The sequence below is a fragment of the Schistocerca americana genome, chromosome 2 (assembly GCF_021461395.2).
Source record: "Schistocerca americana isolate TAMUIC-IGC-003095 chromosome 2, iqSchAmer2.1, whole genome shotgun sequence".
Taxonomy (NCBI): Eukaryota; Metazoa; Arthropoda; class Insecta; order Orthoptera; family Acrididae; genus Schistocerca; species Schistocerca americana.
In genome coordinates, this window is record NC_060120.1 from 968,908,913 (window position 1) to 968,981,001 (window position 72,089).

A 72,089-nucleotide genomic window follows, 5' to 3' on the forward strand; every position below is an offset into this window, starting at 1 on the left:
TTTCGACGTGGTTATGTCCGCATCAAGAGAATTGGTTCAAATGGCTCTGAGCACTATGCGACTTAACTTCTGAGGTCATCAGTCGCCTAGAACTTAGAACTAATTAAACCTAACTAACCTAAGGATATCACACACATCCATGCCCGAGGCAGGATTCGAACCTGCGACCGTAGCGGTCGCTCAGCTCCAGACCGCAGCGCCTAGAACCGCACGGCCACTTCGGCCGGCCTCAAGAGAATTAACAGACTTTGAATCAGGAATGGTAGTTGGAGTTAGACGCATTGGGAATTCCATTTCGGAAAGCGGTAGGTAATTCAAGATTTTGCTGTCCTGAATGTCAAGAGTGTGCCGAGAACACCATATTTCAGGCTTTACCTTTCAGCACGGAAAACACAGTGGCCGACGGCTTTCATTTAACGACCATGAGCAGTGCGTTTGCTTGGAGTTGTCAGTGCTGACACATAAGCGACGCTGCGAGAAATAACCGCAGAAATCTATGTACGACGTAAGACGAACGTATCAGTTCGGACAGTGCGGCGAAACTTGGCGTTATAGGGCGGACGATCGTCCGGAATGACTCTTCTACATCGACTGCAGCGCCTCTCTTGGGCTCGTGACCATATCTGTTATACCCAGACGACTGGAAAACCGTGGCCTGGTCAGATGAGTCCAGATTTCAGTTGGTAAGAGACGACGGTAGAGTTCAAGTGTGGAGCAGACCAAACGAAGCCATAACCTGAGCTGTAAACAAGGCACTGTGCAGGCTGGTATTAACTCCATAATGATGTGCCCTACGTCCTCTGGATATTCGGCGGATTGAAGACCATTTGCAGCTATTCATGGACGTCATGTTCCCAAACAACGATGGAATCTTAATGGATGACAATGCACCACGTCACACGGGCCATTCTGGACAATTCGAACGGATTGAATCCCGTCTAATATTTACGGGAGATAAGCGAGAGGTCAGTTCGTGCAGACTCCTGCACGGGAAAAACTTTCGCAATAAGGGACGGCTATACAGGCAGTGTGGCTCGGTATTTCTGCAGGGAACTTCTAACGACTTGTTGAGTGCGTGACACGTCGAGATGCTGTACTACGAGAGGCAAAAGGAGATCAGACACGATGCTAGGAGGTATCACGTGACTTGTGTCACCTCAGTGTGTCTGCGTTTAAAGCCGTCAGTCTATAGTAACATACAAGACACGATCTTATCATGGAAATTCAGTTTAATGTAATGAATAGAGATATTGAATCGAAAAGTGATACGTCATGTGTATGTCATTACATCCAATTTCTTTGCCCACATTCATGTTTGCTAATACGTTGTGAGACTATATGATTAATTCAATAAAAGTATTTTGTATAATATTCGATGTTTCGTGAATATAAGTGCGTTTTCTCTCAGAAGTGCTTGTGTGTTTTTTTGGCTTCATCTACAAGAGAGCTTGCATTACTTGCAGCAAGATATTTTGCATTTTCTTGTTTAAAGTCTCGTATTTCAAATGTTGTAAACATTCTGCTACTGAATAGAGATAACAATCAAATAACGTTGACCTTAGGGTTTTACTGAAAAGTGAGATAAATTAATTTTTGTCTTATGTAGAAGACTATTGTAAATTTGTTTTGCACTATTTGCGAATGGGTTTTATTGTAAGCTGGTTTTCTTTCGGACTGTATATGGAACTTACCTTTTTGCATTATAAGATGTTCATGGGTATTTTATTTATTTATATCTATTGCAAACAATAGCATATGAGCAAGGGGAGAAAATGCGTGTTTCAATAGAGATGTCGCAGGACTCCTATGGCCATCCATTTCGTAAACAAACTGTGTGGTTTACGAGCCAATACAGTCAAACGCTGCGATCACGTATACCACACTGAGGCGCGCTCTGCGTGCACAGAAGCTGGGTCGTTTCTGAAGGCCCGTTCCCACAAGAGAACGGCAGCGTGGAGCGCGGTAATTGAAATGAAAACCGTTTCCCGCTGAGTTGCGGCAGTTCACGGAATTGGTCTTCCCACTTGGAATCGGTAGACGTTAGTGTTGAAAATGTGTGTGAATTCCTAAGACACCAAACTGCTGAGGTCATCGGTCCCTAGACTTACACACTACTTAAACTAACTTATGCTGAGAACGATCACACACTCAAGCCCGAGGGAGGACTCGAACCTCCGGTGGGAGGGGCCGCGCAATTCGTGACATGGCGCCTCAAACCGTTCGGCCACTCCGCGCGGCAGACGTTGGTGGTACCCAATGACAGATCGCCAGCTGAGGTAGCCTCTTACTTAGTTTCCATCTATCGTGAATCACTCGACCAGCGCAAGCGACTGCAAAAAGCGCGGCTGACTCCTGTATACAGGGTGGTCCACTGATCGTGACCGGTCCAAATATCTCACAAAATAAGCGTCAAACGAAAAAACTGCAAAGAACGAAACTTGTCTAGCTTGAAGGGGGAAACCAGATGGCGCTATGGTTGGCCCTCTACATGGCGCTGCCATAGGTCAAACGGATATCAACTGCGTTTTTTTAAAATAGGAAGCCCCATTTTTATTATATATTCGTGTAGTACGTAAAGAAATGTGAATGTTTTAGTTGGACCACTCTTTTCGCTTTGTGATAGATGGCGCTGTAATAATCACAAACATATGGCTCACAATTTTAGATGAACCGTTCGTAACAGGTAGGCTTTTTATATTAAAAAACAGAACGTAGGTACGTTTGAACATTTTATTTCTGTTGTTCCTATGTGATACTTGTACCTTTGTGAACATATCATTTCTGAGAACGCACGCTGTTACAGGGTGATTACCCGTAAATACCACATTAATGCAATAAATGCTCAAAATGATGTCCGTCAGCCTCAATGCATTTGACAGAACATGTAACGACATTACTCTCAACAGCGAGTAGTTCGCCTTCCGTAATGTTCGCACATACATTGACAATGCGCTAACGCATGTTGTCAAGCGTTGTCGGTGGATCACGATAGCAAATATCCTTCAACTTTCCCCACGGAAAGAAATCCGGGGACGTCAGATCCGGTGAACGTGAGGGTCATGGTATGGTGCTTCGACGACCAGTCCACCTGTCATGAAATATGCTGTTCAGTATTGCTTCAACCGAACGTGAGCTATGTGCCGGACATCCATCATATTGGAGGTACATTGCGATTCTGTCATCCAGTGAAACATCTTGTAGTAACATCGGTAGAACATTACATAGGAAATCAGCATCCATTGCACCATTTAGATTGCCATCGATAAAATGTGGGCCAATTATCCTTTCTCCCATAATGCCGCACCATACATTAACCCCCAAAGGTCGCTGATGTTCCACTTGTCGCAGCCATCGTGGATTTTCCGTTGCCCAATACTGCATATTATGCCGGTTTACATTACCGCTGTTGATGAATGACGCTTCGTTGCTAAATAGAACAAGTGCAAAAAATCTGTCATCGTCCCGTAATTTCCCTTGTGCCCAGTGGCAGAACTGTACACGACGTTCAACGTCGTCGCCATGCAATTCCTGGTTCATAGAAATTTGGTACGGGTACAATCGATGTTGATGTAGCATTCTCAACACCGACGTTTTTGAGGTTGCCGATTCTCGCGCAGGTTGTCTGCCACTGATGTGCGGATTAGCCGCGACAGCAGCTAAAACACCTACTTGGGCATCATCATTTGTTGCAGGTCGTGGTTGACGTTTCACATGTGGCTGAACACTTCCAATTTCCTTAAATAACGTAACTATGCGGCGAATGGTCCGGACACTTGGATGATGTCGTCCAGGATACCGAGCAGCATACATAGCATACGCCCGCTGGGCATTTTGGTCACAATAGTCAAACATCAACACGATATCGACCTTTTCCGCAATTGCTAAACGGTCCATTTTAACACGGGTAATGTATCACGAAGCAAATACCGTCCGCACTGGCGGAATGTTACTAATACGTTTGTGACTATTACAGCGCCATCTATCACAAAGCGATAAAAGTGGTACAAGTAAAACATTCATATTTCTTTACGTACTACACGGATACGTAATAAAAAATGGGAGTTCCTATTTTTAAAAAAACGCAGTTGATATCCGTTTGACCTATGGCATCACCATCTAGCGGGCAAACCATAGCGCCATCTGGTTTCCCCCTTCAAGCTACACGAGTTCCTTCTTTGTAGTTTTTTCGTTTGATGCTTATTTCGTGAGATATTTGGCCCGGTCACTATCAATGGACCACCCGGTATAAGAAAGCTAAAAGAACGGACTCGCAAAATTACAGACCAATATCGTTAACAGCGGTTTGCTGCAGATTTATAGAGCACATTCTGAGCTCGAATGTAACAAATTTCCTAGAGACCAAAAGCTCGGTTCCATGAATTAGCACGTCTTTAGAAAGCATAGCTCGTGTGGGACTCAACTTGCTTGTTTCTCACGTGATATACTGCGAACTATGTATGAAGGGCAACAGGCTGATTCCATATTTCTAGATTTCCGAAAATCATTCGACACAGTACGCCCTGCAGACTGTTAACGAAGTTACATGCATACGGGGTAGGTTCCTAGATATGCGACTGGCTCGAAGACTTCTTAATAGAACCCAGTATTTTGTCCTCGACGGCGAGTGTTCGTCGGTGACAAGGGTAACATTAGGAGTGCCCCAGGGAAATGTGATAGGACCACTGTTGTTTTCCATATGCATAATTGATTTGGCGGACAGGGTGGTCAGCCATCTGCGGTTGTTTGCTGATGGTGCTGTGGTGTACGGTAAGGTGTCGGAGATGAATGACTGTGGGTTGATATAAGATGACCTAGACAAAATTTCTAGTTGGTGTGATGAATGGCAGCTAATTCTAAGTGCAGAAAAATGTAAGTTAATGCGAATGAGTAGGAAAACCAAACCTGTAACGTTCGGGTATAGCATTAGTAGTGTCCTACTTGACACTATCGCGTCGTTTAAATACCTGGGCGTGACGTTGCGAAGCGATATGAGTTGGAACGATCATGTGAGGATTGCGGTGGGGAAGACGAAAGGTCGACTTCGTTTTACTGGGAGAATTTTAGGAAAGTGTGGATTATCTGTAAAAAGCACCGCATATAGGGAGCTAGTGCGCCCTACCCTTGAGTACTGTTCGGATGCTTGGGATGCAGACCAGGTCGTATTGAAACAAGACATCGAAGCACTTTAGAGGCGGGCTGCTAGATTTGTTACCGGTAGGTTCGACATGCATGCAAGAGTTACGAATATGCTTCGGAAGCTCTAGTGGGAAGCCCTGGAGGAAAGAAGACGTCCAGTTTGAAGACACCACTGAGAAAGTTTAGAGAACCGGCATTTGAAACTGACTGCAGAATAATCCTACTGCTGCCAACATACATTTCTCATAGGGTCCACGAAGTTAAGATAAGAGAAATTAGGGCTCGTACAGAGGCGTATAGACAGTCGTTTTTCCCTCGCTCTGTCAGCGAGTGGAACAGGAAAGAAAACGACTAGTTATGGTACAGGGTACCCTCCGCCAAGCACCGTAGGATGCCCTGCGAAGTTTGTATGTAGATGTAGATGTGTATGTGAGGACCCACTGAAACATGTGGTGCAATAGATTAAATGCACTAGGAATCTGTACAAAAGCAGGTCGAAGTTGGATGATCAGATACTAGTATTTTTATCCGCTTTATGATACGTTCTTTCAATATTTCATCATTCATATTTTCTAAATTCACCGTAAATAAATTTGACGAATTACCATACGTGATGGTTCCCTATCTCATTGCATAGCTGACAACATTTAGGAAAGCCATTGTTCCTGAACAAAAACTTACTATGACTTTGATAACAACTTTTAGTGCTGCAGTTTACAGTACCCAAATGGAGTTTACTATAGTCATAGTACCTAAACTTTTATGTTTTAGGCATTTATAACTGAAAATATCTGACATTAGAGTCTCAGTATTTGCTATATAACGAGGGACGTTCAGTAAGTAATGCGACACGTTTTTCTGAAAGTGTGTTAGTTTTATTCAGGATTTCAGTACACCATGTCATTCCCCACTCTTTTGGATACAGAGTCCTATTTTTCAACGTAGTCTCCATTCAATACGATGGCCTTACGGCATGTTACCGGAAGGGTATGTATGCCCGCGTGGTACCATACTACTAGTCGATGTCAGAGCTAATGTCTTGCAGCATCAATAACCTCCGCATCATCCATGTACTGTTTCCTGTGGAACGCATCCTTCATTGGACGAAACAGATGGAAGTCGGAAGGGGCACACACATTTTCGCCCGCATCTCGTGGTCGTGCGGTAGCGTTCTCGCTTCCCACGTCCGGGTTCCCGGGTTCGATTCCCGGCGGGGTCAGGGATTTTCTCTACCTCGTGATGGCTGGGTGTTGTGTGCTGTCCTTAGGTTAGTTAGGTTTAAGTAGTTCTAAGTTCTAGGGGACTTATGACCACAGCATTTGAGTCCCATAATGCTCAGAGCCATTTTTGAAGTCGGAAGGCGTGAGATATGGGCTGTAGGATGGATGAGAGAAAAGTTAAATGAAGTTTTGTGAACTCCTCTTGAGTGCACCTACTTGTGTAAGATCTTGCGTTGTCATCGAGAAGGAGATGTTAGTTTGCATTTTGGTGTCGATGAACACGCTGAAGCGATTTCTTCAATTTCCTGAGGGTAGCAGCATGCAATTCAGAGCTTATGGTTGCGCCATGATGGAGGACAAGAATAATCCCCTCAGCTTCAGAGTCCCCGAAGACCGTCACCATGACTTTATTGGGTGAGTGTGCGACTTTGAACTTTTTCTTCAGAGGAGAGGTGGCGTGGTGCCATTCCATGGATTGCCGTTCTGCCTCATATTCGAAGTGATAAACCAGTATTTCATCGCCTGTAACTATAATGGACAAAAAATTGTCAGGATCAATCTCGTAACACGCAAGCAGTTCCGCACCCAACTGGTCCACAAGGGCGTCAGTACTACCAACAGAGATGTCCTGTGGATTAAGGAGGTGTTTGATTGTGATCCGTCGATCACCTCGAATGAGAGTGTCCTCACGTTCCAACATTGCAAGAGCTGGCCAGCACGTGGGAGATCGAACTGGTTTGTGCGACCTCATTGCAATGACGACAGACACCTCTCCCAATGACACACCAAACTTTTGTTCACTGTCAGGTCTCCGTAGACATTCCGCAAACGCCAACGAATATCTGCGAACTCAATGGCAGCTCTCTGCTTGGAACACATCTCCGAAATTTTGAAGACAATGTATAGCGCTGCCACCTATTGGAATTTCATGAAGCTATAGAGGCTGAAGCGGGAATATTCCACGAAAACAGATTCCGCATTTTGTCGATCGCAGTTGGCCAGGGAAAAAATGTGTTGCATTATTTATCAAACGCCCCTCGTAAGATCACATATTTTAACCACTGGGCAAGTGTTAATTACTGAAACAATTAATGAAGTAGTATCAGAATATTCAACTCCATCTTTAATGTGCCATTGAGATTATCAGAGCCAAGGCAGGCGTAAAGCCAACGCCCACCACAGTGATACATGTTTACATGCCTAAAAGTACCGTAGATCATAATCAGGTTGAAAGGATGTATGGTGAGATAAAATAAATTATTGACATAGTTAAGCGGGACAATAATTTGGCCGGCCGAAGTGGCCGTGTGGTTAAAGGCACTGCAGTCTGGAACCACAAGACCGCTACGGTCGCAGGTTCGAATCCTGCCTCGGGTATGGATGTTTGTGATGTCCTTAGGTTAGTTAGGTTTAACTAGTTCTAAGTTCTAGGGGACTAATAACCTCAGCAGTTGAGTCCCATAGTGCTCAGAACCATTTGAACCACCACAATAATTTGAAATGTGATGAGTGACTGAACTTCTAGGTGCAGATGTAGACTGGAGATAATTTATTGGTTATGAATTGTAGATTACAACTGAAGAGATGACAAATAGGTAGCAAATTAAGGAGGTGGAACCTGGAAAGTTAAGATCCAGCGGGACGATAATTATAAAAGCGTTGCAAATGAAGTAGCCAAAGGCAGCAGTGGCGTCTAAAGAGCGAGACTGACAGAAAGTGCTAAATGCAAAACAGAAAGCTTGAGGATAAATCTAAGGGTGTAGAAGCATGCATGTATAAGATGGATGTCACATATAGGAAATTAAAATTAAAAGATCCTTTGGAGCAAAGAGAAGCAGCTGTATGACTAACAAGAACTCCGGCGCGAGAACTAAATGAAGGAGGGGTGGTTGGAAATGGGAAGGAATATGGAGAGTGGAGGGGGGCTGTTAAAACGAAGGTGAACAAAATGTTAGGTTCCTGTGAAGTGTCTGAACACGCAAGGCAGTACAGCTCCTCTGACTTATCTCAGAAGATAGACTGAAGAAATGCTAACCTACGGTTACAGCATTTGTAGATTTAGAGGAACTGTTTGACAAACTTTAAAAAAAAAAATCTCGCGGGATAGATAAGGATAGTTCTCTTTATTAAGAATGGTAATACAAAGTAATATCTCCTTGTACAACAATGTATTTAGTTAACACACCAGACATTTTGCACCAAACATTTAATTTATCATCTGCATTAATCCTCCTGCGATTCCTTGTGTAGAGTGAAAATGGCTTGTCTGTTGTAACAACACATGTTCCATAATCCCTGTTGGGTACCACTCCAACTGCAAATGTGCGATAAGAAATAATGTCTCTTTCATTGTAGGCCTCCAATCCTTGAAGAGGTTTATCAGTACCTCTTAAAATAGCAATTGTTAACCATGAATTGCCACTAACTACTTCTGTTGTAGTACAAGAAAATTGAATCTTGCAACCAACAAAAGTAATAGGTCCTTGTAGTAACTCCTGTTGACCAGTTTCATTCGGTGTAATTGAAAATGTGTCCACTGCCTTGTACACTGGCAATCTGCTCCTTCTTCTATACATTCTCCTCCTGTACGGCATGGCGATGTGTATCGTGCAGCTGCCTCGAGTCGAATGAGCCTGCAGCTGCCTCAGTACCGGATGCTGCTACTGATAAGAAATCGGCGCGGCAGTTATCAGCTCCGTTGCGCATCCGGAATTTAATTTTTCTGCAACACGCGTCTAGTAATACTAGGACGCGTGTTGCGCGGCCCATGCGGTGACGTCATGGGCTCGTTTCGTCCGACACTGCCGAAGCCCAGTGCTAAGCAATGCGGCGCCCGCCCGTGAAACGGGCCGCTTTGCAGGACTCTGCGCCGTGGTGCGTATGCCCTTCGTACCTAATGACGTGGCTTCAAATTCCCGTCCCTGATCAGTGGGGATATTCAGTGGAACTCCGAGCCGCGCAACCCAGCCACGAACAGATGTTTGCGCTAGAGTTTCTGCCTTAATGTCCTTCATTGGAAATGCCTCAGGCCACCAGATTAACCTGTCTGGCACCGTGAGGCAATGACGATAGTCTCCCGAAGGTGCGAGCGGGCCTACGATGTGGGCATGCACATGTTCAAAACGCTGTTTTGGCGGAAGAAATGAGCCTGACAGTGCTCTGACGTGCCGCGTGATTTTATATCTCTGGAACGCCACGCATTAGTTTACAAATATTCTGCAGTGTGTGTGTGTGGACCTGACCATACGTAGTTCTGTTTGATTAATCTGGCAGTGTCCCTTGTTACCGGGTGTGCCAGATTGTCCACTGATGTTGTTGCCTGTGCTGTGGCATAAATGGGAGTCTCTTTCCTCCTGACAAGTCGCAATATAACTCTACATTTGATTCAGGTGATGTCACGAGGTGTAACCTAAGGACACCACGCAACTCACGATCACTTTTTTATGTGTGCGCGAGGGCGCCGTAATCAATGGTGTGCTCCCTGCCGCCGTCGGATAAGCAGCTGCAGCAGCAAGTCGTATACTCCTAGCTCACTCATTTGTTACATAGTTTAATTCTTAATTTCTTTGCGTGTTTTTGGTACTTGCATTGTTTAATTCATAAATTTCGGGCGTATTATAGTATTTGAGAGTGTAGCATCGCGTTTTGGTACCTGAATAGTGTAAATTCGCGTAGTCTCCTTCCGCCGCCGAGCAGTGTCAGCAGTGCCCAAGTAGCAGCATTACTGCATTTACTAGGCAATCTTGTATTTTAATAACCGTTTAATATTGGTTGATTTGTTTGCGCTCTCTGTAGATTAGTTCAGACGTTCTTTGCAAAACAGTTTTTAGCATGGATAGGGACTGCAACTGCTGTGTTCGGATGCAGGCTGAGTTGGCATCCCTTCGCTCCCAGCTTCAGGCAGTGTTGGCTTCGGTCACACAGCTTGAGGCTGTTACCAATGGGCATCACTGTGGGGGTCCGGATGGGGGTTTGTCGGGGACGGCCAGCTCGTCCCACGCATCCCCTGATCGGACTACGACTGTGGTTGCCCGGGATACTGCCCGCATTGAGGCTGATCCCTCACCTGTGGTAGAGTGGGAGGTCGTCTCCAAGGTGTGGCAGGGGGCGAAAGACATTCCGGAGGGCTGAACGGAAAGCCTCTCCAGTTTGTCTGACGAACCGGTTTCAGGCTCTGTCTCAGGCTGAGACTGATCTTCGGTCTGACATGGCTGCTTGTCCTGTTCCAGAGGTTGCCCCTCAGTCTGCAAGATCCGGGCAGTCGCAGAGGGTGGGATTACTGGTAGTTGGGAGCTCCAACGTCAGGAGCGTAATGGGGCCCCTTAGGGAAATGGCAGCACACCGGGGGGAGTCATTCCAGATGTGGAAAGGGTCCTTCCGGATGCCATGAAGGGTACAGGGTGCACCCATCTGCAGGTGGTCGCTCATGTCGGCACCAATGATGTGTGTCGCTATGGATCGGAGGAAATCCTCTCTGGCTTCCGGCGGCTACCTGATTTGGTGAAGACTGCCAGTCTCGCTTGCGGGATGAAAGCAGAGCTCACCATCTGCAGCATCGTTGACAGGACTGACTGCGGACCTTTGGTACAGAGCCGAGTGGAGGGTCCGAATCAGAGGCTGAGACGGTTCTGCGACCGTGTGGGCTGCAGATTCCTCGACTTGCGCCATAGGGTGGTGGGGTTTCGGGTTCCGCTGGATCGGTCAGGAGTCCACTACACGCAACAAGCGGCTACACGGGTAGCAGGGGTTGTGTGGCGTGGGCTGGGCGGTTTTTTAGGTTAGATGGCCTTGGGCAAGTACAGAAAGGGCAACAGCCTCAACGGGTGCGGGGCAAAGTCAGGACATGCGGGGACCAAGCAGCAATCGGTATTGTAATTGTCAACTGTCGAAGCTGCGTTGGTAAAGTACCAGAACTTCAAGCACTGATAGAAAGCACCGAAGCTGAAATCGTTATAGGTACAGAAAGCTGGCTTAAGCCAGAGATAAATTCTGCCGAAATTTTTACAAAGGTACAGACGGTGTTTAGAAAGGATAGATTGCATGCAAACCGGTGGTGGAGTGTTCGTCGCTGTTAGTAGTAGTTTATCCTGTAGTGAAGTAGAAGTGGATAGTTCCTGTGAATTATTATGGGTGGAGGTTACACTCAACAACCGAACTAGGTTAATAATTGGCTCCTTTTACCGACCTCCCGACTCAGCAGAATTAGTGGCAGAACAACAGAGAGAAAATTTGGAATACATTTCACATAAATTTTCTCAGCATGTTATAGTCTTAGGTGGAGATTTCAATTTACCAGATATAGACTGGGACACTCAGATGTTTAGGACGGGTGGTAGGGACAGAGCATCGAGTGACATTATACTGAGTGCACTATCCGAAAATTACCTCGAGCAATTAAACAGAGGACCGACTCGTGGAGATAACATCTTGGACCTACTGATAGCAAACAGACTCGAACTTTTCGACTCTGTATGTACAGAACAGGGAATCAGTGATCATAAGGCCGTTGCAGCATCCCTGAATATGGAAGTTAATAGGAATATAAAAAAAGGGAGGAAGGTTTATCTGTTTAGAAAGAGTAATAGAAGGCAGATTTCAGACTACCTAACAGATCAAAACGAAAATTTCTGTTCCGACACTGACAATGTTGAGTGTTTATGGAAAAAGTTCAAGGCAATCGTAAAATGCGTTTTAGACAGGTACGTGCCGAGTAAAACTGTGAGGGACGGGAAAAACCCACCGTGGTACAACAACAAAGTTAGGAAACTACAGCGAAAGCAAAGAGAGCTCCACTCCAAGTTTAAACGCAGCCAAAACCTCTCAGACAAACAGAAGCTAAACGATGTCAAAGTTAGCGTAAGGAGGGCTATGCGTGAAGCGTTCAGTGAATTCGAAAGTAAAATTCTATGTACCGACTTGACAGAAAATCCTAGGAAGTTCTGGTCTTACGTTAAATCAGTAAGTGGCTCGAAACAGCATATCCAGACACTACGGGATGATGATGGCATTGAAACAGAGGATGACACACGTAAAGCTGAAATACTAAACACCTTTTTCCAAAGCTGTTTCACAGAGGAAGACCGCACTGCAGTTCCTTCTCTAAATCCTCGCACAAACGAAAAAATGGCTGACATCGAAATAAGTGTCCAAGGAATAGAAAAGCAACTGGAATCACTCAATAGAGGAAAGTCCACTGGACCTGACGGGATACCAATTCGATTCTACACAGAGTACGCGAAAGAACTTGCCCCCCTTCTAACAGCCGTGTACCGCAAGTCTCTAGAGAAACGGAGGGTTCCAAATGATTGGAAAAGAGCACAGATAGTCCCAGTCTTCAAGAAGGGTCGTCGAGCAGATGCGCAAAACTATAGACCTATATCTCTGACGTCGATCTGTTGTAGAATTTAGAACATGTTTTTTGCTCGAGTATCATGTCGTTTCTGGAAACCCAGAATCTACTATGTAGGATTCAACATGGAAACAGCGATCGTGTGAGACCCAACTCGCTTTATTTGTTCATGAGACCCAGAAAATATTAGATACAGGCTCCCAGGTAGATGCTATTTTCCTTGACTTCCGGAAGGCGTTCGATACAGTTCCGCACTGTCGCCTGATAAACAAAGTAAGAGCCTACGGAATATCAGACCAGCTGTGTGGCTGAATTGAAGAGTTTTTAGCAAACAGAACACAGCATGTTGTTATCAATGGAGAGACGTCTACAGACGTTAAAGTAACCTCTGGCGTGCCACAGGGGAGTGTTATGGGACCATTGCTTTTCACAATATATATAAATGACCTAGTAGATAGTGTCGGAAGTTCCATGCGGCTTTTCGCGGATGATGCTGTAGTGTACAGAGAAGTTGCAGCATTAGAAAATTGTAGCGAAATGCAGAAAGATCTGCAGCGGATAGGCACTTGGTGCAGGGAGTGGCAACTGACCCTTAACATAGACAAATGTAATGTATTGCGAATACATAGAAAGAAGGATCCTTTATTGTATGATTATATGATAGCGGAGCAAACACTGGTAGCAGTTACTTCTGAAAATATCTGGGAGTATTCGTGCGGAACGATTTGAAGTGGAATGATCATATAAAATTAATTGTTGGTAAGGCGGGTACCAGGTTGAGATTCATTGGGAGAGTGCTTAGAAAATGTAGTCCCTCAACAAAGGAGGTGGCTTACAAAACACTCGTTGGACCTATACTTGAGTATTGCTCATCAGTGTGGGATCCGTACCAGATCGGTCTGTCGGAGGAGATAGAGAAGATCCAAAGAAGAGCGGCGCGTTTCGTCACAGGGTTATTTGGTAACCATGATAGCGTTACGGAGATGTTTAATAAACTCAAGTGGCAGACTCTGCAAGAGAGGCGCTCTGCATCGCGGTGTAGCTTGCTCGCCAGGTTTCGAGAGGGTGCGTTTCTGGATGAGGTATCGAATATATTGCTTCCCCCTACTTATATCTCCCGAGGAGATAACGAATGTAAAATTAGAGAGATTAGAGCACGCACGGAGGCTTTCAGACAGTCGTTCTTCCCGCGAACCATACGCGACTGGAACAGGAAAGGGAGGTAATGACAGTGGCACGTAAAGTGCCCTCCGCCACACACCGTTGGGTGGCTTGCGGAGTATAAATGTAGATGTAGACGTAGATGTCACTGCTGCCACGCATGCGATGTCAGCTGCTACCGCGTTCACTATTTCTACACGCGAAAGTGCGTCAGCTGGAACACTTAGCTTCCCTTCCACATACACAATGCTGGTCGTGAACTGGCTGATATAATCTAAGTGTCACAACTGTCCAGGCGGTGCTTTCTCCGGGTTTATCTTAAAGGTGTAGGTAAGCGGCTTATGATCCGCATAGATGGTGCACTGACGCCCTCCTATTGCGTGTCTGAATTTTTTGACTGCAGCGCAAGCGCGGTACAAAAAAAAAAAAAAAAAAAAAAAAAAAAAAAAAAAAAAAAAAAAAAAAGGAAAAAAAAAAAAAAGGTTCAAATGGCTCTGAGTACTATGGGACTTAACAGCTCGGGTCATCAGTCTCCTAGAACTTAGAACAACTTAAACCTAAGAACATCACACACTTCCATGCCCGAGACAGGATTCGAACCTGCGACCGTAGCAGTCGCGCGGTTCCGGACTGAAGCGCCTAGAACCTCTGAGTCACCGCAAAGCGGGGTACAGCTCACGGTCATATGTTGCAGAGATGGTGACAGCTTATGACTATAGAATGCAATGGGCTGCCAAAACTGATCAATCTGTTCTGAAATGCGGCACTAATGGCAGTGGATGAAGCATCAATCATGAGCGCAAGTATGGCGAGCGCGACCGGCTGTTTTAATGATGCATCCTCTGCTGTAGCTGTATTCGCAGACTGAAATGCCTTTTCTGCCTCGCTTGTCCAAAGCCCTTAAGGAGTCCGTTCGGCGGTATGGTTGTCAGTGCGGGATTGAGAATGAACCTTCGGCAGAAATTTACCACTACTAGGAATCGTCGTAGTTCTCTGACTGTGACAGACTGGACGTATTTGCTTACGGCCTCTTCTTGTTGTGTGGCAATCGAGTACCCAGCGCGTTCACCAAATATCCTAGAAAGTACACCTCTTTCTCGCCAGAAACACTTGGCACGATTATTTAATAGTCCCTGTGTGCGTAGACAGCGGAACACCTGTGTCAAATGCCGTAAGTGCTCCTCTTCTGATGCGGATATCACCAACATGTCATCTATGTACATATACGAAAAATCTAAATCTTTTGTTACCTCGTCCATAAAGCGCTGGAGGGTCTGAGCTGCATTACACAGTCCGAATGCCATCTTGGTAAACTCAATTAGACCGAATGGCGTCTCCACTATTATTTTGGGAATATCCCGTAGCTACAGGGATCTAATAGTATGTTCGAACTAGGTCAATGGTAAAAAATATCGTATTACCGTGAACGTCTGCGGAAAAGTCCTCTATATTTTATTTTACATGTCCGTCTTCATCACATAAATTTTTACATTTTACTATGACCGGTTTCGGTACTGCCATCTTCAGATCATAAAATATTCTGATGTAGTAACAACGTCAAACTAAACATGTAGGTACACAGTAAGTGCTGTAATGTAAAAATTTTGGTCATCAGGACAGACCTGTAAATAAAGTGCCAAAAATATGGTCACGGGCTCATTTTCAGACTTTATGTCTTCAATTGGAAAGTCCTCTATGTCTGGGACCGGGTACGGTCTTTGCATTGAGTTGGCGTTAGTCGCCACAGGAGCGCCAACCACTCTTCTTCTAAGGCCAGACGTGAAACCTCGGCAGCCCAGCTGTTACTAGAAACTCTGGAGCTATCCTGTGACAGCATGCTGCGAAATTCTTGTTTTACCACTTTTAAATTTTCAGGCGTTAAACAAGAAGGCCGAGCGTGAGTTGGCGGCCCTGGCGTGGTCAAAATGTGATGAACGGTTGTGTGCTTGACCGGCGGGATAGTGGGTGACTGCTAAGTGATCTCAGGGTTCCCTTTCAATAATCGTATGTACGGTTTTTTGCCTGTGACTGTGCGTACATCTACATCTACTTCTACATCTACATTTATACTCCGAAAGCCACCCAACGGTGCGTGGCGGAGGGTACTTTACCTGCCACTGTCATTACCTCCCCTTCCTGTTCCACTCACGTATAGTTCGCGGGAAGAACGACTGCCGGAAATCCTCCGTGCCCGCTCGAACCTCTCTGATTTTACATTCGTGATCTCCTCGGGAGGTATAAGTAGGGGGAAGCAATATATTCGATACCTCATCCAGAAACGCACACTCTCGGTACCTGCACAGCAAGCTACACCGCGATGCAGAGTGCCTCTCTTGAAGAGTCTGCCACTTGAGTTTGCTTAACATCTCCGTAACGCTATCACACTTACCACATAACCCTGTGACGAAACGCGCCGCTCTTCTTTGGATTTTCTCTATCTCCTCTGTCAACCCAACCTAGTACGGATCCCACACTGATGAGCAATACTCAAGCATAGGCCGAACGAGTGTTTTGTAAGCCACCTCCTTTGTTGATGGACTACATTTTCTAAGGACTCTGCCAATAAATCTCAACCTGGCACCCGCCTTACCAACAATTAATTTTATATGATCATTCCACTTCAAATCGTTCCGTACGCATACTCCCAGATATTTTACAGACGTAACTGCTACCAGTGTTTGTTCCGCAATCATATAATCATACAATAAAGGATTCTTCTTTCTATGTATTTGCAATACGGTACATTTCTCTATGTTAAGGGTCAGTTGCCACTCCCTGCACCAAGTGCCTATCCACTGCTGATCTTTCTGCATTTCGCTGCAATTTTCTAATGCTGCAGCTTCTATGTATACTACAGCATCATCCGCGAAAAGCCGCATGGAACTTCCGACACTATCTACTATGTCATTTATATATATTGTGAAAAGCAATGGTCCCATAACACTCCCCTGTGGTACGCTAGAGGTCACTTTAACTTCTGTAGACGTCTCTCCATTGAGAACAAAATGCTGTGTTCTGTTTGCTAAAATCTCTTCAATCCAGCCACACAGCTGGTCTGACACTCCGTAGGTTCTTACTTTGTTTATCAGGCGACAGTGCGGAACTGTATCGAACGCCTTCCGGAAGTCAAGGAAAATAGCATCTACCTGGGAGCCTGTATCTAATGTTTTCAGGATCTCATGAACAAATAAAGCGAGATGGGTCTCACACGATCGCTGTTTCTGGAATCCATGTTGATTCCTACAGGGTAGATTCTGGGTTTCCAGAAATGACATGATAGGCGAGCAAAAAACATGTTCTAAAATTCTACAACAGATCGATGTCAGAGATATAGGCCTATAGTTTTGCGCATCTGCTCGACGACCCTTCTTGAAAACTGGAACTACCTGTGCTCTTTTCCAATCATTTGGAACCTTCCGTTCCTCTAGAGACTTGCGGTACACGGCTGCTAGAAGGGGGGCAAGTTCTTTCGCGTACTCTGTGTAGAATCGAATTGGCATCCCGTCAGGTCCAGTGGGCTTTCCTCTGTTGAGCGATTTCAGTTGCTTTTCTATTCCTTGGACACTTATTTCGATGTCAGCCACTTTTTCGTTTGTGCGAGGATTTAGAGAAGGAACTGCAGTGCGGTCTTCCTCTGTGAAACAGCTTTGGGAAAAGGTGTTTAGTATTTCAGCTTTACGCGTGTCATCCTCTGTTTCAATGCCATCATCATCCCAGAGTGTCTGGATATGCTGTTTCGATCCACTTACTGTTTTAACGTAAGACCAGAACTTCCTAGGATTTTCTATCAAGTCGGTACATAGAATTTTACTAGTGGGGTGACACAACAGACTTTCTATGGTGTATGCAGATTAGTAGTGAAATATATTGGTTGCTGACGTCGCAGATCTGGCACGAAAACGTAGAAGGACAAAAAATCTGCTGTGATAATAGGCTGTGATATATCTGCCACAGTAAATTGCCATTCAAACACACGGCGTGGCCCCAAGTTAATGAATATTGTTACTCGACTTACGTTCTAATCGTGGAGTTAATTATCGACGAATACACAGCAACCGTCACAGCTCCGACGTGGTAGGCGGTTTGTTGGATATACCTACATTCCTGCCTCTGTATCGACCAGGTGATGTAGTTTCGCACTGCAGTCAGTCACAAAAAGGCGGCGCGTGTTTGCAGTAGAAGTTGTTGTGTTGCTACAGTGCTTCAAATGTCAAGGTGACGTGCACTTTCGGGCATCATTACCAAACTTCCTGTAGTACCAACATAAGTTACGTGCTGACGGCGGTCGATTACGACCACGTGACTGTCGGCGGTGCGGCCGTTGGCGATTGCGCGTTGTTTCCAGTGCAACTACCTGTGTGGCCAACTCATTGTGATTGCAGGGAGGCAACTGTCACTGAAGGCACGTTTTCTTGTCGCGGCGTGAATATTGAGAAGCTTCATGAAGTCATTTGTGTCATTTGTGTCAGTGTGTTTAAATCACCAGCGCACATCGTGAAAAGTTTTTGGGTGTCTGCTGGCAATCGGGACAACCATAAATTCGGTAGCACATCGTCACTTACAGTGTTAGTTGGCAGAGTGCGTAAGGTCATAGGAGTTGTGAGGGAGTGCGATCTCCGAGGTCCTCAGGGAGCAAGAGCTTTTCTGTCCGTTTCGCTTCTGACTGCAACAAGCGCGTGATGCGATCAATGCGTTTTTACTTGATGCATACTGTTGGGTATCCGGCGGCGTTGCTAGAATATCCTTGACTTCTGCTGCTAGGTCCTCTGTCAGCGCTGCAAATATGACTGTATTTCCACCCGTTCGCTGATATTTGTGCGAGGACGAAATGGCTTTCTAGCTGGGTAAACCGTAATAGACCGAGCATTCGAGAGAACGACGGTTCAAACGCGTGTCCGGCCATCCTGATTTAGGTTTTTTCCGTGATTTCCGTGAATTAAAAAATGGCTCTGAGCACTATGGGACTTAACTTCTGACGTCATCAGTCCCCTAGAACTTAGAACTACTTAAACCTAACTAACCTGAGGACATCACACACATCCATGCCCGAGGCAGGATTCGAACCTGCGACCGTAGCGGTCTCGAGGTTCCATACTATAGCGCCCTGAACCGCTCGGCCACCCTGGCCGGCGTTATTTCCGTGAATCGCTTTAGGCAAATGCCAGCATGGTTCCTTTGAAAGGGCACGGCCGGTTTCCTTCCCCATCCTTCCCTAATCCTATGGGACCGATGACATCGCTGTTCGGTACCCTCCCCCAGACCAATCATCCAATGTAAATGTCGTGTGACTAGGCCCTCCCGTCGGGGAGACCGTCCGCCGGGCGCAAGTCTTTCGAATTGACACCACTTCGGCGACATGCGCGTCGATGGGGATGAAATGATGATGATTAGGACAACACAACACCCAGTCCCTAAGTGGAGAAAAATCTCTGACCCAGCCGGGAATCGAACCCGGGCCCCTAGGATCGAAATTTTATTACGCTGATCACTCAGCTACCGGGAGCGGACAACCATCCAGTCGAACCATAATTGACGGATTATGTTGCCAGAATGGTGGGGGTTTTTATCGTCACCCTGCTAACTGCACTGTTGGCTGCCTGTTCAGTTGTGACTGGTCAGTCATTCATTCTGGTGTGGGAGCGAGCGCGCATCGGCTGGTGCGGAAAATACAAGCGTCAATGTTGCGAAACTGGGCGAAACGCTGAAGCCGGCGAGGACCTGTCGTAGTAGCTCGCGGCCACAAAATGGGTAACGGAGAAAACAAGTTTTAATTTGCCAGGAAGTTTCATATCAGCACACACTCCGTTGCAGAGTGAAAATCTCATTCTGGAAACTAGATATTTATTTCCTCCTATACTCGATAACAACTTACACAATCACGTATGCATGCACAGTGTAAAGCATGGAATAAACAACAGAAAAGTAGACCAAAGACCAACTACATCAAAACAGCTTGAAACCGCCGCTGCACGGAACGCTGTGCGTCACTGTACATTTGCGGCGACAAAACGTCAGAACATCCACCTACAGACTAATGAGGTAGATTTATCTTAAGGTTTTTACGTGAATTGTGAAGTGAGAAGAACTGTTGTAGGTTTGGCAATGTATTATTAGTGGCTCTTAGTTGTTGCCGTGATTTCATTTACTGTAATCTTTCGTTGAGTAGACGTCATTTTTGAGAATTTAAAACTATTCTTATAAGAGGCATGCCTTTAATTAAATAGTGCCAATTCCACTGGATATTAACAAGCGTAGCGAATTCTGAATTTGCAGTTCTAACAAAAAGAATTACGAGAAACAATAGATTAAGGATCCTCTGCTAAATCCATATCAGAAACTACAAATTGTTCTGCTATATACTGGAATCTGTGAAATAGATCAAGTGCTCTTGAGTACATTATTTATTTAAGTGTCCATTGTTTTCTGGTGTACGCGCTGCGCTTTATTACAATTGAGTGGAGTGTAGTTATTCTTCGATAATAATGTCATTAACAGCAAAGTACGGTACAACTTCAAATGGTATTAAACTTGTAAATGTTACTCAATAGACAGGGCAGGTCGAAACAGTACAGGCTTTCGGATCGTACCCGTCCAGTCATCTCAGTAGAGTATTGTATGATGATATGAATGTAAGGACAACAGACAGTCCCCGAGGGAAGAAAATCTCCGACTCGGCCGGCAATCGAAACTGGGCCCCTTCGCTTAGCTGTCCGCCGCACTTGGGGAAAGCACTTGGCTTTGTAGCTCATCAGAGTGTTTGGTCGTTGCGACGTCGACGGCAGTTCGTTAGTGCTGGCGGTTCGTTAGTGCTGGCGGTGTAATTAACGTCGTTCCATTGCAATAGATACGTCTTCTTGCTCAGAGTATGATTCTCCATTCGATAACATTACCCCCGTTGCATTCTTTTTCTCAGAAGTCGGTCGGTCGTAGTCCTTGTTGTGTGGATCCAGTTTATTAAGTGCGTGATAATAAACGAATGTTACATACACACACACACACACACACACACACACACACACACACACAAACTATTACGTTATCCATGTGCCATACACAACTTAAAATTGTATAAAATTCATGTTGGCTCGCTGATCGCGAAACTGCAGTCTATCCGTTTTCAGCAATCACAATCGCGAATTCACTGTTCTAGTGAGACACAGTGCCACATGTTATAAACAGTTTGAAAGTCTTGACGAAACAACGAATCTTCCAACGCGAGCGACGGTTCTTTCAACTGTAAACAAGATGTTAACTTCGAAGTACATCAGTTTATCGAACTCAGATATCGCAACGAATTCGGTTCTAGCAACATCTGTCGATTCGCGTGTACAATGTCGCTGCTGTTTGCAGTACTCCTCGTAGATCGCGGTGTTTACGCAATCTGACATTTTGCTTCAAAACTTCCATGTTTAAATGATGAGTGGCAAATAGCAGCGCAGCCAAAAATTTTCGCATGTTTCTATCTAGTGCGATTACAAAACACACACGCATCCACACTACAACACGCTGCGCACAAGTAAGCGTCACTATTCAATTGCCACTATCCATATCGCTCTTGCATCAAAGGTCGTACAACAATGCTGCATATTACATTTAGTTTTACACAGAGAATTTCACAAAGGCAATTCAAAGAAGATCAAACATACATTGAAATATATACATATAAACTTAGGCAGTTTGAACATCAATAAGTCAATAATATGACACAATTTCAGAGACTTTACTGGCCTTACAAGATCTGAGGTCATCAGTCAACTAGACTTAGAACTATTTAAACCTAACTAACCTAAGGACGTCACACATCCATGCCAGAGGCAGGATTCGAACATGCGACCGTAGCAGCAGCGCGGTTTCGAACCGAAGCGCCTAGAACCGCTCGACCACAACGGTCGGCACTGAACCTGACAGAGATAAAAATTTGAGCTGCGTGTGAGAGACTGATTTGACAGTGTCAGGGACGGGCAAAAAATTATGGTTCACCCCCACATGTAACATCAACCAAAAGAAAACCACATTCCGCTATAATGAATGATGCGTAATCTTAGTTTCATTATTTACCAATACTTTAATCCTTCAATAGTCAATTTAGAAAATGAGTGTTCGGTAAGTGATGAGCTTGACAAAACTTTCTTAGTAACATAACTAAATGCCTTCTCAAACATTATCTAGAACAGATAGTTCGGAAGCCCACTCATGATGTAGATATGTTAATCTCATAATAAGGGAAAGTCATAACCTCTTTGAGGACGTCCAGCTTTAAGCTGCTATCACCGACGAAGTTGTAGCAGCAGTGACTACCAAAGGGCAACTGAAACAAGTAGAACGATTTAGGTGTTCATTAAGCTCGATAAAGAGGCGATCGTGTCATATCTTAAACAGGAAGTCAAAACACTACCTCTGGGCAGGTGCAGCTGCAAGAACTGTGGGTCTATTTTAAGATAATAGTTGTCCATGCAGTGCACAAACATGTTCGTTGTAGAACAATTCATGATCCACCCACGGTACAGAATCGCTGCAGGGGAATATCGAAAGCAACAGCGATTACTTAATATTACCGAGTGAACATTTAGACTGTGAGACGCTGAATGAAACGTTTAGCTTTCACAGTAGTACTGCATAAAGCCTATAAGGGCTACAATAGCACGATCCCATCGGAAGATCTTTCACAGAACCCTAAGATCACATGTAAAGGCTGTAAATGGCTCCAAAGTCAGAGTGCAGAGAATCATGGACGATATGGAAACTGAGATTGCTAAAACAAAAGCGGTAATGCTAAAGACCGTTTTCAAATGTTCCTTTACAAAGCAGTATACAGAAGTGCTGACGTAGTTGACCCCTGAAGCCACAGAAAATATGAATGATATAGTTATTAGTATGAATATGGCTCAGAAACAGCTAAAATTGAAAAAATTAAAGAAGTGTCCACGGTGCACCAGCATACCTATCAAATTCTGTAAAGAATTTGTGTGCTTGGTTTGCTCACATTGTAACTATAATATTTCATAGGTCCCCGAACTACACTGTGTGATCAAAAGTATCCGGACACCTCCAAAAACATACGTTTTTTGTATTAGGTGCATTGTGCTGCTGCCGACCACCAGGTACTCCATATCACCGACCTCAGTAGTCATTAGATATCGTGAGAGAGCCGAATGAGGCATTCCGCGGAATTCAAGGACTTCGAACGTGGTCAGGTGATTGGGTGTCACTTGTGTCATACTTCTGTACTCCAGATTTCCACACTCCTAAACATCCTTAGGTCCACTGTTTCCAATGTGATACTGAACTGGAAACGTGAAGGGACACGTACAGCTCAAAAGCATACAGGCCGACCTCGTCTGCTGACTGACAGAGACCGCCGACTGTTGAAGAGGGTCTGAGCCGTTTGCGGCTCGTGTTGATGCCGTTGGTAGGCTGGCATCGTGTAACAGAGATAGTGGCGTCTCTTTTTCTTCCTGTGTTTACTGGCGCTACTACGTTTGCTAACGTTGTCTGTCCGCGAGTGGCAGCAGCAGCGTTTATCCATATCTGATACCGTGCTACTACCTTTGGAAGGACGTCAAGTGTTTTCTGGGTCGGGTGCGTCTTTAGTTCGGTTCTGACGGTGCTGGAGGAAGGTCCGGCAGCGCGAGGACATGCCGAGACCGCTGGCGGCACAAAATGGGTCAAATGGCCTTAAGCACTATGGGACTTAACATCTGAGGTCGTCAGTCCCCAAGACTTAGAACTACTTAAACCTAACTAACCGAAGGACATCACACACATCCATGCCCGAGGCAGGATTCGAACCTGCGACCGTAGCAGCCTCGCGGTTCCAGACTAAAGCGCCTAGAACCGCTCGGCCACAACGGCCGGCCTCGCGGCACACAGGCATTGCCGGATCGAGGGGCTGTAGTTGCGAGGGCCACAACTTCTTTGTCCACCAGACCCAGGACGTTTGAGTTGATTGAACATTAACCCAGTAGTGACACCTCCACAGTTTCGAGATCACGCCGTTTGTTCGTGCGTTGCTGCTCGTAGGATAGCTGAGACGAAGAGCAACAAATGGAGTGTTTGGAGTTGGCGAAATTAATTAGCTGTCCTCCACTTCTTATTATTAATCACTGAATTCCTTGCGTTTATTCACGAAGTTCAACCAGCGTTTTTTTCTGCCTAGTGGCCGCTAACGCCCCTGTAACCTGCCCTGGAGGTTAGCGTATTTTCGCGGCAGTGTACTTTTCCTCTCCATGCCGCTGCTGTCCGGAAAGGCGTGTAGTTCGACAGCCTTCTTGATTGTGGTTCGGATATTTTGTTCTTTCGGACTACCTTCGTCGTAGTGGTTCCTTCTCGTTACGGATGTTCTAAGCACCGGATTCTGAAGACGCAATGCCCAGTTTCGCCTTGCCTGGGTTATTCCATCATTGTGTTGGTTAACAGACGTTAGGTAGATTTTGCAAGAGTGTTGGTCCGCGTTTAAACTGTCACTAGTTTGAGTTGCCATCGGGTTAAGTGAATGCAACTCTTGGCTGCCTGTCTCGTTGGTTACGAAGTTTAGCGACTTTTCCCAGTCGGATCCACGGAGCACTGTCTGAGGCCCAGTTCTCTCTCGGTTTGATCACATTGTGATGATTCTGTTTTTTTTTTTAAATATTTTAATCTTGGAGATGTTTAAATGCATTTCAGAATTTTCTATTCAGGCCTTCAGATGCAAAATAATTTGAATTTCTGGTCAATAAGGCTTTTAGCCGTGAGTGCAAATTGTTTAAGAATTTTTTGTTAGACATTGTGTCTTAAAGAGTCAAATTTGGTAATCGTTCCTTATTGCCAACCTCATTTGCAGTTGGTTTCAAATAAAGTGTATGTGATTTTTAAAAAAAAAAAAAAAAAAAAAAAAAAAAAAAAAAAAAAAAAAAAAGAAAAAAAAAAAAAAAACTGAGCAGCCAACGGTAACTGAGTAAGGCCGCGTTCACACCAAAACCTGCCTTCCGTAAGTCCCATGTTTCAGGGTCGTAATGTGTAATAGGCAGCATCTGTCCAGACTCTTACACAGGAATTCCAAACTGCATCAGGATTCACTGCTAGTGCTATGACAGTTAGGCGGAATGTGAGAAAACTTCGATTTCATGGTCGAGCAGCTGCTCATAAGCCACACACCACGCCAGTAAATGCGAAACGACGCCTCGCTTAGTGTAAGGATCGTAAACATTGGGCGATTGAATAGTGGAAAAACGTTGAGTGGAATGATGAATCACGGTACACAATGTGGCGATACGACGGCAGGGTGTGGGTATGGCGAATGCTCGGTGAACGTCATCTGCTAGCATGTGTAGTACCAACGGTAAAATTCGGAGGTGGTGGTGTTATGGTGTGGTCGTGTTTTTCATGGAGAGGGCTTGCACTCCTTGTTGTTTTGCGTGGGACTATCACAGCATTGGCCTACATCGATGTTTTAAGCACCTTCTTGCTTCCCACTGTTGAAGAACAATTCGGGGATGGCGATTGCATCTTTCAACACGATGGAGCACCTGTTCATAATCCACGGCCTGAGGCGGAGTAGTTACACGACAATAACATCCCTGTAATGAACTGACCTGCACAGAGTCCTGAGCTGAATCCTACAGAATACCTTTGTGATGTTATGGAACGCCGACTTCGTGCCAGGCCCACTGACCGACATTGATACCTCTCCTGAGTGCAGCACTCCATGAAGAATGGGCTGCCATTCCCCAAGAAACCTTCCAGCACCTGATTGAACGTATGTCTGCGAGAGTGGAAGCTGTCATGAAAGCTAAGGGTGGACCAACACCATACTGAATTCCAGCATTACCGATAGAGGGCGCCACGAACTTGTAAGTCATTTTCAGCCAGGTGTCCGGATACTTTTGATCACGTAGTGTACCTTCACCAGTAGTTGGAAGAAGGGTAGCAGGAGTGATTCACAAAACTACGATCCAGTTTCCTTTGCATTCATTTGCTTTAGAATCTTGCAACATGTTCTGAGCTCATCTTGTACAGAAGTGCCTCCCACACCCAAATCAACATCAATTCCGAAAACATCTGTCATATGAAACCAAACGTTTGTTGTAGAACGTTCAAAATGTGACAATTGTTCCGTCACTATGACATTTAATTGAGGTTGAACAAATGTATGTGAGCGTAGCTTACGTCTCTTTTATGGTGCCACGTCAACAATTAAAGGTCTGCAGGGAGCGTAGATTCTATCTACGTTGTTAGATGTTCTTCAGACTCCCACACATCTTCAGTACCGCTTGCTACTTATGAACGACAGAAAAAGTTCAAAAACAAAGAAGGTAAATAGCGAATATTACTGCATGCAGATGAAGGCCCGTCAGGTGGATAACGGCAAGAATGCGACTATACATTTCTCAATGACATTGCTTCTGTCACATCTTTTGAAAACGAAATGGTTGTGTTTGAAAATGAGCACGGAGCACAACACGCATGCAAGAGAAACGAAGGAGTGGAGGTACTGAAATCCAATAATTTATAATGGGTCTTTCGTTGCTAGAGATGTCTTATTCACAAAATACGTGACTGATCATGATACCAAGGCCTTTACACGACTTTGTGCCACAGAACCCTGAAATTACAAAATTAGAATGCATAGACCATGACAAGAAAATTCGAGTAGCTGGAGAGATGCATGGGCAAACACACGCCATTTCTCTCCTAAATGTTTGAAAACCGTATTGATATGTCAAAAGAAAACATCTAGAACCGGCAGCCTAAATTGGCACAGAATGCACAGAACAGAAAGCAAGCCTCTCCCGTCTGCCTACGTCTTGTAGCTGTCTCAGTAATAACCAAATTATAGAATTACGTATTTAACAAGGCGCAGCTTCATGGAAGTCGCCGCAGTAAAATGACAGTAATTTCGACCACCTGCAATTTAGTTACGGTCGCTGCGGGGCAACTGCATTATAACGACAGTGCCGAGTTCATCAAGCTAAAATTTACGTTTGTCGGGAATGTTCCACAAAGCTGACGTTCTGGAACTACGGCCTGCATGACATAAGGTTTATGAATAGCTTGGCAACTCCGTTTCCAGTGTTAAAAAGCTTCATTCATTAGTGGCACCTAAATAAATTTCAATAGATGCAATGTCATTCAGTAGAGGAGATCTTCCTTCGAAAGACTGGAATGTGTGTAACCTTTTTAAATACTGTCATACAATTTATGTCTGACTTATTTTCCAAAATAAAAATGGAAACAATAGCTAAAGAATGTGCAATCGTTACTCTCCTTCCATGTATGGAATTAAACTGAAGTACGTGCCAACTTCGTCGAACTCAAGCAATTCAGAAAAAAAGGATACGTCTTAAAATTCTCACAATCGACCTGTATAATGTACGTTAATGTAAAAATTTTGATTTACGATTTTTGTGAAGCTTGGTAATCAAGCTAGGAAGCTGAATAATTTAAATTCTGAACGATAATTTGCTACTTTATTTGGCGATAGAGAGCCCATTTGTGACGATTTCTTTGAAATAGCCCCTTATGACATTACAGTCAAGTACGCGAGGAATCCAGCTATTGTAACAGATCTAAAATTCACGTGCGGTGTCGCAGGTGACGTGTGCACGTGAAACGCACGTCGAAAAACTGTTTTTCTCTCTTACCTTTGATCTTCATAGGATAACCATGTCACTGTAGGCAGTGCGTTATCTCTGGCTCCTTGATCACCTTCCATAAATGCTACGTTAACTGCTATGAAGAAATGAGCTAGATGGCAGTTGACAATGTTTTTTTTAAGAATGATTCATTAGTAACAGTTAACTGGATTTCGGTAAATGCTATTCCAGTGAGTAATGAATATATGTACCATATTTAAAAAGACTGGCCCTATTTGTATCGCTTTTAAATTCTCTGTCGACTTGTGTATTTACTATACTAACGTTCTGAAGTATGGAACATGACCTTGGCAAACCGTCTATTCCTTGATGCGGAGCAATGTGAAAATACTTGTGGGGACAATCACTGTTTTGTGGATGGAAAAGACATATAACCGATCCTTTGGTGACACTGATCATGCCGAAAAACTTCCGTTCTTGCTACGGACATGGTTTTGTGTTCAGGCGATGATATATAAATTAAAATCAGAAATTTATTTCATAATACATTTTTGGCTTAGAATACGGTAGAGCAGAGACATGTAGGCGACTAGCTACACTATGTGATCAAAAGTATCCGGACACCACCAAAAAATACGTTTTCCATATTAGGTTCATTGTGCTGCCAGTGACTGCCAGGTACTCCATGTCACCAACCTCAGTAGTCATTAGACATCGTGAGAGAGCAGAATGGGGCTCTCTGCGGAACCCACGGACATCGAAAGTGGACAGATGATTGGGTGTAACTTGTGTCATACGTCTGTACCCGAGATTTCCACATTCTTAGACATCCCCAGATCCACTGTTTCCGATGTGATAGTGAAGTGGAAACGTGAAGGGACACTTACAGTCCAACAGCGTACAGGCCGACCTCGTGTGTTGACTGAAAGAGACCGCCGACTGTCGTCGTAATGTATAATAAGCAGACATCTAACCAGACCGTCACACAGGAATTCCAAACTGCATCAGGATCCACTGCAAGTACTGTGGCAGTTAGGTGGGAGGTGAGGAAACGTGGATTTCGTGGTCGAGCAGTTGCTCACAAGCAACACATTTCGTCGGTAAATGCCAAACGACGCCTCGCTTGGTGTAATTAGCGTAAACATTGGACGATTGAACAGCGGAAAAACGTTGTGTGGAGTGACGAATCACGGTACAAAATGTGGCGATCCGATGGCAGGTAGTGGGTATGGCGAATGCCCGGTGAACGTCATTTGCCAGCGTGTGTAGTGCCAACAGTAACATTCGGAGGCGGTGGTGTTATGGTTTGATCGTGTTATTCATGGAGGGGGCTTGCACCCCTTATTGTTTTGCATGGAACTATCCACAACGTCCGCATCCATAGGAAACCGTTTTCGCCACAGTTGGGCAACGGTGTCGGCCGGGGTGGCCGAGCGTTTCTAGGCGCTACAGTCTGGAACCGCGCGACCGCTACGGTCGCAGGTTCGAATCCTGACTCGGGCATGGATGTGTGTGATGTCCTTAGGTTAGTTAGGTTTAAGTAGTTATAAGTTCTAGGGGACTGATGACCTCAGAAGTTAAGTCCCATAGTGCTCAGAGCCATTTTTGCGCAACGTCTTCGACAAAGGGTGACGTCAAGTCAGCAGGCGTCACAGAGGTGCTTCAGGGAGAGGCTGCACACCCGAATTGGAAGAGGCCGTATTCGATCAGGTTGAAGAGACCCATGAACGAGTAGACGAGGAGGTGCGTGTGTTTGTTTGGTTATTACTAAGTACAATAGTAAAACAACTGATGTACTGGGTCGCGCCTAATAAATAACATGTAAAAGTGCTCACGTTATCGACATTTTTTCAAACGACTGTAGAACTGAAATGGTACTTTTCAGGACATGGGTTCCAATTCTGGAAACTATCTAAAAGTCCTAGAAGTCTGCCACAGGAGTTTCCGAACACCCATTATAAGATATTTATGAACATAAAATGAATTTGTGCACGACATAAACATAACAATGCTTTTCGATAGCCATAGAAAATTTCTAATGAAAGTACGAAACACGACCGGAGCAATCCATCTGCCACCCGCCAAGTAGTGTCTTCCCCAGAATTATTTCCACGCTCGTACGCTGCCTAAAATCATTCCGCACCACGTAATGAAAATATGTGCCTGACTCTTTTGCACCAGTGATCATGCCGTCAAACTCTCATTCATGCACTGGAATCTTGATTTGTGTCCACACACTGAAAGGTGACGCACGCACTTCAGAAAAATAGAAATAGCGGCAAGCAAGCCAACATGGACACTAAATTTTATCTGATGTATGGGCCATTATAGCGCTCAGTAAAGTTTCCACTCGCAAAACAGAGTTTGCCCCACGAGGACTTCGGGCTCTTCCGTATCAAGGTGTAAACGTATTGCTCTGGATCACGTTTCATACTTCAGAAAGTTATAGTGTTTCATTTTATTGTTTTAATGGAAATTATAATTTCTGAAAACATTAGTATGAATTTGAACTGGTTGAACTCGACACACCATAATTTAATGTATTGCTGGACGCTCTACTTCTGCCGAATAAAACATGAAACAAATAAATTTTCTTGATTCTTTAACTGCCTTGATGATTTCTGCACTCCAGCTGTAGCATTGCAACAGATCAACGAGTCTGTTGCATGGTGACATTGTTGGACGGCTAAGACTGATCTGAAACATTACGCCTTTCCCGTGTAAACATAGCCCGGATCACGGATGGCCAAGATCGGCAAAATTATCTCAGAGACGTATGTGTCTGAAACGGATTAAGCGACGAATGAACTCTATTAGTGTTCGTTCGTTAACGCCAATCAATGTTCCCACAACTTCTCCCCAATGAAACATGAAACATTGCTTTAAATAATACATTATAAAAATCCAATATGACAAGAATGGATTACCAAGAGACATCAAATTAATGACACGGCTTCTTAACGCACATCCACCGAGATTGTTGTTGTTGTTGTGGTCTTCAGTCCTGAGACTGGCTTGATGCAGCTCTCCATGCTACTCTATCCTGTGCAAGCTTCTTCATCTCCCAGTACCTACTGCAGCCTACACCCTCTGAATCTGCTTAGTGTATTCATCTCTTGGTCTCCCTCTACGATTTTTACCCTCAACGCTGCCCTCCAATACTAAATGGGTGATCCCTTGATGCCTCAGACATGTCCTACCAACCGATCCCTTCTTCTAGTCAAGTTGTGCCACAAACTCCTCTTCTCCGCAATTCTATTCAATACCTCCTCATTAGTTATGTGATATACCCATCTAATCTTCAGCATTCTTCTGTAGCACCACATTTCGAAAGCTTCTATTCTCTTCTTGTCCAAACTATTTATCATCCATGTTTCACTTCCACACATGGCTACACGCCATACAAATACTTTGAGAAACGACTTCCTGACACTTAAATCTATACTCAATGCTAACAAATTTCTCTTCTTCAGAAACGCATTCCTTGCCATCGCCAGTCTACATTTTATATCCTCTCTATTTCGACCATCATCAGTTATTTTGCTCCCCAAATAGCAAAACTCCTTTACTACTTTAAGTGTCTCATTTCCTAATCTAATCCCCTCAGCATCACCCGACTTAATTCGACTACACTGCATTATCCTCGTTTTGCTTTTGTTGATGTTCATCTTATATCCTCGTTTCAAGACACTGTCCATTCCGTTCAACTGCTCTTCCAAGTCCTTTGCTGTCTCTGACAGAATTACAATGTCATCGGCGAACCTCAAAGTTTTTATTTCTTCTCCATGGATTTTAATACCTTTTTCTTTTGTTTCCTTTACTGCTTGCTCAATATACAGATTGTACAACATTGGGAAGAGACTACCACCCCGTCTCACTCCCTTCCCAACCACTGCTTCCCTTTTGTGCCCCTCGACTCTTATAACTGCCATCTGGTTTCTATACAAATTGTAAATAGCCTTTCGCTCCATGTATTTTACCCCTGTCACCTTCAGAATTTGATAGAGAGTATTCCAGTCAACATTGTCAAAAGCTTTCTCTAAGTCTACAAATGCTAGAAACGTAGGTTTGACTTTTCTTAATCCAGCTTCTAAGATAAGTCGTAGGGTCAGTATTGCCTCACGTGTTCCCATATTTCTCCGGATTCCAAACTGATCTTCCCCGAGACCGGCTTCTACCAGTTTTTCCATTCGTCTGTAAAGAATTCGCGTTACTATTTAGCAGCCGTGACTTATTATACTGATGCTTCGGTAATTTTCACAAATGTCAACGCCTGCTTTCTTTGGGATTGGAATTAGTACACTCTTCTTGAAGCCTGAGGGTATTTCGCCTGTCTCATACATCTTGCTCACCAGATGGTAGAGTTTTCTCAGGACTGGCTCTCCCAAGGCCGTCAGTAGTTCTAATGAAATGTTGTCTACTCCCGGGGCCTTGTTTCGACTTGGGTCTTTCAGTGCTCTATCAAACTCTTCACGCAGTATCATATCTCCCATTTTATCTTCATCTACCTCCTCTTCCCTATCTATAACATTGCCCTCAAGTACATCGCCCTTGTATAGTCCCTCTATATACTCCTTCCACCTTTCTGCTTTCTCTTCTTTGCTTAGAAATGGGTTTCCATCTGAGCTCTTGATATTCATACAAGTGGTTCTCTTTTCTCTAAAGGTCTCTTTAATTTTCCTGTAGGCCACGTTAGTATTTTACAGGACGCAGCAAGCATAGGTGCAAGATCATTGAATTACGAAATAAAATTCAGTCAGATAACACTCGGACACTCGAAAAGAGTAGGCATCGCATCTGCACACGATGAAACCAGAGCACTTTTGTTGCATTCAGCAGTGCCTGCAAGGATTTCTAGAATTACAGTTCTAAGGCTCGTAATCAACGAGTTTACAGAAAATGAAGTAGTATTGTTGCGTAGCGTTAAGCCACCTGACGCTTCTCATTCACTTAATAAGCGGATTCAATTTATTAAAGTCATTTTTAAACCGATCAACTTATTTATAATTCTAATTACAAGTTTAACATGTGTGATGGTGAAAATCAAGATATCTTTTAATCCTCTTCAATAAATTCTAATTGGATTTGTGCTTATATTGCTGATTTTTGGCCTGTGTCAGCAGAGGTCTCGATAAGCCAGCAGCTGGAAAGAACTGGGGCCGCGAGCAGAGAGGTTCCGCTGTGTTATTCTCTAGGGAGTGGCGGTGCCTTGTGGATTTGCCGCTCGGTGGCAGGGGCACAGAGCGTTGAAGTAAACAGAGTGGTCTTAAGGCCGCAAGGGGTGTGTCAAGCTTCCCCCTCCCTCTGGGTATCCGCAACCACTGAGGTGCTGGTAGCTCCAAGCAACACATATCGTACGACACATGGGAAGTAACATTTCAAACCAGCTAATTTGCCTAAAAAAGTGTTTCACATTTTTTTTTTTTTGTCATCAGTCTACTGACTGGTTTGATGCGGCCCGCCACGAATTCCTTTCCTGTGCTAACCTCTTCATCTCAGAGTAGCACTTGCAACCTACGTCCTCAATTATTTGCTTGACGTATTCCAATCTGTCTTCCTCTACAGTTTTTGCCCTCTACAGCTCCCTCTAGTACCATGGAAGTCATTCCCTCATGTCTTAGCAGATGTCCTATCATCCTGTCCCTTCTCCTTATCAGTGTTTTCCACATATTCCTTTCCTCTCCGATTCTGCGTAGAACCTCCTCATTCCTTACCTTATCAGTCCACCTAATTTTCAACATTCGTCTATAGCACCACATCTCAAATGCTTCGATTCTCTTCTGTTCCGGTTTTCCCACAGTCCATGTTTCACTACTATACAATGCTGTGCTCCAGATGTACATCCTCAGAAATTTCTTCCTCAAATTAAGGCCGGTATTTGATATTAGTAGACTTCTCTTGGCCAGAAATGCCTTTTTTGCCATAGCGAGTCTGCTTTTGATGTCCTCCTTGCTCCGTCCGTCATTGGTTATTTTACTGCCTAGGTAGCAGAATTCCTTAACTTCATTGACTTCGTGACCATCAATCCTGATGTTAAGTTTCTCGCTCTTCTCATTTATACTACTTCTCATTACCTTCGTCTTTCTCCTATTTACTCTCAAACCATACTGTGTACTCATTAGACTGTTCATTCCGTTCAGCAGAGCATTTAATTCTTCTTCACTTTCACTCAGGATAGCAATGTCATCAGTGAATCGTATCATTGATATCCTTTCACCTTGTGTTTTAATTCCACTCCTGAACCTTTCTTTTATTTTCATGATTGCTTCCTCGATGTACAGATTGAAGAGTAGGGGCGAAAGGCTACAGCCTTGTCTTACACCCTTCTTAATACGAGCACTTCGTTCTTGATCGTCCACTCTTATTATTCCCTCTTGGTTGTTGTACATATTGTATGTGACCCGTCTCTCCCTATAGCTTACCCCTACTTTTTTCAGAATCTCGAACAGCTTGCACCATTTTATATTGTCGAACGCTTTTTCCAGGTCGACAAATCCTATGAAAGTGTCTTGATTTTTCTTTAGCCTTGCTTCCATTATTCACATAGATGAAGCAAATCTGCACCTGTCTCTCTAATTACGAGGGTTGCCCTGAAAGTAATGCACCGCACTTTTTTCTTCAACAATTATTTATTGTACATAATGAAAATTAAACACACGAAAGAATGGTGTTTTATCTACACACCCTATTTTCCACGTAATCTCCATCCCGTTTTATGACCTTCCACCACCGCGAAACAAGGGCGTGTATGCCCTGTCGATACCAATCCTAGTCCTGTTGTCGGGGCCAGTGTTTCACTAAGTGAATCACTTCCTCATCGTCCTCAAAACGTGTTCCACGAATGGCATCCTTTAATGGCCCAAACAACTGGGAGTCCGAGGGGGTTAGGTCAGTCAGTTGTGACAGCCGTGGATGGTCTTCTAGTCCGCTGCAAATCGTGGAGCTCCGCCGAACCGCCTTCTGATGACCTCATCCTCCGTGCCCTGCGACTAACTGTACTTCCGTCGACAGCAGATGCTCCATAGACTTTGCATATGCGTTTGTCAATATTCCTCACAGTTTCTTTCTCTGCAGTGAGAAATTCAATGACGGCCCGTTGCTTGTAACGTACACCATCTACACAGACCATTTTGAAACTGTCCTGCAGCTAAGCTGTCTGTCGGAAGTGACGGAAACTTGGCGCACTCACTCAGGAGACTTCAAATAATACATGTGTAGCGTTTCACATCCGTAGCATTGTTTTCGGTTTAAAAAAGAAATGTGGTGCATTACGGACAACCCTCGTAGTTTCAGACAAAACTTTTATTATTCGTGTAAAAAATAAAAAGAAACACTGCTTTGGGATGCTTGTGTATTCTCCGCTATGCATCCTTCCTCATGTGATTTTGAAAAAATAGCTGTTTGGTAAGAAAATATTATTTTTCCGCATCCTGTACCCACACTTTGAAGCTTGGTGACGAATTTGGTTTCTTTTCGTTATGGCCGGAAGTGACTGTGCTACTTCGAACCAAAGTGCAATACCGTCCATATTTTGAACAGTTTGCAACAAAAAATGTAGTTGCTGACCAGTCTAGTTTTGGTGCATTTTATGCCAGCGATCACTGCGTACAAAATGTAGCAGTTGGTTTCAATGGTAGATGGACAGTCATACGTAATCCTACTCTCGAGAAGATACATGGGGTATAAAGGAGATTCTCTACGACAAGGTTGGCACCCATACACCACCTGCTATGCGGCGTGCGGAGCTGTCTTGCATTTCTCTTCTTTTTATACTGCCGATGCAAACCGCAGCTGGAAAGGAATGAAAAACTTAATGAAATGAAAAGTCAGTGAGAGTCATCAGCTCATGACAGTGACTGTATGGTTTTTCAGTCTATACTGCTTGATTGCAGGAAAGAATGTTACCCACCTTATTTTGTTCCTAACGTTACCTATATTATTAAATTAAGTCATTTGTTTACGTATAACGTGTTCACTTCACAACTGCCATTTTAGCTGAGCTCGCTGTGAACTTTTGACGTGTTCTGGTATTGGTTGTTTCGAATAATGTGCAAGCTGTATAACTGTGCTCAGTCAAAATGTAACACAGTTCCTGAGCTGTACTAGGTATACGAGCTGCAAATAAAACAAATATTCTCTTAACACATGTCTACAGAAAATCTATCGGAATGAAGAATAGGAAAATGAAACTTGTTTTACAGTCAAACAATGCAGCTGTGCGTGTAGGAGACAAGGGTGCTTTTTATTTTAATATATTCTTCTACAAAAAGTGTATGAAATGAAAAGAAAAAATAAAACTTGTGTTACTGCCCAAAAACTGAAGCACATGTGTAGTAAATTTGCTATTAATACATTCTTCTGGAGAGAAGCGTATGATATTAAAACAAATCTGCTTTTTGGGATCTAATAAGTGAAGTTGGGGTTTGTTCGTACCTTCGTCATTTCTTCTCATTGTTCTAAGAAAGCGTGAACACCGTGCTACAATGTCCTTACTCTTAACCACAAATGTTCTATTTTATTTTTTTTTTAAAATGAACCAAGCCTTTTCATTTTTCCTCTGACAGGACTGAACCACATTATTTATTAACACTTTTCCATCTGTGCGTACTCTCCGATAATGTATATTTGTGTGATGACTATCCTTTATAGGAGATGCAAGAATTCTCAGATGTAGTAATGTACTATGATTATAACGTGACTGGACAGTGCAGAGCCACCTGTATCAGCTGTGTAATCTCGAGTATTTTCTGTATGTAAACAAAGTTTACTTCCACGTTCTGCCATCCGCAGTCGTAAAATAAACAGGTTATAGTTAACTTGAACACTACGAGCGTTGCCCAGGAAATAATGCACCGCATTTTTTTCTTCCACAATTCTTTATTGAAAATGATGAGAATTACACATACGAAAGAATGATGTTTTATCTACACACTCAATTTTTCCACGTAATCTCCACCCCTTCCTATGGCCGTCCTCCAGCGCGAAACAAGGGCGTGTGCGCCCTGTCGGTACCAATCCTTGAGCTGGCGGCGGAGCCAGTGCTTCACTGAGTGAATCACCTTCTCATCGTCCTCAAAATGTCTTCCACGAATGTCATCATTTAATGGACCAAGCAAGTGGAAGTCCGAGGGGGTTGGGTCAGGGCTGTAGGGTGGATGGGATAACACTGTCCAACACTGTATTGCAATGTGTCAGCAGTCCAAGGACTTGTGTTGCGTTATCGTGTTGCAGCTACACATCTCCTGGTTTGCTGTGGCGCTGAAGTCGCCGGAAGCGCGTCTCGAGTTTTGTTATTGTGTTAAATGATGCTTCTGAATTAATGGTACCACATTTTGTCATCACATCAATGAGACTCGCACCTTCACAGTCCCAGAACAAGGTGGCCATGACTTACCGGCGGAAGCAATTGCTTTGAATTTTTCTGCTGTGGGGAGTGGGAATGGTGCCATTCCGTCGACTGTCGTTTCGTTTCGGGCTCAAAATGGTGAACCCAGGTTTCATCACCTGTGACAATCCGGGACAAGAAGGCTTCCCCCTCAGCTTCCAAACGTAGCAACAAATCAAGACAAATAATTTTTTTTTTTCTGCGCTTTGTGATCCACTGTTAGACACCGCGGCGCCCGTCTTGCACACACTTTTGCATATCCAAGAGTGCGGATAATTGCATCCATACTTCCTTTGCTGAATGACAGATGCAGCGCCAACAGCCGAGTCGTAATGGGTCTTTCCTCGTGAATGACAACTTCAGCTCGTTGCAACATGTCAGTGTGACAGCCGTGGATGGCCTCCCCGACGGATGCAAATCGTGGAGCTCCGCCGAACCGCCTTTTGATGACCACACCCTCCGTGCCCAGCGGCTAACTGTACTTTGTCGACAACAGAGGCTCCGTAGACTTTGCACAAGCGTTCGTGAATATTCCCTACAGTTACTTTCTCTGCAGTGACAAATTCAATGACGGTACACTGCTTGTAATGTACATCACCTACAGACGCCATTTTGAAACTGTCCTCCGGCTACACTGTCTGTAGGAAGTGACGGAAACTTGGCGCGCTCACTCAGGAGACTTCAAATCACATACGTAACGTTTCGCATTTGTAGCATTGTTTTCAGCTGAGAAAAAAAAAAAACAAGAAAAAAAACATGGTGCATTACTTTCCGGGCAACGCTCGTAAGAAGTCTAAAGCAGACGTAATAGAAAGGTGATGGGAGGCAGTCGGTAAACAAGGGGACAGAAAGAAAATAGCACCAAGACTGATGCTGCACTAGGCTCTATAGGTACCCAACGGGTGGAAGGCCAGAGGCACACCCTCCGGTCCTTCGCCACGGGGAAGGCGCCTCTACTTACTCCTACGCTCTGTGGTAGGAGGCGCTCACCCACCAGGACTTAGAAGGTAAGCGGCCAGCTAGTACTGTAACAGGCGAGGCGGCATTCTGGTGCTTGCACCCGACTTCTTCTTCATGCTCTAGAAAACAGGACAGAACATGAGGGTACAGCGGAACGCTAAAAAAGGGTGATCCGTGGAGACCCACCCCATGACATAAATAGAAGTTTCCACAAGTCGGCCCCTCTGCCAAAGAGCTTTCTGCAGAGGGCAGTGTACCTTTCCCAGTGAACTCTCAAAAAGCAGGTGAGATGGGAATCCATTATAACAGACTGCTATCGGGCTGCACCCCCAAAAGCAGCTTAACAACTCAGACTCGGTTTTTTTACACTGCTCGGTGAAAGTACAGCCGTAAATACAAGTAGGTCCAGGACACGGTGGGATAGAGATTTATTTCTCCACCCACAGGCATGAAATAAACGCGTTAGGTACTATGAACTTCCAGCACGCTGGAGTAGCTTGGGTCAGCAACTTCTGTTAATCAATAGAACGAAACCCCAGTCCAAGTTGCAAATATTTTATTTTTCATTTGATGACTAGTTTCAGGCATGGACCCATTTTCAAACCAACCACAGGACAGCAAACCAAATTTACACTCATGCAAGAGACAGTTATTACCAAATTCTTAAGCATATGCCAGAGATACAGAGCATATCATTTTAAACTTACACAACAAAGTCGAAAACGGCAATTTAGAAGACTTCATAAAATGTAAAATGTACATTTACAGTGAATACAGGTAACTGGCATTTTACCCCTTCCTCTGTCGTAAGGAAACCTCGGGAAGGGGGCGCCCTATCAGGATATACACTCCTGGAAATTGAAATAAGAACACCGTGAATTCATTGTCCCAGGAAGGGGAAACTTTATTGACACATTCCTGGGGTCAGATACATCACATGATCACACTGACAGAACCACAGGCACATAGACACAGGCAACAGAGCATGCACAATGTCGGCACTAGTACAGTGTATATCCACCTTTCGCAGCAATGCAGGCTGCTATTCTCCCATGGAGACGATCGTAGAGATGCTGGATGTAGTCCTGTGGAACGGCTTGCCATGCCATTTCCACCTGGCGCCTCAGTTGGACCAGCGTTCGTGCTGGACGTGCAGACCGCGTGAGACGACGCTTCATCCAGTCCCAAACATGCTCAATGGGGGACAGATCCGAAGATCTTGCTGGCCAGGGTAGTTGACTTACACCTTCTAGAGTACGTTGGGTGGTACGGGATACATGCGGACGTGCATTGTCCTGTTGGAACAGCAAGTTCCCTTGCCGGTCTAGGAATGGTAGAACGATGGGTTCGATGACGGTTTGGATGTACCGTGCACTATTCAGTGTCCCCTCGACGATCACCAGTGGTGTACGGCCAGTGTAGGAGATCGCTCCCCACACCATGATACCGGGTGTTGGCCCTGTGTGCCTCGGTCGTATGCAGTCCTGATTGTGGCGCTCACCTGCACGGCGCCAAACACGCATACGACCATCATTGGCACCAAGGCAGAAGCGACTCTCATCGCTGAAGACGACACGTCTCCATTCGTCCCTCCATTCACGCCTGTCGCGACACCACTGGAGGCAGGCTGCACGATGTTGGGGCGTGAGCGGAAGACGGCCTAACGGTGTGCGGGACCGTAGCCCAGCTTCATGGAGACCGTTGCGAATGGTCCTCGCCGATACCCCAGGAGCAACAGTGTCCCTAATTTGCTGGGAAGTGGCGGTGCGGTCCCCTACGGCACTGCGTAGGATCCTACGGTCTTGGCGTGCATCCGTGCGTCGCTGCGGTCTTGTTCCAGGTCGACGGGCACGTGCACCTTCCGCCGACCACTGGCGACAACATCGATGTACTGTGGAGACCTCACGCCCCACGTGTTGAGCAATTCGGCGGTACGTCCACCCAGCCTCCCGCATGCCCACTATACGCCCTCGCTCAAAGTCCGTCAACTGCACATACGGTTCACGTCCACTCTGTCGCGGCATGGTACCAGTGTTAAAGACTGCGATGGAGCTCCGTATGCCACGGCAAACTGGCTGACACTGACGGCGGCGGTGCACAAATGCTGCGCAGCTAGCGCCATTCGACGGCCAACACCGCGGTTCCTGGTGTGTCCGCTGTGCCGTGCGTGTGATCATTGCTTGTACAGCCCTCTCGCAGTGTCCGGAGCAAGTATGGTGGGTCTGACACACCGGTGTCAATGTGTTCTTTTTTCCATTTCCAGGAGTGTAGGAACCGTTTGTATTTATTGAAATGTTCTCCAACCATCAAGAATACAACAATTCATACATTAACCTTACAAGTCCACAATAAAATTAATACTTTTTAAAATCTTTACCCAAAAGAATCAAATACTTAAAATCATTAACCAGTAATACAGAACAGAACCACATACGACGCGTATTACAAAGTTGTATGTCATGTTGCCATGTACAGATCATTAAATGTGAACAGCAACGGTAGTATTAAAAGAAAGTCCCGCCCGGTTGGCTGTGCGGCCTAACGCACGGCTTTGCGGGCGGGAAGGAGCGCCTGGTCCCCGGCACGAATCCGCCCGGCGGACTTTTGTCGAGGTCCGGTGAGCCGTCCAGTCTGTGGATGGTTTTTAGTCGGTTGTCCATCTGCCACGGCGAATGCGGGCTGGTTCCCCTTATTCCCCTCAGTTACACTATGTCGGCGATTGCTGCGTACGCGTACACCGCCGTTACTCTACCACGCAAACTTAGGGGCTACACTCGCTGGTGTGAGACCTTCCCTGGGGGGTCCACCGGAGGCCGAACCGCACAATAACGGTGGAGGGGTGAAGTGGACTGCGGTAGCCATCGTGGGGTTGTGGACCACTGCGGCTGTGGCGGGGACGGAGCCTCTCCGTCGTTTCTAAGCCCCGGTTAACATACATATATTAAAAGAAAACAAAACGGTAGGAGAACTTCTTAAAATATTTACCAAGAAGAGTCAAATACGTAAAATCATTGACCAGTAATACACAGCAGTGCTACATACGGCGTGTGTAACATAATTGTATGTCATGTTGGCCCATAAAAATCATTATGTGTGAAACTGTGCAAGTCAGCAATACAATCATTACTTTTTAAATCCATTACCAAAAACCGTCAACTGTTTAAAACTGCTGAACAGTAAAACAAAACATCACCATCTACGGCTGTATTACGAAGTTGTATGCCACGTACGCACGTAAAAATCTCTGAAAATGAACAGCAACATTTTTATTAAAAGAAAACAATAGGAATTAAAAACCCTCAACACTTTCGAATACTTACAAGCACAAAACTTTTTATCACACCAAACCTTACAAATTCCGCGCACATAAAATAACTTTCTCATAATATCTCCCACGTACAAACAAAAATTAAACCACAAGTTGTCTTTTATTCAAGGCACCAAAAATGTACTTCCCATCCAGAGGAAGACATAACATAACCATACCCATGGGCATGTAGGGTGGGAGTGTGGTTGTATGGGGAGGGGAAGGGGGTTCGGGAAGGGGAAAGGGGGGAGGGCGGAGAGGCGGGAAACGGGGAGGGGGAGGAGCATGAAGATGAAGGAGAAAAACAAGGAGGAGGTTAAATGGACAGAACGGCATGAATCCAAACAATTATCAGTAGTAATAAGAGATAATGATAGAAAATTACTGACAGTTATACCAGAAACGACTATACGCCATTTCTTTACAATCTAATAAATACTAACTGCCATGTACGACAGAGAAACCGTATGTTACTTAGGAGTAATCGTACAGATAACATATGCCAACAGAAAGGAACCCAAAGAACTTTTTTAAATAATTTAGTGGTGAAGACCACATAATCAACCAGTAACCGAACTTCATAATATGCCGTACACATCATACCATATAAGCAACGTAAAGGCACAACAAATACAGAAATTTTATAATCGAACCAGCACAGTCTGTAGGTACTACAGACAATAGTGCATACTTAAAACAAGAGCTGTACTCCTTCGTGAATCAGCCATGGAATATAATAACGATGCAAGAACCGCACCACATACTGTAAAATATGTTTTGTTGTGAGAAGATGCACCTCTTCGATGGAATTATTTGAAATATGGAGAAATCCTTTCTGAGACAGTAAAGGTTATATGGATAATTCTTGGTTGTTTAATTGTCCTTAGGTGCAGGGAAGAGTCATAGTGAAGTAAGGTGTATTTATATCCACACCAGAGGAACGTTAGGACCACGTGGTGAACAGACAGTTACGTGATTACTACACGCGCCACAGGAGCGTTTGAACCGAGTTAGGAAGAGAGGAAATAGAATTACTGAGGGCATAACTCCATTACCAAATGAACATGTGGGCCCAACTCATCAAATAGTTCGGGACATTATTTTTATACTTGAATTTTTTGCTGATGAGCACGAAAATTGCAAGTAGAGCAATTTTTGTGAGCAAATTTTTTTTCTTACGTGCTTTAGAATGGAAAGTTACGAATTGAGATTATACAGTATCCACAACAAGAAGTAAGATGAATGAAAGTCAGTTAAGGAACACTATTAACGATGAGACGACAATGACTCGACAGGAAGGTCATCTGAAAATAATTGTTCATTTTTGTTTAAATCGTCGAAATTAATCCGTAGGAATCAGTAAACCAGATGGAAGAAATCTGAGTACGCCAAGAACACGCTAGGAAAAATGTAGATAATATAATGCAAGCCTTTGAAACACGATTATGTAATGTTACTACTTCTACACGTGAGTACGTGCAAAAGAGTAAGTAAATCGGCAACAATATTAATGTATGACGATTTTTTTAGTTCTTTGTCCTATGCGTCTATGGTGTAATAACATGTGATGTTGTATAATCTTTGTAAAACTATTCTTTACAGATTTGGTGTAAGCGATGTGTGACATGTCAGTAACAAAGAGAGAGGCCAATAGCAGTGATGATGACGTATAATACCATGTATGAAGTACGACCAGGAAAAGAGGTAAGGAAAGATGTATAAAGGATGGGACGGTCGAAGGGCCGGCAGAACTGGGAGTATAACCCAGTGAGTAACACGAGAAGGAACTCTGTAGTACCCCCCCCCCCGCTCCAACAGCCGAAGACGACAGATTTGACCGGGGCCTGTGTAGCTGTGGTCTAGTTGGCGGCCGATATTCGCTTTGTAGGATTACATCGTGAAGAAGAGGTCCTAGCAGTTAACAAAGCTGGTGAACAAAACTACTGTACGTGTTCGAATTACAGGGGTGTTCAAACTGTAGAAGTACAGCACACGAGGTGCTGCTTGCTACAAAGACTTCTGTTCCTGGCAGTTCCTGAAAGACTTGAATTGGGACCGCCTGTTCAGCTGTGAGCGTCTGTTGTCATCATACACCACTTTCCTCATTTCTGGTACAAGTTATTGTTAACTATCTTCCTTAAATGGCCGATATCATGCTTAGGAAAGAGCAGACAGTGGTATTGATCTGTACGTAGATTCTCAGTCTGTCCAAGGGTGACTATGTATTACTCTGTGGCTATTAAGAATTTTTCTAATAGCTTATCTTCAATTCTGAGTACCTGTAATCAGTTCTGCCATTTTTGTAGTAGTATTCAATAAACCACCGAATTATTTTATTTTACCTTTTGCGAAGATACGTAAGTACATGTAAGTAATGCAAAGCATTCTGTGCGGATGGTCCCGGCGTAGGTTCGAGTCCTCCCTCGGGCATGGGTGTGTGTTTGTCCTTAGGATACTTTAGGTTAAGTAGTGTGTAAGCTTATTAGGGACTGATGACCTTAGCAGTTAAGTTCAATAACATTTCACATACGTTTTTGAACAATGCAAAGCATTCACATATTGTGATGCTTTCGACCTTGTGGTGTCGTAATTATCGCTGTGGTTCCTTTTGGTATGAGTGAGTTATCGACCTTGCATATTCTTGTTAGTGTTGTTGTCCATAACCCCGGTTTTGAGTCCAAGACGGAAAACTATTTTACGAAGTTATTTGTAAACGTTTTCTCGTCTTGTTGTAACTCTGAATTGTAGTGAAATTCTTTAGGTTATGCTACATTTTTGATTTCTTGTAACTGCGTTATTTGGAAGAGATTATGTACAAATGTTATTATTCAGGGGCAACTTTCATGTGTATTTTCTCGCTTTTATAGCAAGATTATACTTGATTCTCTGGCCCATATATAGTCAGACCATTTTTGAATCTGGTATATGTTCTTAAATTGTTCTTATTCCGTGGGTTTGCCTTTGTGTTATTTTGTTACCTGACTTGTTTTTGATATTATGTTAATATCTTTGGGGTCCGTTGCCTGGGTTTGGATTTTTTTAAATTGTAATGATCCTTACATTTTGCGTTGATTGACAGGGTGTTAGTCTATCACTGAATATTTGCTGTTTCTCAGCCACTTGTTTTTGTATTTCAACGCAATGCTATTACAAGTTTTTCTAAAGATTGGTTGTAATATAAAATTTCTGCCATGTTTTTTTAATATAAAATTTCTGCCACGTTGTTAAACAAAACTTTTAAAATTATGGTCACTGATCGCTCAACGCACACCTTTCACTTCTTGTTTCGTCACACTCTGGTAACTGAGCGTCGTTCTTGGTGTGGTGAGCTGTCAGTGATTGATAGACTTGTAGATATAGCGTGTCTGGCAGCTAATGTCCTTAATTCCTCTATCTCTTGATAGATAAGATCTGTTTACAGAATATTGTTGGTACAACTGTTTGAGTGCTGCTGTTGTTGTCGTGGTCTTCAGTCCAGAGACTGGCTTGATGCACCTCTTAAGATATTCTATCCTGAACAAGCCTGTTCATCTCCGAATAACTACTGCAACCTACATCCTTCTGAATCTGGTTAGTGCATTCATCTCTTGGTCTCCTTCTGCGATTTTTACCCCCCACGCTTCTTTCCAATACTAAATTGGTGATCCCTTGATGCCTCAGAACGTGTCCTACCAAACCATCCCTTTTTCTTGTTAAGTTTTGCCACAAATTCCTCTTCTCCCTAATTCTGTTCAGTACCTCCTCAGTAGTTACGTGATCTACCCATTTAATCTTCAGCATTCTTCTGTAGCACCACATTTCGAAATCTTCTATTAACTTCTTGTCTAAACTATTTATGGTTCATTTTTCGCTTCGATACATGGCTAAACTCCATACAAAAAGTTTCAGGAAAGACTTCCTGACACTTAAATCAATACTCGATGTTAACAAATTTTTCTTCTTCAGAAACGCTTGTCTTGTCATTGCCACTCTACTTTTATTGCCTTTTATATCCTCTCTACTTTGACCATCATCAATTATTTTGCTCCCCAAATAGCAAAACTCATCTACTGCTTTAAGTTTCTCATTTCCTAATGTAATTCCCTCAGCATCTCCTGCTTTAATTCGACTATATTCCATTATCCTCGTTTTGCTTTTGTTGATATCCTTTCAAGACACGGTCCATTTCTTTCAGCTGCTCGCCAGATCCTTTGCTGTTTCTGACGGACTTACGATTTCATCGGCAAACCTCAAAGTTTTTATTTCTTCAAATGGTTCAAATGGCTCTGAGCACTATGGGACTCAACATCTTAGGTCATAAGTCCCCTAGAACTTAGAACTACTTAAACCGCACTAACCTAAGGACATCACTTACACCCATGCCCGAGGCAGGATTCGAACCTGCGACCGTAGCAGCCTCGCGTTTCCGGACTGCAGCGCCAGAACCGCACGGCCACCGTGGACGGCTTTTATTTCTTCTCGAAGGATTTTAATGCCTACTCCAAATTTATCTTTTGTTTCCTTTAGTGCTTGTTCGACACACAGATTGAATAACACTGGGATTGGCTACAACCCTGTCTCACTCCCTTCTCAACTACTGCTTCTCTTTTGTGCCCCTCAATTATTATAACAGCCGTCTGATTTATGTACAAATTGTAATTAGCAATTCGCTCCCTTCAGAATTTGTAAGAGAGTATTCCGGTCAACTATATCAAAAGCTTTCTCTAAGTCTATAAATGCTAGAAACGCAGGTTTGCCTTTCGATAACCTGGCTTCTAAGATAAGTCGTTGGGTCAGTATTGCTTCGCGTGCTCCAACATTTCTACGGAATCCAAACTGATCTTTTCCGAGGTCGGCTTCTACCAGTTTTTTCATTCGTCTGTAAGGAATTCGTGTTAGTATTTTGCAATAGTGTCTTTTGGAGTACTATACTGTGGTAAATACTGCGCTGCCTGTTGTTTTGTTTCATTATCGCTGGAAGGGATGTGATCAGGATGATGTTCTATGAAAGGACGAGCTGAAAAATGAACTAGAGAGTCAGAAGCCGCAAGACGTCTTTAGATGCTCGATGTCCTTAGGTTAGTTAGGTTCAATTAGTTCTAAGTTTTAGGCGACTGATGACCTCAGAAGTTAAGTCGCATAGTGCTCAGAGCCATTTGAACCATTTGATATATTGTGGTGCCTTCGATCTAGTGTCGTTGTAATTACCGCTCTGGTTCCTTTGGCAACGAGCCAGTTATGAATCGTGTCTATTCTTGTTAATGTTGTTGCACATACGAAGCCTGAAAGCATTTTGGGAAGCTATTTGGAAACGTTCTCTCATCATGCTATAATTTCGAATTGTAATGAAATTCCTTAGGCATTAATATATTTCTGATTTATTGTCACTCTGTTATTTGGCAGAGTCTGTGGGTAACGTTATTCAGAGCAACTTTTCAAATAATATGTTCTCATTCTTATAAAAAGATTGTGTTTGATGCTCTGGCCAATGCGCAGTCAATTCATTTTTTAATATGGTTCGTGTTTTTAACCTGTTCTCATTACGTGAGGATTTTATTATGTTGCTTATTTTGATACTGTGGTTAGTATGTTTGGTGCGTGTTACCTGGCTCTGGATTTTAATTAATTGTAATGATTCTTACATTTTATCTTGATTGAAAGGACATTAGCCTATTGCTGAATGTTTGTTGTTAATGAGCCAGTTCTTGTTCAATTTTAACGCATTGCTATCTTTTTTTAGAATGGCTGTAACATAAAATCACGGCCATATCGTTAAATAAAAGTTTCAAACTGTGATCACTCATCACTCAACCAATTCCTACCATTTCTTGTTCGTCACAATTACATTGTTTAGTTGTATCACTTGTTGGTTCAAAATGGTTCAAATGGCTCTGAGCACTATGGTACTCAACATCTTAGGTCATAAGTCCCCTAGAACTTAGAACTACTTAAACCTAACTAACGTAAGGACATCACACACACCCATGCCCGAGGCAGGATTCGAACCTGCGACCGTAGCAGTCCCGCGGTTCCGGACTGCAGCGCCAGAACCGCTAGACCACCGCGGCCGGCACTTGTTGGTATAACAGATGTGATCACAATTGATGGCAAGTATGTAAGCAAAGTGATTATATAAATGGAGAAGAAATAATGCACGTTTTAACTAATAGTTACCCATTTTTTCCTCTTTTAGGTGTAGCAGCAATGTCAGATGAAGACATGTTCATTAGAAAAATACACCAGAAAAGCTTTTATAATAACTAATCATTATTCACGACAGACTGTTTCGACGTTTACCGCTACTGTCAAGTGCCTGGGACAATTTTTTTCTTTTTCTTTTTTTTGCTAAGTTTCTAAATCTGAGTGTCATTTATATTAAAGTGACTATATTGTACTTACGTCTAGACTTAGGTGACGTCCTTATTACGTCGTCAGTGAAATTTCTAATAACTGTCACTGTTTGGATAAGCTGGTAACTGAAGTAAATGTATACTGAAAACAATACGTTAATTATGGTTTCACGGTTCAATTCTCACGACGTTATATGTTTACAAAGATTATGCAGATGAACAGCAATATTATTTTGTTAAATACATTTTGTCACGATAGAAAGATACTTTAAGTACTACCTCAGATATTTTCTGGAATTTGTAGGACACAAAGACGGATAAATCGGGAGTAACATGTGCAACAACCAAAAATAATCGTGACAAAATTTATTTAGTAGAAGAAATATCGCTGTTCACTTGCATAATCTTTGTAAATATATAACGCTGTAAGAGCTGAAGTATGAAACTACAGCCAAACCACAATCATCCTTTTTATTTTCAATATATTTACGTCATTTACCACCTTATTAAAACAGTGACAGTTATTACACAGTTCACTAACGCCGTGATATGGACGTCACATTAGTCTAGACGTAAGTGCAATATAGGTATTTTAAATGATACTCAGATTTATACACGTTCTCACCAAAACTTTATTCGCAGGTACTTGACAATGGCAATAAATGCTGAAACAGTTTCTCATGAATAAAGATCAGTTAATATAAGCTGCTATCCTGGTACATCTTTCTAATAATAACCAACCAATCTAACAAACTAACTTACTAGATTATGTTGTGACAGTCAAGTTTATTATCTGAATATGTTGAAATAAAATGAGATGAAGTTAGTTAATTGGTAAAGATATAAGCAAACAAACGAATTAAAAAATTGGAATTAATGAGAATCATTACAAATTTCAGTCTTTCAAACTGATAGTCTGTGAACAACAGGTAAGTTGGAGATAATAATTAAATAATTACGAAGTTCTACAGGTGTAGCCTCATTGTGAGGGAACGATCAAATAAAAAAAAGCGCTTAGAAATAAACTAAAAAAGTTATGTTCTGTGAATGTTGTGTTAATCATAAGTTAGGATAAAATTGTAAAATGTGGAATTTTAGAATGTTGCAGACCAGCTCACACGATAGCTGCGCACACTGGCCGGACGGAGCCTGGTGAAAGGACACCGCCACATAATGGTGCAGCCTTCCGTGAAGGAAGGTCCGGAGGGTGCGAGAGAGAGAGAGAGAGAGAGGAGAGCGCTCGGCGACCGGAGGCCACTTTCGCTGTCACTTCACTCGCTGCAGAGATATCTTGGCGCCAGCAAATCTGAATGGACGACTCGGAGGAAGGTAACGGTTCGCCAGTCAGCGGGGGGCGAGCTACTGGCCTCAGCATATTGAGTGGTTCGAGAAGAACAGCAGGCGTCACGCCTATGTTGTCAACACTTGTAAATACATGCTCCAAGACACAGTAACAACATGCATGATGGCTTGCGCTTGCTCTCCACAGTAACACAATTGAAAGAATCTCAGTACACGTAAATACGCCGCCCAATGCAGATCCACAGATCATACACATTATTTTCTTTTTCCCTTTCCTGATGACAATGGTGTTGGGCAGTTGAAATGCTTAGTAGTAGTGGGCCAGAAAACGTTTTCCTCATGTTCCTTTTTTTCTCCTCCAGGGAAATTCATGTCAGCATCCATGCGCAATCAGTGTGAACAGCACTCCTATTTCAACCATGATTTATTCATGGCAATACTATGTGTGGTAAACTACTCCATGAACATTTCCTTGTTTTTGGGACGTGTTGAGCAACATTTCCATCTGCTTGTTGTCAAGATAGTCGAGAAGCGCAGTTTCATGTATCAGTTTCCTTATGTTGACTACGACTCTGTGTAGAGCCGGTATGGAAGAACATTGGCTCTCGTCGTGAGTAATTGTCAGACACATATGGAATGCAGAGAAGTTTGTAAGAAGAAGCTAATGTCTCATCACCATCCTGACACTGGGCAATATAGCTCATCGAAGTATGCTAGCTACGACTTTATCTGAACAACACGTCCTTCGAAAGAAGGAGGCCCCCTCAATCAAAAGCCGGCCGGTGTGGCCGTGCGGTTCTACGCGCTTCAGTCTGTAACCGCGTGACCGCTACGGTCGCAGGTTCGAATCCTGCCTCGGGCATGGAGTGTGTGATGTCCTTAGGTTAGTTAGGTTTAAGTAGTTCTAAGTTCTAGGGGACTGATGACCACAGATGTTGTCTCATAGTGGTCAGAGCCATTTGAACCATTTGGACCTCAATCAAAGGACATACTGACGAACGTACCTGATGCTACACAAGAAGATACAACCAATCAACGAAACAGTCAACTTCCATTGAAATGAACAATAGTTTTTGCCAATACTCGTGTGACAGTTTCTATATAGTCCCCTCGTCTGACAAACCTGGACGTTACATAGTTCTCGAATAACATTACGTTTTTTATTTTGTGTAACAGTGTACTGTTATATCAGATACTCGTCAGCAGCTCTGTCTACGAAGGACAAAAATCGGGCATATTGTCTTCGATCTTTATTTGTGTTAAATCTTTGGATGTGTCGATATAATTGTAACATTTCCTTGTGACACGTAAGGTGTAGTCTTTCAGTAACACAAGCGTTTTTAACCTTATTTTATTATTCTAGTGAAACACATAGTATGATTTATGTAACAGTGTACTTCTGTTTTTTTCTTCAAACAGTTGATAATATCACCAGGGAAAATGTTACGTGCACATACTAACAACTTTACTTACAGAAATACGTCTTATTTTTAGGTAACTCTCATGACACTACTGTGTGTCATTATATGTATTTTTCACGATGAAGTTGGCCTTCAGGCACATCTTAAGCAGGCACGTCGTTATAAGCTGGTTTCTACGTTTTCTCTTTTTCTTTCGTATATTATTGTAATCTGTTTTTTCTACTATTTGAATATATATTGTTGTTTTTTTGCATTATTCTCTTCGACTGGTAAAACCAAATGCATTTTTGTGTGTTGTATTATGTTTGAATGTATGTACTTAGTCCAAGGACTACTCCATGCAATCTGAAAACAAAGGAAGTAGGTTACAGTACGCTTGTTCGCCCACTGCTTGAATACTGCTCAGCAGTGTGGGATCCGTACTAGATAGGGTTGATAGAAGAGGAAGAGAAGACCCAACGGAGAGCAGCGCGCTTCGTTACAGGATCATTTAGTAATCGCGAAAGCGTGACGGAGATGATAGATAAACTCCAGTGGAAGACTCTGCAGGAGAGACGCTCAGTAGCTCGGTACCGGATTTTGTTAAAGTTTCGAGAACATACCTTCACCGAAGAGTCAAGCAGTATATTGCTCCCTCCTACGTTTATCTCGCGAAGAGACCATGAGGATAAAATCAGAGAGATTAGAGGCCACACAGAAGCGTACTGACAATCCTTCTTTCCACGAACAACACGAGACTGGAATAGAAGGGAGAACCGATACAGGTACTCAAGGTACCCTCCGCCACACACGGTCATGTGGCTTGCGGAGTATGGATGTAGATGTAGATGTAGATGTAGACTACAAGTATGGTTGGTTGCGAGTACTAATTGCTCAACATTGTGTATATTAAGAATAAGTAGGTTCTGTTTTTATTATTGACAAATGGAATGAATGTCTAAATCGAGAGAACCATCAGTTAGACGAATGGAATGCTGAAAGACGAATATAGATGAAGAACTGCAAAGACTTCAAACAGTGAGGGAAGAGCAGACTAACCTATTGAATTCCATCTGAAGTAGCTTTTGCAAGCTGGACGTATTCATGAAAGAAATGGATTATCATTAACACTAAAAAGAAAACAACGCAATGAATAAAAGCATTCAGCCACATCACTAGCAAAAAGGATGAACGAGTGTTGGGGGTTCCCACATGTGTAAGAGACTTTTTTTTTCTTTTTGTTGTCGTAGTTTAACACAGTAACCATATTCTAACTGATTTTGTTTCAGATTGTGGTCTGGTACCTACCTTTACTTTTCTTCAAAGAAAGACCACCAGTATCACACTGCCCACCAGACGTATTATTCCAGGTGGAGTGCGATGGGAAGCGTCAAGTCATTTCCCAACCGACTTTTCTCACTCATTTAATAAGCACATTCAATTACTTATCGATTAAAGTCATGTTTATACCGATCAACTTATTTTAAAATTCGAGTTATGAGTTTAATAACAGTGACTGTAAGGTTCAAGACATTATAAACCTCTTCTCTTTTTTCTAATTAGGTTTCTGTCCGCCTGTGTCAGCGGAGGCCTTGGCACGCCAGCTGTTAAACAGAGCAGGGGACCGCGAGCCGAGAGGTACCTTTATTAATGTGGGGAGCAGGGCCGACTTGAGAAGAACTCGCCGCCAAGTGGTTAGAGGAGCTGACCTAGCGATACATGGCAGATATGCGGCCGATTAGTATATTTTGAGCCCAGTCCACGTGTCGGTCTGGCAGCTGCTACCGACGTTATCCGCCTGCTCCCGGAAACAAGACACAACACGAGAGCTCAGTGCACGGCTGGCACAATAGACGCAGCTGCCTGACACGGATTTGCTTGCAGACATTCTGACTACACACTTCGCCACAGAGACATAGCAGCAGACAGGCGAATAGCACAGACTCATCCATGACCAGGCGGACAGGCATGTTTACGTGTTTATTTTTGTAAGGTGGCAACAGCCTTGCACCTTACATGAGTCCATTTAACGTGACACTTTAGGTTTTGTTGGAGTAATACTGTAAATTACGGTGTAGGAAATCTATGTGGAAACGCATCGGCACGTGAGAATTCCGCGATTTTGTAATTATAAGCCGGCCGAAGTGGCCGTGCGGTTAAAGGCGCTGCAGTCTGGAACCGCAAGACCGCTACGGTCGCAGGTTCGAATCCTGCCTCGGGCATGGATGTTTGTGATGTCCTTAGGTTAGTTAGGTTTAACTAGTTCTAAGTTCTAGGGGACTGATGACCTCAGCAGTTGAGTCCCATAGTGCTCAGAGCCATTTGAACCATTTTTTTGTAATTATAAGATTTTGCGGAAAGGCAGTACACGAGACAGAGCTCGGCCACGTCCCCGCCTAGCCGCCGAAGGCCAAGGCGTAACGGTATGAATGGTGAACTGGGGGATTTCTGTAATCCGTTTAGAGAGGCCACAGCGGTCGCCAACCTCTGAAGGACGTGCGGCTGCAGGTGTTCAAGTGTTTACCAAAACAGAGCAGTGGATAGTTGAACGGGATTTCCTGTGCGTGCTCTCTCCTATGCCCCACTAATTTTACGCCTTCGAGTAACTCAAGTGGGGAAGGCCAGGAGTTCAGAATAACAAACTTTCAATGCAAGAATCTGTGTTTGCTACGATGGGGAATCTTGCCGGGAAAATCTCGAGTGGTCTCTTGGGAGAGAACTTCCAGTAAACGTGTTATTGCCCACAGCTGTGGTTCTTCCCATCCGCCAAGGGTGGAGTTTACTCGTGAAATTATGTAGAAATAAAAGAATTGTGGAAAAGAGGTCTATTCCCAGGCCGTACATTGGTCGGCACTGGCAACTGGGTATTTTGAGAGCTTCTAGTGATGATGTGATTCACTCGGTAAAAGTTGAGTGGAGAAGACAAGGTCTCTTGGTCTTTCTTTCTGAGAGGACGTTAGCCGCGCCAGCTCATTGCTGACGGAAACACTGTCGCAATTAGAGAAGTTTACGGACACCAGTCTGGTATTCGAATACTGTAGGATTGTGCTTTCAGAGACGCCACACGCCGACCGCACGGCCGCGCCGTCGCCGTCGGAGACCGCCGCTACAACAGGAATATTACGGTGAGATCGCTCACGCCTCGGCCTGTGTTAGGAGTAGCGTTAAACTGTTGTATCAATTGCAATTGCCGTTTCCACAGAGGTTTCACGGTACTTTGGAGTGTAGTGGTTCTTCGTATATATGTTATAACAGATCGCGTTTTGGACCGATTTTAACACAGTTACTGTCAATGCTAGTTAGGAGGATAATTTGTAAATTGTTCATTGTGTTTTATTCAGCATTCATCTGAAGGTTATAATAAAATTATTGTGATTCAGTAGAGCCTTTACTTTCAGTAGTTGATCCTGAATTCACGCTTTTGCTTTATTATATTATGTATGTGTTTGATGTCATTGAACACCCTAAGTGTTCGTGATCGTTCATGTATGGGAGTAAAAATAGGTGTTATTTATCGTCAACACCACCACCGCAGATTAATTAGGGGTGACAGGGCCACATTTAAATCTAGCGTTATCCATTTTTGCGTACAATTCCACTCCCAATTTTTCTGTAAGTTGTTTGTCAGGGGCGAACACACGCAAAAATCGGACAAGCAACGGGTGCGGTGTTAAAATTTCATTTCTCTTTGTGCTACGACTGTACAGTCACTGTTGTCCATCAGTGGCTATGTGTGCTAAAGATTTTAGGGAACAGATTAGTGCCGTCATCACTTCCTTCACAGAAAATTTTAGCAGACCAATAAGTGTATACGGTAACTTATGTTCATGTTTCAATCAGGTGTTTTTTTGTGTGTTCAGCTACTATGTAATGTCCCTTATTAACCTCTATATACTGGATATTTTATTTGTAACAAAACTGCATTCACTTGGACCAAGTGTTTGCTTTTACAGTTAGTGAATCCCTTTCATGGAGCTTGATTAAGGAAATATCCATACCCAAGCCTCAGTACTAGGGCCACCATTTTTATTAACAGCATTAATTACGATCAGTTGTGTAATATTTTGCCCGCATCTCGTGGTCGTGCGGTAGCGTTCTTGCTTCCCACGCCCGGGTTCCCGGGTTCGATTCCCGGCGGGGTCAGGGATTTTCTCTGCCTCGTGATGGCTGGGTGTTGTGTGATGTCCTTAGGTTAGTTAGGTTTAAGTAGTTCTAAGTTCTAGGGGACTGATGACCTAAGATGTTAGGTCCCATGGTGCTCAGAGCCATTTGAACCATTTTTTTTGTGTAATATTTTTATCAAATATCTGAGTTCTCCAGGGAGTGATCTGCACCCCAGCAGGCCAGCCGATGTAGATCATTTTACTTTCCCATCATCTCGATTGGCATTTCGCATTGTTATACGAAATATGATCATTACTATGTACACTGATATGCATTGCCCACTTACATGTATGTACGACCACTCCTAACGAGCCTACATCCTATGACTGCCAAACTTTGTGTCTCATTGTTTGTTCTTTACAACAGGGCACTCTAGTTCGTTCTTACCAAACAGGAAACCTCGAAAAGTCTCAAAATCTTATGAACTTGTGAGATATGTCTGTTGTTGTAGTGTCAAGTCAACTAGTGGGAGGCTAAGTAATGTATTATACCTTATGGGTCAACATCATGTGTCTCACCACCTTGCAAGCAGGTGATAGTGTGTGGAAACTACTTGCTAGAAACAGCAATAATTCTCTAGTTAAGAAATAGGGTTATCCATTCATGAAAGTTATAGTTATCCATTCATGAAAGTTATACATTAAAATTAAAATTTTTGTAATGCCAAAACCGGAAACAAAGCAGATACGTATTACTTTATACTATCAGCCTGATGTTACATAAAACATGTCGCTATACGTTTCCAGTCCCAGCTGATCATCAGGTTAACATTAAGATTATATAATGAACCTAAATTCTGTAACGTTTAAAGACATGGTCATAATAGTGACTGAAACTTCGTGACAGAATAAAACTGTATGCTGGGGCAGGACTCGATCTCGGGGCTTTTGCCTTTCTTGGACAAACGGAAGTAAGGCTGGTAGAGTGGGTCATCAATCGTGCATGGGTACCTCAGTCGGTGTACACTTGCCAGTTTCGGCTCCTAGTTCAGCACACAGTTCTAATCATCCAAGAAGTTTCGTATCAGTCATACTCCGCTGCAGAATGAAAATTCATTCTGGATAACTACGTGTTCTTCTCCCCTCCCCATCCCCACGGACCTTGGACCTTGCCGAGGTGAGGTGACTTTTGTGCCCCTCGAAACAGTTAGCCATACTATAGGTGCACCCGCATCGGAATGGTAGCTGTGCAGAGACCAGACTAGCATAAGCATTTCAACAAAGGCAGCAGCCTTTATCTGGAAGATTGACTGACATGGCCTTGTAGCATCACCCAGTACTGTATTGCTATGTTAGTACTGCAAGCGGATGAAAGAAGGGGGAACTACTGTCGTTAATATACCAAGGACATGCAGCTCTATGTGTGGCTTAATAACGATGGTATCCTCCTGGGTAAAATATTCTGGAGGTAAAATAGGCCACTATTTGCATCGATAGGCAGGAAGTACTCAGGAAGATGTTGCTTCAAAAATGGTTCAAGTGGCTCTAAGCACTATGGGACTTAACATCTGAGGTCATCAACTTAGAACTACTTAAACCGGACCAACCTAAGGACATCACTCACATCCATGCCCGAGGAAGGATTCGAACCTGCGACTGTAGCAGTCGCGTGGTTCCGGACTGCAGCGCCTAGAGCCGCTCGGCCACAGCGGCTGCCAAGATGTTGGTATTAGGATGTTATTTTATGTTTCGTGTAGTTATGTTGGAGAATTTAACAAGAGAGGTGCATTGGCCAAAGTAAGACATAGAGGGAATTGGTTAAATGACAAGGCAGGAAGAATAGGGCTTCTGGTTACGTGGGAACAGGGTTATCAACATAAAATCATATAGGAGTGATTATGGAGTAGGTCTAATAATGAATAAGAAAATAATAGTGTGGGTAAGCTACGACTATTATGAAAAGCATAGTGAACGCATTTTCGTAGCTGAGAAAAATAGTAATACAAGTTTATATGCTGACAAACCAAGCAAATGATGAAAATTTTGAAAGAATGTATGAGATAAAATAAATTATTCACGTAGTTGAGATGAAACTAATTTTGATGGATGCCAGAAATTTGGTAGTCAAAAAGAGAAATAAAGGTAATTAGTAGGAGAATATGGAATGAAAGCGGAAACCGGCAGCTACAGTTTTGTACACAGCGTAATTCAATCACTGATAGTTCTTGGGTTAAGCGTTTTGAAAAAAGTTTGCATAAGAAGAAAAACCTGGGGATAACAGGATGGCTCAGCTCCTATTGATTGTAAATGGTAGAACACAGATTTAGAAACCAGATTTTAACGGAAAACATTTCCAGGGGCAATGTAGACCCCATCCATTAATGAAATTCCAACGAAATATTAGTATTTTTCTTAAGTTTCCTGTGCCAATAGGATTACTTTGGTGAGTATCCCGAACTGATTATACACTGAGCAGTTAATGACAAAGAAAGGAGTCTTAATTCTAAAACATTAACCCACACTGTTTCGAAATGAGACGGTCTAATTTTTACATTTCAAGTGATTTTTACCATTTGTCTGTCTTTCCTCGTATGTCACTTTCTTCAATAGCTTTCCTCCTCCTGGCATTGGTGTGTTAAGATGTATATATCGTTGTAAATGAACTGATGAGAATAATTATTTATTTTGTACGATTAATGACTTTTATTTTATTATTTCTTAGCGTTAATCTCTCTCTTTTGTTATTAACAGATCACTAAGTGGGTGAGTCTTGTAGCTTAAACCGCAATAACCGGCTTGGTCGATGGCAGCATACCCGCCATTGCGGCCATCGCACTGAGCTAACTACGAACTGTAGTAATTGTATGGAACCTGCTCTTCATTTAACTAAACGTAATTCCGACTCCTCACTGGGAATTAATTTTCTCACTTGAAGCATTCAAAATTCAAACTATTGCGAAAATGTGGAGGCAAGCCAACTAGTCTGAGAGAATAATAATTTGTGTCCGAGGACCTTTAAATCCGTAGACCTTTAGTCATTTTAACTCGACCAGTTTTTGTAAAGATAAATTAAAAAATGTAAATAAAAAAGTCAAGAAACTGGAGAAGTGTAGGAAATTAGGGAGACGGGACTAAGACAAACTGAGTGAACCAGAGGTTGTTGATGAGTTTCACAGGGAGCATTAGCAAATGATTGACGGAAACTGGGGAAAGCAATACAACTGAAGGTGAATGGGTAGCATTTAGATATGAAACATTTAAGTCAGCAGAGGATCAAATATACAATAGAAATACTTGGATAAGGTACGAGAAACTGAATTTAACTGAAGGAAAGAGAAACTATAAAAATGCGGCAAATAAAGCAGGCGAAAGGAAATACAGATTTTTAAAAAATGATGTATATGGAAAGGAGGAGTGGGACGTGCAAAGCTGTAGAAGATTGCATTATCAAGGGAAAGGTAGATTCTGCGTTTAAGTAAAATAAAGAAAGAGAAAAGAGAATCGCGTTCACGAACATGACAGACTCTGATAGCAAGCCAGGGCAACATTCCCTCAGAATTATTGATATCCTGGGGAGAGGCAGCCAATACGAAACTAATATGGAAGGTACACTCATGTTCAGAAAAAGAAGAACTTAGACGACCAGAGATTGGACGTTCATATTCACAGGATATGTACATTACTATGTTCTGCAGAAATGATCCGCATTTCAGCCACCTCGGTTCACAAAGTGTCTGTGTTGCCTAGTAGGAACAGGGTCCGCCGTGGGCCCTGATAATTTGTTCAATACGTGATGGCATCGACACGTACAAGGCGCTAATGGCGTACTGTGGTACAGCCGTCCATGCTGCATTCACGTGGTTCTAAACTTCATCAGTGGTGATTGATACTGGGTCACAGTGCTGCCCCCGTTGTTTCACCACACACCAGACATTTTTAATTCTACATCTACATCTACATTTATACTCCGCAAGCCACACAACGGTGTGTGGAGGAGGGCACTTTACGTACCACTGTCAATACCTCCCTTTCCTGTTCCAGTTGCGTATGATTCGCGGGAAGAACGACTGTCGGAAAGCCGCCGTGCGCGCTAGAATCTCTCTAATTTTACAATCGTGATCTCCTCAGGAGGTATAAGTAGGGGGAAGCAATATATTCGATACCTCATCCAGAAACGCACTCTCTCGGAACCTGGACATCAATCTACACAGCGATGTAGAGCGCCTCTCTTGCAGAGTCTGCCACTTGAGTTTGCTAAACATCTCCGTAACGCTATCACGCTTACCAAATAACCCTGTGACGAAACGTGCCGCTCTTCTTTGGACCTTCTCTATCTCCTCCGTTAACCCGACCTGGTACGGATCCCACACTGATGAGCAATACTCAAGCATAGGTCGAACGAGTGTTTTGTAAGCCACCTCCTTTGTTGATGGAATACATTTTCTAAGGACTCTGCCAATGAATCTCAACCTGACACCCGCCTTACCAACAATTAATTTTATACGATCATTCCACTTCAAATCGTTCAGTACGCATACTCCCAGATATTTTACGGAAGTAAACGCTACGTGTTTGTTCCGCTATCATATAATCATTCAATAAAGGATCCTTCTTTCTATGTATTCGCAATACATTACATTTGTCTATGTTAAGTGTCAGTTGCCACTCCCTGCACCAAGTGCCTATCCGCTGCAGATCTTCCTGCATTTCGCTGCAATTTTCTAATGCTGCAACTTCTCTGTATACTACAGCATCATCCGCGAAAAGCCGCATGGCACTTCAGCCACTATCTTCTAGGTCATTGACGGCAGGTCTCGCGATCTGGCGGGTCAGGTCAGAAGCCTGACATCCTCTGACATCAAAGAAGTCACGTGTTCTTGTAGCAACATGTGGTCGTGCATTGTCTTGCCAAAAATCGCGCTTGGGGTGTTGTGCAGAACTGGTGTGACTACGGGTCGTAGGATATCATTCACGTACGTCATGCTGGTCACAGTGCCCTGGACACACACCAGCTATGATTTCTCGTTGTAACGAAAAGCACCCCGCACCATAACGTCTTGAGTTGGTGCCGTGTGTCTTGTGTGAATGCAGTCGCTGTGATGCCGCTCCCCCTGTCTGCGGCGAACCAAATTGCGGCCATCATTTTCGAGCAAACGGAACCCGGATTCGTCCAGTCGCTATCCATAAATGCTCACAACAGCAACACACGAACAACCGACCAGCTTTGCCATTACTGCCAGTAACCCTACCATTTACTACGTCATTTATCTAGTATAAAAACCGCAGTTATGGTAGCGGGCAGGTATTGTCTATATCGCTCCTGAGCATGTCAATTCATATGTGGAAACAATTGTTATTGAGTGAGTGGCCTTAATATGTTTTTCTTTCATAGGTACATATGACTGAAACGTTGATCTTGTATTCTTAGTAAAGGAAATGAAGTTATATTTGTGAATACCATTTAGTATTAAGGATGCATAAATACTCGAAATAAATGGACGAAAATCAACTCTTCTTCTTGTTCTTCTTATTTTTTCTGACCTTATGCCACATCTACACTGGATCGGTCATATAGTCTACATTCAACAACGTAGTGGTAGAGGGTGACCGGATGCCCTTCCGTTCTCCGTCCCTTCCACAACAGGGCGGAATTTATGTAACCCATCTGTCTGCATCTAATGTTATCCCGCTTGAAAGTGCGAGAACATTTTTCGAAATGTTTCCAAAACGTGAAACTGAGGTGGGAAGTGGGTGCCAGCCCTGTATTCTCTCCTAGTCGGTTGTGGGAAACAGCCTAAAAACCACATCAATGCTAGTCTGCATACGGACCTTGTTGTTAATTCTACAGGCTCATTCGGTCTGGGGCCTGCTCGCTTCCCTGGACCCTGGGAACAACGTGCGAATGCAGGCTTATACACGGGCGGGTCACACCGTCTTCTTCTTTGTTGTGTTAAAAAGTGAAAACACGTCCATACTGAGCCCCCCAGAGTGAGGTGACGCAGTGGTTAGCACACTGGTCCCGTACGGGGTAAGATGACGGTTTAAATCTTCGGGCAGCCATCGTCATTTAGGTTTTTCGTGATTTTCGTAAATTGGTCCAGGAAAATGCCAGGATGTTTTCCTTTAATGGACACAGACGATTTCCTTCCCCAACTTTGAAACAATTCGAGCTTGTGCTCCGTATCTAATGACCTCAACGTCGATGGGACGTTAAACCTTGATCCTCCTTCTTCCCTGTATAAACTCTCAACACTGCTACATTACTTCCTACATCACTTTATTCTCTGTAGCTAATTCACGTTCGAGCTCCAGAATGAAATTTCCACTCTGCAGCTGAAGGTGCCCTGATATGAAACTCCCTGGTAGATTAAAACTACACTGCTGGCCACCGTAAATGCAACACCAAGAAAGACAAGAGGTGGCACAACAAAATTTATTTTGTAGATAACATGTTGACCAAGTATCAAATGATTACGTCTGTGACATGTGGTTCCTGCCAGAATCAGTAGCCAGAGTAGCCGCCATTGTTGGAGATCACCGCTGCCACACGTCTCGGCATTGAGTCAAAGAGACGTTGGATGTGTTCCTGGGGTACAGCAGCCCAAGCAGCTTCCACACGTTGCCAAAGATCATCTGGTGTGGCAGCTGGGGATGTAATCTGGGTCACTCGTTGAGCAACCATGGACCACATGTTTTCTATCGGCGAAAGATCCGGAGAGCGAGCCGGCCAGGGAAGCAATTAAATCTGGTTATTGACGAAGAACCTTTGGACAATGCGTGCCACGTGTGGTCGCGCATTATCCTGTTGAAATATGGCTGTGGCCGAGCCCTGAAGGTAAGGAAGGACAACTGGCTCCAGCACCTCGGATATGTAGCGCCGGCTATTTAAAGTACCGGCAATGCGTACTAGAGGCGTGCGAGAGTAATATCCAATACCGCCTCATACCATAATACCCGGTGCAGGACCAGTGTGGCGGTGCATAATGCATCTGTCCAGCATCCTCTCTCCACGGTGTCTCCACACTCGAATCCGACCATCGTGGTGCTGCAGACAGAAGCGTGCCTCGTCAGTAAAGACAACGTCATTCCATTCTGCCGTCCACATCCGTCTGTCATCACACCATTGGCGACGGAGACGTCTGTGGTTCTGCATCAATGGTAGACGAAGCAATGGACGTCTTGCGGACAGACCACTCTGCTGTAAACGGCGTCGAATGGTACGCGCAGACACTGGATGATGCGTTACAGACGCATTGTGCTGTGCTATGGTTCGGGATGTCACTGAGCGATCCGTCACTGCCATGCGCACAATTTGCCTATCAGCACGTGCAGTGGTGCACCGAGGTGAATGCGATCGACCACGTCGGTCCGTCGTACCCTCCTGCATCCAACGGTCACATATCCGCATTACAGTTGTTTGGTTTCGTCCAACACGACTAGCGATTTCTCTGTATGATAATCCACAATCTCGGTAAGCCACTATCCTTCCTCTGTCGAACTCGGATACTTGATCAAACGATGTTCGCTGTTGTCTACGAGGCATAACTGATCGTCTTGTGAAACACCCACAAGGTAACCACACGTGCCGAACGTACACTCGTCGAAATCGCCAAGCCTTAAATGGCGCTATGAGGTACTTCGTGCCGTTCCTTCCAAACTTCAGAGACATTCTGTTGCGAAATTTCCACTACAAGCACTGCAGGAAGAAAGGAGAAGGCAAAGGGCTCGAGTTCTGCCATACAGTTTTAATTTGCCAGGAAGATTATCAGCGCATATTCAGCTGCAGAGTGAAAGTTACCTTCTGGAAACATTCCTTTGGATGTAGCTAATACATGTGTCTGTAAAATCCTCTCCTACAGGAGTGCTAGTCCGACAACTTTCAAGAGAGAACGTCTCTCAAGTTTGGAAGGTAGGACACGAGCTACTGGCGAAAGTGTAGAGCTGTCAGAACGGGTCGTGAGTCATGGTTGGATAGTTCTGTAGGTAAAGCACTAGTCCGCGAAAGCGAGGGGTGACGAATTCAAGGCTCATTTCGGCACACAGCTTTAATGTGCCAGGAAAACAGTATTAATAGGACAGGGAGGTGACCCATTGGAGGTGATTGCCACAGTTTTGGCGTTTGTTTGACGAAGAAAGATAACATTTCAACCACTTTTTTAGTTTATTTCCTAGAGGTTAGGCCCTAGAGAAACATTTGAAGACTTGGTGTACGTTTATGTCAATAATTATCTCTACATGTGAGGTGTACCTACACTCCTGGAAATTGAAATAAGAACACCGTGAATTCATTGTCCCAGGAAGGGGAAACTTTATTGACACATTCCTGGGGTCAGATACATCACATGATCACACTGACAGAACCACAGGCACATAGACACAGGCAACAGAGCATGCACAATGTCGGCACTAGTACAGTGTATATCCACCTTTCGCAGCAATGCAGGCTGCTATTCTCCCATGGAGACGATCGTAGAGATGCTGGATGTAGTCCTGTGGAACGGCTTGCCATGCCATTTCCACCTGGCGCCTCAGTTGGACCAGCGTTCGTGCTGGACGTGCAGACCGCGTGAGACGACGCTTCATCCAGTCCCAAACATGCTCAATGGGGGACAGATTCGGAGATCTTGCTGGCCAGGGTAGTTGACTTACACCTTCTAGAGCACGTTGGGTGGCACGGGATACATGCGGACGTGCATTGTCCTGTTGGAACAGCAAGTTGCCTTGCCGGTCTAGGAATGGTAGAACGATGGGTTCGATGACGGTTTGGATGTACCGTGCACTATTCAGTGTCCCCTCGACGATCACCAGTGGTGTACGGCCAGTGTAGGAGATCGCTCCCCACACCATGATGCCGGGTGTTGGCCCTGTGTGCCTCGGTCGTATGCAGTCCTGATTGTGGCGCTCACCTGCACGGCGCCAAACACGCATACGACCATCATTGGCACCAAGGCAGAAGCGACTCTCATCGCTGAAGACGACACGTCTCCATTCGTCCCTCCATTCACGCCTGTCGCGACACCACTGGAGGCGGGCTGCACGATGTTGGGGCGTGAGCGGAAGACGGCCTAACGGTGTGCGGGACCGTAGCCCAGCTTCATGGAGACGGTTGCGAATGGTCCTCGCCGATACCCCAGGAGCAACAGTGTCCCTAATTTGCTGGGAAGTGGCGGTGCGGTCCCCTACGGCACTGCGTAGGATCCTACGGTCTTGGCGTGCATCCGTGCGTCGCTGCGGTCCGGTCCCAGGTCGACGGGCACGTGCACCTTCCGCCGACCACTGGCGACAACATCGATGTACTGTGGAGACCTCACGCCCCACGTGTTGAGCAATTCGGCGGTACGTCCACCCGGCCTCCCGCATGCCCACTATACGCCCTCGCTCAAAGTCCGTCAACTGCACATACGGTTCACGTCCACGTTGTCGCGGCATGCTACCAGTGTTAAAGACTGCAATGGAGCTCCGTATGCCACGGCAAACTGGCTGACACTGACGGCGGCGGTGCACAAATGCTGCGCAGCTAGCGCCATTCGACGGCCAACACCGCGGTTCCTGGTGTGTCCGCTGTGCCGTGCGTGTGATCATTGCTTGTACAGCCCTCTTGCAGTGTCCGGAGCAAGTATGGTGGGTCTGACACACCGGTGTCAATGTGTTCTTTTTTCCATTTCCAGGAGTGTATATTCTACACGATCCTGTCACACCAGTGTGACCACGCCTCAAAAGCCTGAATAACCACCTTTTGTAGCGGAAAGAGAATCAGTGAGGTTCTGGAAGGCACCAACAGCGATGTCGAGCCAAGACGACTGTAGTAACACGACCTGCGCAAGAGGTCACGGTTTACGATCCATGGTGCGGACAGACGGACCGAGGTCCCACAGATACTCGATTGAGTTTAAATCCTGGGGGGTTTTACGGCCAGGGGAATACAGTAAACTGATACTGGTGCTCTTTGAACCGCACATGCAGTCTGCGAGATGCTTGTGAAGTTGCGCTGTCCTACTGGTAGATGCCATATGAAGAGGAAAACGAACTGCACGCTGCGGTGGACGTGGTAGCCAGGATAGGTGCATACTTGTGTTGATCCATTGTGCATTCCAGAATGACGAGGTCACTAAAATATTCCACTGACCATAACGCTGCCTTGTCTGATGGACCAGAAATCATGATTCATCCGACAAGGCCATCCGTCGCCACTCAGTGGACGTGCAGTTGTGTTATCGGCGTGCAAATTCCAGCCCTTCTCACTGATAAACAGCAGTCAGCCTGGGTGCATGAATCAGGCACCTGCCAGAGGTAGCAATGTTCGCTGAATGGTCGTTGAGGGGGACTGTTGGTAACTCTTTAGTTCATATGGACGCTGAGTTGCTCAACAGTTGCAATTCAAACGCCTGTAGAGATATTCAAAATCGTTGTTCACCCCAGTCACTGATGGACCCTCGTGCACCGCAGCTGCATCAGCGCTGGTTTTGTTGAACAGCATTTTGTCGTGAATGATGTACTTCAACCACAGCTTCACGCCGGCCGCGGTGGTCACGCGGTTCTAGGCGCGCAGTCCGGAACCGCGCGACTGCTACGGTCGCAGGTTCGAATCCTCCCTCGGGCATGGATGTGTGTGAAGTCCTTCGGTTAGTTTGGTTTAAGTAGTTCTAAGTTCTAGGGACTGATGACCACAGCTGTTAAGTCCCATAGTGCTCAGAGCCATTTAGCCACAGCTGCACGCAAACAGTTTACAAAATTAGCCGTTTTGGAAAGACTTCCAGTCTTGGCCTGAAAGACAATGATCATTCCTTGTTGGAAGATAAATCGCTCCATTTCCGCGTTATGGAAACGACAGCAGTTTTTTCCATATCCCCCAGACACGCTTTATATACCCTCCACTGCTAGTGCTGCCACCTGCTGCTTGTGAGTGGTTACTGCACTTCGACATCGACCACAGACTCTGGTCACATTAATGTTATTGGGCCGCATATTTTACTGTAATAATTAGTTTACGGGGAACCGAGTCTTGCTTTCCACTACGACACAATTCATATTTGACTGATTGAAGACACGTTCCATGATACGACCTCGGGCTTGGAAACAGTCTTAGATTAGATTCTTGAGTTTCTCCCGGCGTATTTGATAATCAAAATATCCACGGGTGTACTACCGGTCTACAGTGTCCAACGGGTACAATATTTCGGCGATCATACATGTCGCCATCATCAGGTGAACTGACGGACTGAGCTCCTGTGAACGTGCCCGCACGGAGATCCGTACGCTATGGCTGCTCAGGAGGAACTGGGTTCGGTCACGGGGGTGGCCGATTGAAACACCCTCCGCCCGCGGCGCGCTCCCTCCGCTGTCCGCGCTCCGCGCCACGGTCGCGCGGTGGAACAGGTTGCGACGGCGTCTGAGATGACGTCGGTGTGATGGCTATGTCCGCCGTGGTCGTCACAGCTATACGTTTGCTCGATTTACTCTTGATTAACCCAATCGCTGGTTCCCAAGCCTTGCTAAGATTATAGCCACAGTCACGTTTTATGAGGTCGTCATTGGTGCTAATTTCGATGGCCTCTCTAACAATGCTGTCCCAGTGTCTCGACGTCTGTACCAGAATCCTCGTGCGTTCATACTCCATAGCGTGATTTTCCGACAAACAATGTTCAGCGACCGCCGACTTTCTCGGATACATCAGTCGAGTGTGCCTCTGGTGTTCACGGCATCGATCCTCGACGGTACGCATCGTCTGACCAATATACGACTTGCCACATTGACACGGAATCTGGAACACACCGGCCTTCCTCAAACCGAGGTCATCTTTGGCGCTCCACACCAGTGCACGAGTTTTATTCTGAGGACAAAACACAGTTCCGACCCGGTGTTTCTTCAAAATGCGAGCGATTTTCCCCGAGAGTGCGCCTGTATATAGAATAAACGCAGTGCCTACCTCCTCCCTCGTGATTTCATCCATATCCACAGGCTGTGCTGTAGTGGTTAGGCAGAGAGCACGTTGAATCTGCTACTCTGAGTACCCACTTTTTCGAAATGCAGTTCTTAGATGTTCCAATTCCTGGGGTAGGCTCTCTGCGTCGGAGATAGTGCGCGCCCTATGTACTAGAGTTTTAAGTACCCCATTGCTCTGTGAAGGGTGGTGGCAGCTGTTTGCGTGCAAATACAGATCAGTGTGCGTTGCCTTCCGACACACCCCATGACCTAGGGTGCCGTCAGCCCTTCTCTTGACCAAGACGGCAAGAAAAGGTAATTTACCCTCCGTTTCAGTCTCCATAGTGAATTTGATGTTGGGGTGTATGGAGTTTAGATGTGTAAGGAAGTCAAGGTGTTTATCCATACCATGTGGCCAGATGACGAACGTGTCGTCCACGTAACGGAAACAGCAAGTAGGTTTCCATTCGGATGACGACAGGGCTTCCCCCTCGAAGTTCTCCATGTACAAACTCGCTACCACCGGTGCCCGTTGGACACTGTGGACCGGCAGTACACCCGTGGATATTTTGATTAGTCTTAGATTAACTTAAAACTGGACATCTGTATCACCCTTAGTAATATGGGCAACGATTTTAATAATATAGTTTACTTTTTTAGCGTACTTGGCTTTCATGCTTGTGAATGAAACTCAGTGGGTTGTGGGTACACATGACGTTATTAAAAAAATATCACAAAACTGACTCTGACTCTCCTGTGCTGACACGCAGTGCATGTGCCCGAGGTAATCTAACTCATCCACTGGCTGGACTTCACAGAAAACAAATGGAAACCAAGCAAACTGCGTACTGGTCATTCGGTCAACCAAAATAAAAGAAGGGTAATGATGATGCTATTTTTAATCACGGACTGCCCTTACTGTAAATGAAATTTTGTTTAAAAGTAGAACAGCACTACAGTACAGGTGTTCGTATTTAAAATAAAAAGACATTGCAGTTTGTAAGAGGTCCGACCAGATGTAATTTCGATGTATTGCTCATGCGCTGCCTGCGATATGCAAGGTATAAGAGAATTGCTGACCAGAGACCAGTGTTGACTCAGTACTAACTGTGTAGCTGTAGCAGTAAGTTGTTGCTAGTCTGCGCTAGTCTGTGTCTGGTCTGGAGTCTGCTCTGGTCTGGTATAGTGTATCATGTTGGCTGGGCCGGTCGCGGTGCAGCGATGCCGGAGCCTGAGTATTATTGTATAAGGTAAAAAGCAGCCTCGCGCGTATCTAGTAATGTTATGTGAACTCCCATGTGAATCTTTTAAAAATGTCCTAATAATAATCTTTGTCATATAAAGTAATTTCCAACAAGCATTCATTTCAATTTAAAGAATTTACTAATTCCTCCAATCCATGATCATTCCGATTGTTGCAAAAGAAAAATTAGTTGCTCCCTTTCATAAATGACAAATCTAATGGCCAGCATTGCACAGAGATGTGCCGGAAAAAGGTTACTGTAAGAACAGATAGTTGGCGACTTTATTGAGGTAAGAATTTTTGCTTTTTTATTCAGAATGATCTTACAGGGCCATGACGCAGCACCGCTGTCGTCCAAAATTTACCAGGTTACTGAATTTATTTTTTATTGCGAGGTTTAGGAATTTTTCTGTTTCGAGCTTACATTAAATGGGAAACAAATTTTGTGTGGAGGTTAAATGTGAATGCATTTCTGTAGGGAGGCTATAAATGGGAACCAATTTTGTTCTGAGGTTATACTAAAATTAGAATAATAATCATATTATTATTATTATTTATTAAATTTTGTGGGGAGGTTACGCTTGGCGACAACCGTCCAGGATCGTATTGTTTGTGAATCTCTGAGAAGTAGTCATATATCTGCTCTTATTTACTTAAATGTAGTTTGCATCTGGCGCAACGCATTTACTAATTTTTCACTCTTTCCTTCACAGATCATCGGCAATTTATTGCCCTTTGTTGTAATTGTGTTTGTTCCATTTTTGCTTTGCCTTTGTTTCATTTTTGTGCTTAATTTCGATTTCTGAGAAAATTCCGCGAAAAACTGTTAACAGTACGTCGCGATGTGCAATGAGTGAAATAACGGACTCGAATAATTTGACCGATAATACTTGCCACACTCAGTGTAATAATGATAATCCCCTAATAACAGATAATCAGTGCCTGCCGATCACTAGTATTGAGTCAAATCCTAATGATGGGCAAATAAATTCAATTACGTCCAAAGTGAATTTAACAATTGATGACGGGGCACGTTCCGATACAATGGACGCTGCCATACAATGGACGCTGCCCAGTTTGACACACACGATTTGCAAAATTTGAATTGTGAACAGATAAATTTTTCTCACGAAGATGAACAATGTAGTCAAAATACGTCAGATTTATTTGATTCCAAGGTAGTGACCCACAGTGCACACCCGATTGGCAAACCTTTTCGAGCATCACAGAATGACCAAATGGTTACACAAAACGTGACAAATGCACAGACACCATTACACAGCATAGAAAATAGAGTCGCTAATTTTGGCTTGGATCAAATTATGGCAGTATTGCTACAGTCGAAGAAAGAACAAGACGACAACTTCAAACAACTTAATGAAAGTTTCAAGCAATCGAAGAAAGAACAAGAGAGCAATTTCAAACAACTTAGTTAAAAACAAGACAACCTTAATGAAAATTTGAAACAGTTGAATGAAAAACACGACAACCTAAATGAACAGAACAAACAACTTAGTGAACAGATTACAGCCGTTGCCGCGCAATGTCATGATACTAAAGAACAATTACGCGAGGAAATTAAGGCTTGTGCTAGGAGCAGTAGTGAAGAAATTAGATCTGTTGCTCAAGAATTAAGGAATACGCAAGCAGCTACAACGAAATTACTTAGAGATGAAATTAGTGCAGTCGCTAAACAATGCTCTGAAAACGCAACACAGTTACGCGACGAGTTTAAATTAATGTCAGCAGAACTTTCACGTACACTGGATGCAAAAGTAGACACGAAATTTGACCGACAGAACAGCCAAATTGACGAACGTTTTAATCACCACCAACAAAACAGTAAAACGCGTTACCGTAAATTTATACAGGAACAGAATAAAGTAAAGCAACAAGTCATGGAAACAATTACTGCACAGAGACAGTAAGATAAGCGTAAATTGTTTACGAAAGCAAAAACATACGTAGACAACAATATTGCTACAGTATCAGACGAAATTAATACTATCAAACAGTTGAACACCGAATTACATGATGAAATCTCTGATCTTAAAACAAAAACAGACACACACACACAGTTGACTTTCAGACAGCGACCGACAGACTTGAACAATTAGAACTAATACAGGATCCCAATGCCATCAAAGCAGACGTTAAAAAATTGAACAAAATCACACGTGAAATACAAAAACAAATTAATGCTTGTGATAATAAAAACGATGATCAGGTAAAAGCACTGACTGAAAAATATGATGAATTGGCCAGTCGTGTTGACGTTATCGAAAGTAATAATGACACCAAATCAGACGATACGTCACCTGTTTCGTTTAATCAAACACCCGAATTCCAAAATTTACAGCAGACGTACAGTGAGATAGGTTCGTCCAATAATACATCACGTAGAAAATTGTCATCTTTACAGCAAGAGGTGATGGAGATGAAAAATATTTCAGCCTTTAACACATCACAGCATACGCCACTTTGCGAACATTTGTCAGACTCACACAGCCAGTATAATTTAGGTAATTTACAAAGAGTACGTGAGTTAGATTTCGAACAGTCACAGACAAACAGACTAGGATACAATCATGAACCTGTTCAGACATTCAAAGACGAAAATTTTGATTACAAGCACTTTCTATCCGTGAGAAAATTTAAGGTATTTAAAAATGGCAGAACACAGATTCACCCCTTGGATTGGATACAACAATTTAGCTTTGCTTTTCCACCGACTTGGCCTGTAACACACAAACTTGAATTTATTTGCAGTTTTTTGGAAGGCGAACCGGCAACTCGTATGAGACCGATCGCGAGACAATGCCATTCGGTAGAAGAATTTCAGAATGCTTTTCTGTCAGCGTATTGGTCGAAGGCGACACAGCGTGGAATCAAGGATCAACTAATTAGTTTACCGAATTATGAGAACTCAAATTTTTCCACTGTCACGCAATTCTTTGAACACATGGTCCAACAAAACCAGTACTTAAGTGAACCATACAGTGAATCTGCACTTATTCAATTATGTGTTTCTAAATTACCACGATCATTAAGAGTATCACGGGTCAGCAGAAAGAAAATATTTCGGCATTCAGAGATTTGTTACAGCTTTTGGAAGTTCAGCAACCAGATTATTCCTTCATTAACAAAAATTTTTCATATAATAACCAAGGTCAACAAGCATACAGCAATTTCGATCAGCCACGCTATTTCAATAGCAAAGGTAATAGACGCTTCAGGAATGAAATCCATCAGAACTCTAATAACAGACAAAATTTTAATTATCGGTATCGTCAAAATTATCAGCAACAGGAACCACATTTTGGTAACAATAGAGGTTTTTTTCCCAACAACAGCAACAAAACCAACCGGTTAGCATACCTAACCAACAATGTAATGTACAAGGTCAACCAAGCTTTAATGTTTCGCAGCCTACACGTATAACGTCGGCTCCACCAAATAGTAATGCACAGCAACAAGGAAATAACTACGTACAGAAAACACACCATTTCAACTCATATCACAACGCATCGTACAGAAATGACTATCATGACAGATGTAAAAGTAATGAACACAATTTTCAGCGTATGTTTAATAACAGTAGGTCTTACTAGCAGCAAAATCATCCGCAACAACATATTATCATGAATGAACCAGACAGTAGATATCATCCCGAACGTAATACGTCAGGACGAAATAACAGAACAGTTCAAATAGTCGAAATGCCACAGCATCCTCCCGCAAATAATAGCACATCAGATAGAATTTGACTGGATACAGTACAGGTTGCATCTTCCAGCAACGCAAGCAATACTTTTGACACGCAGAATCTTGTTCACGAAAATGTTATTACTTTTGACGACATTCGAGATATTCTTTTGCAGGAAAAACCAGTTATTCAAAAAACCATTTCACACCCTGTCATTGAAGTAAAGATTGGATCATCCATATTTTCAGCAGTAATCGATTCTGGATCACCTATGTCAGTTATAAATGAGGAAACTTTCAACGAATGTAACAAAGAGAATACCTATCCTACGTTACCATTAGGCAAAACTAAAGTAAAAGGAGCAGTATCTGGTAAAGGAGTAGATGTAAAATTACAGACACACTTATCGTTTTGTATTGCAGGTCATACATTTCACTCAAATTTTTGGATTGTTGCCTTATTGACAACAGACGTTATTTTAGGTACGAATTTTCTGGTACAACACTACGCAATTATTGACTTTCAAAATTCCTATTTAATGTTAAAGGATGAAAATGTACAACTGGCTTTAGAATTTCAGCACTTTTTATCTGCGGAAGAACAAACAATTAATCGTACAGAGGTCATTTCCGCATCACGTAACATAGACTGTCATTCCACATTGTTCACAGATACGTACGTACACAACTATAATACTCCAGACGAAGCCGACTATGACGTTATACAGATGATTTCTGATAAAGTTAAACAGAGCAGTGCAAATACAGATGATGAACGCATGCAACTACGCAAAATTCTTTTACAGCAAGCTCCAGTTTTTGACAACGTCCCTGATACTATGTCCGGTTTTATGTATGAATTTCAAGTTAAACAGCACGACACATTTAAAGCCAAACATTATCCCATTCCGTATATTCACAGACAACAAGTTAAGAAACAATTGCAAGCTATACTTGACCATGGAATTATTGAACCGGCAGTTAGTCCGTACATAA